The following is a 72,089-nucleotide window of genomic DNA, read 5'->3' on the forward strand; positions in this document are numbered from 1 at the left end:
GATCAAACCAAAGATTCAATGTAATGTCACACAATTAGGTGTACCTATGTAATGTCACGCTTTGTAGCCTAAAAGGTTTGGTAGACTAACATTAACACACATATGAAGGTATTAATTATACTCGATAACTAGGAGGGGTAGACTAGTTATAACTACATTCTACTATGGCAAAAATTTTACAGAGATTTCAGATGACTGCTTAAGCTCGATGTATTTTTCCACTCATTACAAAAATCTATATTCATCGCGCACCAAAGAAATTCCACTATTCTCCAACACATTTGCATTCACTGTTAAAGTTTCCCCAACTTTCCCCTTTCACCAGTTTACTTTGCAAAATACACTTACTAACTCAAGCAAACACAACAAGGCCCTAACATAATCCTGGCTACAGGCTAATTTGAATAATAGCTTATAAATAAGTATCGAATTGTGTGTTTGTGTGCATCGAATATATTTTTCTTACCGTGAACTTGTTACCTTTATATCACGTAAACAAATTGCGCAACACTTATGTAATCAATTCAACTACTAAGGTACCTACTTATACTACAGCCTATACTCGTAGTGCATGTGCCTATACTAGCGCCTACTCCTATGTATAGGAAATGTAGACTGCACAGTAACAGTAATAGTGATTATTTTATGGGCAGAAAAATATTGGTAGAAGGAACATAGATTGTCATCTACATACCTGAAGATCTCGAACAGAAGCTATCCTACGTACAATTAAAATTAATACCAAGAGGGTTGATAATATCGGCTAACTTAATACTTAAATTCAGTAAAGTACGATATCAAATGAAGGCAAAGTTTGCCTCTGATGACCCCAGGGCTTAGTCTCCGATTTTCCCTGAATATTAAATATCGTTCCAGAGATCGTCCAACTTCAGTAGGTATTGGAAGCTGTGGAAGGATTATACTCTACTCATTTCAAGCAGATTATTTAACTCCATCCATAAACAGCTCGAAATTAATAACACTGAAAATCTATCGAATTTCCATCTTAAGCTTGAATGGTTTCATTTGTTCTGTTTAGTCCAGGGGTATTAGCTTACTTTTTGGACTTTTAAATACTGAAGTTTCTATTTGAATTTTAATTTGAAACAAAACTATGTAGTTCGCTATCTACATTTTATAAAGTAGGTACTTACCATTTATATTGAAGATTCTTTAAAATGGAATTGTTTTAGAAGACATTCTCCAAAAAATGTATTACTGAAATCACTAACTATTGAAGGGCCTAGGCCATCTGCTAACCTACATTAACACCTTTGCTGCGGCAGTAACTTTCTAATACTTTCCATTCCTTCGGTACAAGGTCTGTAAACCTGGTATTAAAACTTACATTGTGGCGGCACAAGGCTTAAAGACCTTGTAATATTTAAAATATATTAATTTTATTTTTGGCTTCATGTTAATAGATATTGTGTTTTTTTTCTTTGAATATTAATAATAATGCATTTATTGACATACACCTGAAGGCGTTCGTGAATAACTTGTTTAGTATAAAAATTATAGCTATATTCAAAATACAAGGCTTATGCACCCTGTGCCGCACTGAAGTAGGGAAGTCTGGTGGGTATTCTAGGGATGTGAAATACAAATATCGATAGTTTAAATTAAATTTTAATAAAAATTTAAAAAAGTAACAAACAAAGATGTTTTAATAATTTAGTCTAAATATTTTACAAATAAGACATACGTGCATAAATACTTAAATAAGCTATATTTAAAGAAAACATATTATTTAATAACATTTAGTTACAACTTCAAATGTTTGTCACGAAAAACTTTATTTAAATTAGCAATCGTGTAGCAAATTAAATTATAATCAATTTGCAGTTTTGATTTTGTTTGTTTCTCTTGACGCCATGTCGACATGTGCGTTTCTTACGAATGCGAGGCAACACTGGCTGCACGAAGCTAGCGTGGGGTGCGGTACCAGGTGCGCAGGGTACAAGGTGCTTCGACCTGGTTTCGCATTGTGAAGACATTTTATTACTTCCGTGCGGTACCAGGTCTAAAAACCTGGTATTAAGGTAGGTACATCATTGCATTCTATTTTAAGAATACATCATAGATATATATTCATCACTTTCCTACACCGGACCCAATTGAAGTTATGCCTTTCGCACGATAAGGAAGACTATACTTTTCTTAGCCGCACGGTAAGCGAGACGTACACAGGGTCTATAGACCTGGTTTCGCACTCAACGTGTTAAATGTATCCGGACTGCAACTCTTTCGTTGGGTTTATCGTCCATCACAGATGTACGGTGGCCTAAGCACATGTCCTATTGTTTAACGACGCATTCAAATTCGTAGTAAGAGAAAAAACCTTGCCGCCCTGCGTGCGCCCATATGGCTTACAATAACAAATTCTTAACCAAAAGTAAACCGATGAATCCTCGCGTTCCGCATTTAGTGAGCTGCCTGCGCGCAGGCCAAAATGGCATAAAGCTGTTGAGTGCTTTTGTTTCCTCCAGCTCCGGAGTGCTTGGACGATGCTGAACAAACAAATAAATTAGGGGTGTGTGCGTTTACGTTGCGGCAATAGATGCAGTCATCGGTATTGAGCTTCAAACTGTCCTACTAAAATTTAAAGTCAGACGCCATACCTACTTATATTTTTTTCTGAAATAATTTGATAATGGCCAAGTTATGTTTTTTTTATATTTATCACCAAATCAACTTATCTGTTAAAATCAGAATCGAAACCGTTCATGTATTTATTAGTTTCGTCCTCCTTTTTGTCACCATTCCGAATTGAATTTTTGAATATATTGGTGTCCTGCTGTAGCTGCCATCTAACATTTTTGTTTTGTTCCTGTTGCTGCTTTATCCTCTCCTTTGCAGCTTTAATTGCATCTTCCCTTTTAAATTTCTCCTCAGCCTCCATCTCTACCATTTCTACCAGGTGATCAATAGCCCATCGTAAGTCTTGCACTTCTAGCATATGGACGATGTGCTAGAATAAATGAGATTGGTACTCGACTAGCAACACTTATCGCTAAATAAAACCTTGGCTTAACAAAACTTTACTTCGCTTTCATAAAGTCACAAAAATTATGCACATAAAGGTGAGCACCCATTTCAATTCTTCTTAAAGATTTTGTTGTTATTATGTTATAGGTAGTACTTACATTTCCTTCGGTAAATTCGTCGAACATGTTTAACGATCTCATGTATAAAAAGATCATCCTTGCATATTTCTTGCGTATTGTGCACGTTAGCTTGCCCACGTGGAACTCTGGAGAGCTGCAATGTAGAGACAGTTTGGTAGCAATAACCCCCTTAATAATAAAAGCTACACCCTAGTTGAATTCTGTCTTAAATTGTCATTTAGTATGGAAATGTTATTTTAATCCAAATTTGATCCTAGGTGTAACTTTTTATTAATAAGAGGGTAAAAGTTTAACGAATATCAACTTCAATCGATTTACAATGACGCGACTTGTTGGTTCAGTTCAGAAGATCATGTATAACTCTACATTAATACAAAAGGAGTCGCTTTAGCCAGATAGATCACTCCTCCCACAGTAGGTACATATCACCAACAAAAGAATTAGTCATTGATGCCTCCAACTGTATTTGTAAACACTAAGTTGCCTTGTTTTTATTTATCTTTTTATTTCATTTTTACGCAGTGGGGCTTTTTGTTTTTTTTTTTTCAATAATATTTTTTAGATAAATAGATAAATTTTAATTTGCAAAACACATTGACACACAATAAGCAAAAAGTAAGAGTAACAAGCACATGAGTAGCAGAAAAAAAGTTGCTGTACTTGAAAAGCAATAAAAAAGAAAATCCTGACTCAGTGTAGACACTGCTCTAGAAAGGAGCAGAACACTGATATTCAGCTCTTGCTTGGAAAAAGAAAGAAAGAAGACGCACGAGAAATTATTAGGTAAGTACTTACGTTGTATGCTTATAACTTATATCCATTGATGCTCCTACTTTGGCTCGAGCATCGTCCGCTAGTTCGCAATTCATCTGGGTGATTTTGTATCTCATCCTAGTAGAGGTTTTATTGGTATAATAACCAACAGTATTGTTCAAACCGTCTGAAAAAAATATTTACTTATCTCTGAAAACTACATATTACCTATATCTGAAACTGAAAACTTATAAATAAAGTGGGTTAATGAGATCATCGATTACGTTTGGCGCTATACTGGCTATACATACATCAAAATGTACTTACAAATACTTAAACTGACAAGAAGTTAGTAAACCTACTTTTTCTTTTGTTAATTTCTCAATTACTTATTATGCTCTCTTTCGGAACAAAAATCTCAAAGTTAAAAATCTGAATAATATCATAATGTGCAGATAATAATATTATCTACTGAGGCCATGGTTTCTGCCCACCAGGAAAAATTGATAGAGCCAGGAAAACATTTACAGTAAAAACCGACTCCAAAAAAACCTACACTAAAACGAAGAAAAATAATTACTAATTACCTACTTATTTATTAGTACGTAATATTAATATTTATGTAGGTATACCATGATTGATACATCTGGAGACGGTGCCAAGATTAAGAAACATGTAAAGTTTGCCTGCACCGACTCCAAAAGTATCAATCATGGTATACCTACATAAATATTAATAATTCGTCCTAATAAATAAGTAGGTAATTAGTAATTATTTTTCTACGTTTTAGTGTAGGTTTTTTTGGAGTCGGTTTTATTTTTTTTTATAAAATTTTACTTATTTCTTGCTTTTTAGTTAACTAATTATTACCTTGATGTTACCACTGAAGGTAGGCAGTACACTGAGACCAAAAAAAAATTGGTATCATACATAATCGGCGGAGATATTGCGTATAAAAAAGTTCATCCCCGATTTTCCACCCTTGGGGGTGAAATATTTTCTTCAAATTCGCATGAAACCACCCTTTTGATAATGCCTATTCAACAAAAAAATAATCGTTCAAATTGGTTTATAATTGGTGGAGATATTGCGTATAAAAAAGTTCATCCCCAATTTTCCACCCTTGGGGGTTGTTTTTTTTATTATTAAATTTAAATGGGACCACCCTTGAGGTATTACCTATACGCCGAAAAAAGATTTGTTCAAATCGGTTCATAATTGGCGGAGTTATCGCGTAACAAACATAGAAAAAAAAAAAAAACATACGGGTCGAATTGAGAACCTCCTCCTTTTTTGAAGTCGGTTGAAAACAGTGTGATTATCAGGAATACTACTAATATTACTACCCTCTAATGACTAATGGAATGGGACTGAATAATTAAAATCTGTCGCTTCGTCATAATGGAATTTGTACAACGTAACTGATTATAGCAGATAAAGAAAAACTGGTTTGATTTTCGGGAAACATTTCAATATTTCTGTATTTAAATCTTCTATCCATCGAATGACGGAATTATCCGATTTTTAAATCGTAAAAATAGTTATGTCTTGTGACAGAATTCGTTAATATGCGAGATGATATTCGAGATTTTTCAAATAAACAACAATCAGCACTCACATAAAGAAACTACGATAAATATTACAGCTCGTAACATCTGGATTGCTTTCTAATAATGTTGTGATTGGTTATCAAGGTGTGAAATTAAAAAATACCACATTATCACTTTGTCCAACATTAAATGTATAAGTATAACCTACAAATACCCAAACTATAAGTAATATACTCGTAGTAAAGAGGCGTTTATCACCCTATAAATTATCATCGCATGGATTCAAATAGCAAAGATTATTCACCTTCGTGTCATTAGATACTTGAGTGAGAGCAAGTCAGGTAGCTTTTTTTTTAAATATTAGCGCTTGTTTTACCTTTATTCACGTGCTTATATAAATTTCCCAGAATCAAATCTAACTTCAGCCAAGTACAATTCTGCGAATTTCCAAATTAGGTATAGCTGGTATAGCTACCTACCTTACTCCTAATTGAAAATCATCTAGGGACATGCTAACCGAACGTTAAATCCTTTATTAACAAAGCATAATATTATAGGTGTGGTATGGGTAAGAAAACCTTGTCCCCTAAATTGAATTGTGAGACCAATTATGGTTAGTAGCTAGGGGTTGATTCGCTTCAAGGTAAATTGGAGGGGACGCAGTAGGGCGGAGCCTCCGCCCCTCTTAAAACCTCTCCTGTCTCTCTCTGGCACCAAGATTATTGATTCGGGACTTCCGGCATGCCTTTCAATTTGCTGACAAAAGATACATGTCAATTGTGCATGAAATTGTATTTGAAAAGCATTTTTATTTTAGCTAATATCGCATGGGTATAGTGCTTTTGTGGACATGTAATTTTTTTAGAATAGAAAAACTATTGAAAATAAATTATTAGGAATTTACACAGAAACATGATTTATGAAAAAAATATAAGTAACTATACAATTCGAAGAGGTATCTACCGGAACCACCGGAACTTAGAGTTCACTCTTGAATCTGAAAAAAGTAAAGCTAAGAGGTTCAGAAATCGTTGAAGTCTTAAAAAGCGTTGAAAGTTGGTAGTCTAGAGCAGAAGTTAGCTAAAATTGAAATTATAGGGACAAGTAGATATTCAGTGGCCATATGAGTAATTTTCCCATGGCTCTATGGATCCCTGAACTCATAGTTGAACAGTGCATTAGAGCTACGAGTACAGGTAGCTTGGCTCTCCATACTGAAATTCTAGGATGTACAGTGTCGCTAGTTAACCATTACTTACCCTTATGAAAATAGCTGCTGTTGGTACAACAATACCTTCATAGTTTGAGAAACATGCAAAATAACACTTCGTTATCTACCTATACGTACCTACCTACTTGCAGTAACTTTTTTAACTGTAATGTAACGTGTAAGAAAAAATCAAATCAAATTAAAATATAATATCATAAAACAAAAGAAAATTATTCAATTAATGAACCCAAATCAAAGGTTGCCTATTCAAAACTTTGCAATAATAAATCCTTTGGCCGAAATAGTTAATTGACAAATTTAAATTTATGAATTCGGCAACGCGCATGCAAGTGTTGGGAGCGTGATAGCGAGCCCTATCTCGCTTTAGCCAGGGCCGCCACAATTTACATTTTAATTGAGCCCTCGGGGCCTGCACGGACGATTTCCAAATGTAATAATTGTGTTCGCCGGTGACGTGACGGGCATGCCATCGCCGCCATTGTAATGCCGCTAAAACCGTTTGAAGAAGAAAATTGAAAGTCCAACCGGAAAATTAAACAGGGGAAAATTTAGATAAAAGGCCCTTTATCACCGCGTGAATTTCCCATTTAGAGTTTTAATGAGTTTGGTATTGGAAATCTTGTTTGATCGTGTTGGTTTGTATTTCTAGTAAACGTGTGGTTGATTCAGTATAAGAATACTCGTAGATAATGTTATACTGCTTTTTATATTTTTTATTCTCAACGAATAAGTTAGAGCAGGATTTTTATGGTCTTCCTCCATTTCCTGGGTCATACTTAGCTCTATTAGAAAAAGCGGAACCCCACGAACTTTGAACGGATCATCACCAAAGAAAATGGCTGCCACGACAAAGTTTAGAGGACGACCAAGTCGATCTGTTAAGATCTAAAAACAGGACCTTATTGCACAGAGATTAAGATTTTGGATCGTGGAAACATTTTTGATCGTGGAATCCGGTGACGATATTACCTTTGTCAATGGGTCAGAAAAAATGTTGCTGAAGAGACTAATTAATGATGTGTGACATCCAAAGCGCTACTAGCCGCTCCTCACCCGTCGTTACAATAAATTATGTTCTTGCGTCGATAATTTGTCCTTTTTTTGTCACCTATCACTTAGAAAATAAGGTTCAAAGTCAAAATAGCATAAGAGTCAAGATTTTTATTGCTCTACGTGTCATTTTCCTGTTTTTATGGTTTTTCAGGAGTTCCTGTTTTAATTTTATCGTAACATTGACGCAGACTGCTTGTCGCCAACAAGCCAATGTAGGTATGAAAAACTTGTTGAGTAGCTCTGCTTTAAATTATTATTTTCCAGGGTTCGAAAATATCCGATATTTATTATAAATATCAAAATATCGGATATTTATGATATATCAACCGATATATATCAACTTTGATATACATATATCAAATTTGTATGAAAGCTATACTATTATTTTATTGTATTATTTATGAATACCATTGCATATGTGTTACATAAACATGTTTTTAATGTTTTTAAAACTTATAATCAGACAAATAAAGCAAAAACATAAAATCTTCTTGTAAACACGGCAAAATCAACTAAAAACAAAAATCTTATGTCAAAAAGTACAAATACAGTTACAAATTTTAAAAATTGATATATATCATCAAAACCGGCTGGATATATATCGGATATATATCCGATATATATCAAGATATAAATCCCTTGATATATATCCTCGAACCCTGTTATTTTCAGACTTTAAATGAAATGTAAAAAAAATAGTCGTCGCGATTATTAATTAATTATGTACTTACTTATTAAACAGTTCATAAGTGGGCCTTTTCTTAGCGAAATATGTGATCTTGTCATTTTATCAGGCGACGATGGTCTTGGTGTCGCACTCAAAAGGCTCAACTCATCTTCTTTACATTTATCTTCGATCACACACACAATGACACACCTTGAGATAATGGCGCGAAGCCTTCTAAGTAGGTATGTTTTGTAAAGATGTGGTCTATTCATTAATTTAGTCAATTTTCCAGTAAGTGAGAGGAACGAGACCCTCGAAGATTGTCAAATTAATAGGTTGTCACTGTATGATCTTAATATTAATAAATTTTATATCAATTAAGATCAAGAGAAAAACCAAATCATTACGAAGCTTCCGCCTACCTACTCTTTTAGTGCTTGGCCACATACGAGTACCTACATAGGTAGGTAGATACTAAAACTTAAGAAATCCTATTCGAGTCTCAAATAAGTAGTGGCGCCCGCCGCGTGTGTTTCTCAGGTTTTTCAGCCTCACGTCCGCGTGTGCAGCCTGGCCAAGCACTTAGTTTTATTTTGCATAGTTTGGACTGGCCAGTAAATTTTTTCAAATATTTTCTTTAAAAAAATACTGGCTGTAGATATGTCTGGCTGCCTTTGCCTTAATTAAAAAAATATTTATTGCGTCGAGGTATTTTGGACGAAAAGAATCCTAACTTATAAATGCGAAAGTTTGGATGTCTGGATGTCTGGATGGATGTTTCTTACTCTTTCATACAAAAACTACTGAACGGATTTTGATGAAACTTTACAGTATTATTGTTTATAGTCTAGAATAACATATATTATAGGTTAAAATTTATGACGTAATGAATGTGACAAACTAAATTTCACGCGGGTTAAGCCGCGGGCAAAAGCTAGTGTTGTGTAAAATGTAGTTTCCCGAAATCCCGAATACTGCCTAGCCGAGTTCGATTCGATGATTTAGGTACCTCTTTCTCGAAATTGGACCTACCTATCTAGCTGAATCGAAATACATGTTATGTATGTCTCCTACCTTGGACAAACGACAATCTCGAGAATCGAGCCACATACTTACTCTCTCATCTGTGAATCGAGCTCCCAACCGAAACTGGGTAGGGCGCAACATGGTTAAGACTCGATTATGCCATGACATGACCACAATAATGTCGGCAAACCGAAGGTGAGTGATATACTCGCCGTTGATGTTTAAGCCGAATCCTTATGCCTAAAGACGAAAGTCTTCAATCAGTAACGTGTGTCTTACTTACTTACCAGTTACGGCTAGAAAACGTGGCCTCTCACTATAGGCCTTTTAAATAGGCTCAAAGTTGCACAGCGTGCTATCGACAGGAGAGGAGGTCGAACCAGAAATGAGGAGATACGAACTAAAGTCGCTGATATAGCCTGACGGCAGTGGCGTAGCTTGAGGGGGGCAGGGGGGGCCATGGCCCCGGGCGGCTTACGAAAGGGGGCGGCGGATAAGAAAAAAAACATTGCATGAACAAGAAAAAAAAATCGACTATGTCTACGTTGAGACTAACAAATCTAGCTATACCTACTGGCAATTGAAAATGAGATACAATTTGATATCGACGATTGTGTAAAATATTTTGCATTGAAAAAAGCACGAAGAGTACATTTTTAATCTATTTTTTTAAGTAATAGTAACAAAAATATTTAAGGAGCTTTTATCCCTCTAAAACTTGCGCCACAGATAATCTTTCGTGATTTCTCTTGTTACAAACCGAAATAAAAAAGTGGTTTGTAAAATAAATAGTTAAAGCCATATCTAAGCTACTTTTAAAACCGTGTATTTATTATATTCTGCAAGTTCGAAATTCAAAATTAGCTAAAATGGTAACTTTTAGCAGTAATTAAATCTGTAACTTGCTGCAAATATCTAATGAATTCAAACAAATTATTTTAAAAAATAGCTTCGATACATATTATACATTTTTCAAACCACTTTTTTAATTAAGGTCTATAACAAAAGTAATCAAGAAAAAATATGGTGGCGCTGGTTAGCTAGGGTACAACCCTTAATAATATTAAGCACATACAGTGTGAGTCACGTTAAAGTGTACATATGATAATAGATGAAACTAGACCTATTTTTATCGACAAAAAAGAGGTCAAAAAATTTTTGAGATTTTTTTTAATTTTTTATAGATTTTTTTTTCTTCCTATTACTTATTGTAAAGAAAACGTAATAACTTTTAAACTAAGCGGTATATCCTGATAAAATAAAAACAGTAATAATGCTAAGTAACAGGCAATACTAAAAAAATACATTGTATAAAATACATTATTGTCGATAAAAATAGGTCTAGTTTCATCTTTTTTCATATGTACACTTTAACGTGACTCACACTGTATGTTATTCCTTCTAAGTTCAATGAGCACTATATGTATACCTACTATAATTTAAGATAATAATATTTACTCTCAATTGACAAATAAATACTTTAATACTTGTTATTATTGTTTATTGTTATACACCTAGTGTTACATAATAAAGCTGAGCTATTTAAGAAAATCAATCTTCCTGTGGGTTTCAAGCAATTGCTTCTCTTTAATGTAGTTTCCTTCTGAAGCAGTGCGTGGTAGTTTATTTTGAATTTCAAGAAATAAGGTGAATAGTGTACCTGAAGTCCATTCAATATAATATTTAAACTTTAAAATATTTATAATTAAAATAAAGGGCGGCGGATTTCCGGACGGCCCCGGGCGGCGAAAAGCCACGCTACGCCACTGCCTGACGGATTAGCAAACTAAAGTGGAAAATGCACAGTACGTAGAACTGACGGCCGATGGGGCAACAAGGTTCTGGAGTGGAGCGTACCGGAAACCGTAGGTAGTTAGGATGTCCACCCACAATGTGAACTAACGACCTCATAAAGGTAGCAGGAAGGCGCTGGATGCAGGCCGCTTTCAAACGGTCATTAGGGAAATTATTGAGGGAGGCCTATGTTCAGCTGTGGACGTCCTATGGCTGAAATGATGATGATGGTGACTGCGAATGGTGAATGCGTTTTGATGAGACCACAAATAAAATATATTGAACTTCAAATTATCGAATACTCTAGCCTACCCACCTTGCACCTTGTAGGTCTGCAAGCAAGACAGAAAGCACTAATTGTCGTTAGTGCAGACTATGGTGCTATGGTCTATGGTGCAGACAGCTTTTACAAATACAAACTTTGCTTGTGTTGATGGTCTTAACTTTATTCGCGCAACTTTTAATTAAATTTAGTATCATTTTAAATCAAAAACTGAAAACTTGGCTGTATAGTCAAGTGGCTTTGCCATTTCCTGTCCATCCAAAAAAAATGACAAGCAGTTTGACATTGACAGTGAATGTCATCATCAAATGTCATGTTGAGCTTTTAATTTTCGCTTTTTCGGGAAGTTCAAATGTGCATTTTTAATTAAAAAAATAATAATCAAATTGAAAATAAAAGGAACAAAAGATCAAAACCCTTTAAAATGATGAGATATAATATATTTGTCAACCATGTAAAATGAATTGTGCATTCAACCAGTTACAACCATTAAAAGTTGCTTTGTTTACATGTTTGGAAGCCCGTTAGCAACCGAGTTTATCACTGAGATGGTAGTGCTTTTCGGTGAATATGCCATGAGAAGTATTTGTTTTAGCCCTATCTTTTTGTCTGCCACATAGTTTGTGTCTGATTTGGTAAAGAAGTGCCTATTCTAAAACAACAAAATGAGGACAGTTCCTAAGTGGGTGAATAAAATCCATGAAGCTGATAAGGTTGAGTTTTCCAGGTAAAGTTTATAATTAATGCATGAGAATGAAATATAACAGTCTCTATTATTTATCTTATGAATTGATTCTATTTTTCAGTGTGCATACAATATGCTTTAGCCCAGATGGGACCCAATTAGTTGTTGGCGCGGGTGAGAAGGTGATGGTGTACGATCCTCGAGATGGTTCCTTGGTTCAGCTACTTCAGGCTCACAAGGGCCCAGTACATGCCGTTGCATACTGTAGCGATGGGAAAAAGTTTGCTAGCGGGAGTGCGGACAAGAATGTTATAATCTGGACCTCTAAAATGGAAGGAGTATTGAAATACTCGTAAGTGCAATTTATTAAATTATGTGGTTTAAAAGACGTTGATGTCCGTTATACATTTTGTCAAATTTACTAGAATTGGCATTATATTATGCTTTTTATGTTCTGAATGCCTCTGCGAAAGTTCAAATTTTTTTAATAAAATATGTTTCTTTAACATATTCAGTGCAGTGTTTTCTAGGTTTTCTTGAATAATTAAGTTTGCTGAGTGATTATTCATTGTAATGTTCTTTCCCGTAACACAGCCATGGCGATGCCATCCAATGTCTAACTTACAATCCTGTAACGATGCACTTGGCGTCATGTGCTATCTCTGATTTCGCCTTTTGGTCTGCGGATGTCAAAGCTGTGCAGAAGTTCAGGCTCTCTGGCCGCATAACTTCTTGTTCGTGGTCACCCAATGGACAACACTTGGCCATAGGATTGGCTTCAGGAGCTGTATCAATAAGAGATAAGGTAAATAAAGAAATAAATAAATAACTTTGAATAGAAATAAATAGGTACTTAAATGAGAAAATAAATTGTGAATGAAATCGCTGTAGATATAAATCTAAAATTATTATTATTGCATCATGTCATCAGTATCATGATTTACATGATTGTATGCTCAGATACCAGACCACAATATGAAAGTCTGTCTCACCACATACTAGATGTTAAGAGTATTTTACTGGATCAATTTAACCCACCAACTTCTTTTAAATGGAAGATGTAAATTTTTAAAACTTAAACATTTATTAGTTTACTTAAATTCACAGTACTTCATAAGATTTTTACTTTAATTCTTGAATTCTATTCAGGTTGGTGATGAAATCCAAAGAATATTACGAGAATCTGCTGTATGGGCAGTTGCCTTTACAAAATCTATGCTAATGATTGCAGACTGGAGTGATGTGATATCTTTTTATGATATGCAGGGTCAAGTGGTTTACAAAGAAAGAAACATAGGTAAGCTTTTTTACTAAGAAAATATTGACCTCTATAAATGAAACCTGTTTCAAATAGTTATATTTTCTTTATCTTAGGACACAGTATTATGCTATCATATTATAATAACTGTGTAAAAAGACATACACACCTTAATTGTGTGCGAGGCTTTTAAGTTCCAATCAATTGCTACTTCTCATTTATATGGGAAACTAACGGCCGCCCGCTACTTCGTACGCGTGGATCCGTTCTTAGTGAGTACCTACGTTCTAAAAGGAACCCCCATATGAAATTTGAGACTCCTAGCACTTGTAGTTTCTGAGATTTTGTGATGAGTGAGTTAGTCAATCAGTGACCTTTCGCTTTTATAGATATAGATCTCCAACAGAGGGGACAAACTATGTATATTTCAAGAGCTTGATACAAAATTATGGTTTCTTTATAATACGGAGTTACTCTTTGTAGAGGTTAATTAATGTGTGGTACATTTCAAGTTCAACTACTCTCGAGCAATGTTATAAAGTTAGTAAGGCTGTCTGGACGAGTGGCGCTTCTTGATCGAATCGAAAATTGAATCCGTTCACGAAGCGAATTCGTTCAAAAACATCAATTATTAAAATTACTGACTGTTAAAATCATCATTACGTCTCACACATTTCAGGTATTGCTGCTCTCTCAATGACACCGCTAGGATCTCTGGTGTTAGTAGGCGGTGTGGGAGGCTGGGCTGTGTTGACGTCAGAAGGCGTTTCAATCATCACCACTCAGCAGGAGTGGGTGTGGGCGGTGGCGCCTTCGCCCTCGTTGAATACTATGGTGAGGATATTCAAAGGATTAGTGAGATATTTTGTGACAGAGTTTGTTAGTAAGTGCTTTGTTTTTAAAAATACCTAAGGCCCCGTTTCCGCTAAGGTGAAGCAGAACGGGATTAGCAAGCTGAAGTGGCAGTGGGCAGGGCACATAGTACGCAGAACTGACGGCCGATGGGGCAGCAAGGTTCTGGAATGGAGGCCGCGTACCGGAAAACGCAGCGTGAGATGTCCACCCACAAGGTGGACCGACGACCTGATAAAAGTAGCAGGAAGGCGCTGGATGCAGGCCGCTACCAACCGTGCGATGTGGAAGTCATTGGGAGAGGCCTATGTTCAGCAGTGGACGTACGTGGCTGAAGATGATAATGAAGCAGAACGAGGCGGAGCGGAGAAGTATTTTGAATGACCAATCAGATTCTCCTCTTCGCTCCGCGTCGAACCGCCGCCGCTGTAAAATTCTACAGAAGACGGCCGACACTTCTTCGCTCTGCTCTGTTCCGTTCCGCTTTGGTGGAAACCAGATCTAAGATAGACATTACAAATCTCATGACGTCACTCGACACGTTGGAACAACATGCAGTCTCAGACATTTCCAAAGTTTCAACGCTTATATCTTTTTAGTTACCAATGCAGTATACATCGGCCGTTTTGCTCCTTTATTCAAAAAATAAATTGTATGCTATCCTCATTGATATTAAGTATAAATAATTTTCAGGCAGTGGCATGTCAAGACGGAACCCTGTGGTGCTACCAAGTGGTTTTCAGTACGGTGCACGGCTTGTACCGGGAGCGGTACGCGTACCGGGAGAACATGACTGACGTCATCATACAGCACCTCACTACAGGCAGCAAGGTCCGAATTAAGTGCCATGACAGAGTACAGAAGATCGCTATTTACAAACATCGGTTGGCGGTAAGCATTTATTTAACACTAGCATTTGTCTGCAGCTTCACCCGCGTGAAATTTAGTTTGTCACAGATCGTCATAAATTACAGCTTATATGTTAATCTGGGTTATAAACAATAATATTGTAAAGTTTCGTCAAAATCCGTTCAGTAGTTTTTGCGTGAAACAATAACAAACATCCAGACATCCAAACTTTCGCATTTATAATGTTAGTAGGATAGAAAGTATCATTAGTAGGAAGACAGATCATTTCCAGTAGACGTGCGTGAATAGGGTTCCCTACGTTTTATCGAAAGTCGTTTCATCGAAGGTCGTTTCATCGAAGCCGTTTCATCGATTGGTCATAATCTCGAACGTACGAAATATCGAATCCCTTATCATCGAATGGTCACATTATCGAATGGTCGAATCATCGAATATCTTAGCGTCGATAGGTTGTATATTAAAGAGTTAACTACTTACTAGAAAAAAGTTAGTAACTCGCTGAACACTTGTTTAAAGTGACGTTTAATATGGAAATGTCACTTTAAACTACTGTGTATACTACGACTTTTAACTAGGTAGTGTGTAACTTTTTAATAGTAAGGGAGTTAATCATGACGTCGATATAAAAAAATGTGTTTATAAAGTGAAAATAACTATTGAATAACACAATAGCGTTCGGCCACCAGACCTGGCTGTATACAGGGTGGAATTTTAAAATGCCACCTGGAGGGAAAGTACTCTTAATACTGTAGACAGAAATTTTTACTGAAAGAAAACATTCCTTTATTTTTGAAAAGAAAGGGAACTGCATTCAAAGATTTTCGAAAAATTTTCGAAAATTCAATACCATATCATACAATTTTCTGTAACTTATTACAATAATTTAAGATTTCATGGTTTTCCTTTCATTTGATATATCAAGTATGTTAGAGAGATTTCATCCTTATACTTAACCCTAACGATCGATGTAATAAAAATACAGGGTGTAATTTTTAACAGATTTTAGTTGGTTCGATTCCCGGGTGTGGCAAGCAAATTTTTGGAAATCTTTGAATGCAGTTCTATTTGTTTTAAAAAATAAAGGAATGTTTTCTTTGAGATTTTTTTTCTATCTACAATATTAAGAGTACTTTCCCTCTAGGTGGCATTACAAAATTCCACCCTGTATATGCACTCACGCCTTTGCCTTAGTACAAGCTAAATTAAAAAAAACATCCATACGGCGAAATCCAACTTTGACGTTCTAAATTTAAATCACTTTACCGCCCTTTTACTATTTTGGTGGTTTGAAAACGCATTTTCTTGATACTTAACTTAATACTTAACCGCATGTCATTAAACTTGATAGTTGGATATTTTAAGTTACGAAAAAAAAGCTGGGTTTAAACTAACTTAGGCTGAGTTGCACCACCTAACTTTGACCGTATCTATGACGATAACCGGTGTTTTATGTATAGAGTTTGACAGATTTTTGGCGTTTGTCACAGTTAAAGTAAGATGGTGCAAGTCAGCCTAACGTCACCTTCCATGTTGCCATACTCAATACTCAATCGTTTATTGCATAACCACATTAGCATTCACATTAGGTCTTACAATTTAGGCAGTTATACAATGTGGACTTGCAACTTTAGGAAGGAGACAGAACGACGACCATATCTGATACTTATTAAACAACCTTTCGACACTAAGACATTCGATGATTCGACCATTCGATAATGTGACCATTCGATGATAAGGGATTCGATATTTCGTACGTTCGAGATTATGACCAATCGATGAAACGGCTTCGATGAAACGACCTTCGATGAAACGACTTTCGATAAAACGTAGGGAACCCCTTTGCAAGGCGTCGCTGTGCAGGTAAGATGTAGGACTAAAGCCCGGTCTGTGAGCACGTAGAATTTTGTCCAATGACCCCAAGCTATCGCTCGCGCGTAATTATATTGCTTGCACACTCACTGCGGGCGTAATTATATTGCTGTCGCGACTGTGCGACGGGCGCCCGCAGTGAGTGTGCGAGCGCGATAGCAACATAATTACGCGCGAGCGATAAGGATGGGTAGCTTGGAGTCATTAGACAAATTCTACGTGCTCACAGACCAGACTATAGCTTAGGAGACCGCTAATGCCTTGGAGGCTATGCGAGCCTGGTACTTGAGACTAACGCCCGTTTTCACAAACATTAATATGAGGTCTCACAGTGCGCGTAGACGCACAGGGTGACACACGAACCAAGCACAGAGCTCTATTCAACGCTGTGCGTTCGATTTGCTGCTTCACTTAGGCAAGCATCGTTTGTGAATACGGGCGTAAGAAATGTGGAGCTGAATCGTTTGAACGGGACATTTAGCTCAAGATACTTCAGGAGAAACGCTACTGCCTTGGATGCTATGTAAGCCTGGTACTTCAGTCATCATAGGCTTTAACTCTAGGGCGAGCGTCTTCAAATGGACCGTAGTCCGACCTTAGTATAGGAGCGAGGTGCTACCGCTTTAGCAGTTATGCGAGCCTGGTACTTCAGTCAGGTGCTATCAACGGTTAATGGCTGAGATGGATTCCCTTCGTGACTATGCAACTCTGGTAACCCTACGCTACTCGCTTCGACGAAGTACCGAAGTTAGCCTAGTAGTGTAATCAGACACTTCATGTTCAAACTTATGAACGCTTCAAGCCCTTCAAAACAGTCGGATTTCGGGCGAGACGAGGTGAAGCGAAGTGAACTGCGTGTCTCCAATTTCTACTTAGTCGAAGTAGATTTTTAAAACTTCGGCCAACTTATAATAAAATAATTAAAAAGTTCGGGAGTAATGAAGCAGAGGTTTAATGCTCCTAACTGTCGTAGTTTCATGTCTATCTGTCTCTGTCGCACACACTAGTATTTCGCTTTGCGTGAAAGAGATGGAAACAATCGAAACTGCGAATAATCTACACTGCTAATCCTAGTACGTAATAAACAATGTGTTCTCCACAGGCGGTGGTGACCGAATTCCTGATCTGCTACGCCGAAGACTTGTTCGCTCAGGACCAAGGAGCGGACTCCAGTGACTCCGGGCCTAGCTCTATTGAAGTGGTAATGTATACCTTGTTACCTTTGTAATAAGTGCTTTATTGCTTCGACCGAAAGACGACTATCATCATTTATGCTCCAAGATTAAAGAAGATACTACACATGGTTCTCCAAACTACGGCCTGCGGGCCATATCCGGCCCGCCACTTTCATCAATCTGGCCTGCGACAATTTAGACTAAGCCTATGTTTGCATACGTGGACAGAAAAATTAAAATTGTTATGACCCTTGCGACATACCGAAAAAAACATTATAACCCCAAGGCTTCAAAGTTTGGAGACCCCTGGAATACAGTGACGGACGCTCTGGCTAAATGGAAGTATACCTTTCTCCCTTTGTAATAAGTGTTTCTTTTCTTCAAACTAAAGAACCATCCTGAAGATCGCTTCGGATTTCAGTGATTCCGGGTCTGTCTGTATAGAATTTGTTTGTAATAAATGTTATATTATCCGTGTAAGATGTAGTGTAGGCACGCATTCCACTAGATAGACTGACGACCTAATGAAGGTTTTGGAAATTTGCCTTTGGCCTTTGTATGTTATGATGTGTAGGGTTCGTTTCAGCCAAATGACGTCCACTGCTGGACAAAGGCCTCCTCCAAGGTTTTCCACAATGCACGGTCCTGCGCTGCCCGCATCCAGGCTCTTCCCGCGACCTTCACCAGATCGTCGGTCCACCTAGTAGGAGGCCTGCCCCCGCTACGTCTTCCAGCCCGTGGTATACAGTAGTTAAATAAAATACTGAATTTCTAAACTGAGTTCGTTTTATTCTTGCAAGATGTCCAAACAAAATGGCCGAGCCTTTGGGCGGTTTTTCCAAAGACAAAACATTCATAGACCTTAGATTCTTAAAGCCTTAAAGCCAAACAAACAGAAACCCAAATATAATACAACACTTTGTAATACCACAGAATAATAATAAGTACTAGGTACAGAAGTTTTACTTCGCGAAGGTATTTAAAAAAATGTATGCTCAATGTCATTAACAACATGGTGTAATTTAGCCTGTCTCAAGAGTCAAGCACCATTTTGTTGACAAACGTCAATGATCGGCACTGCGCCGAAGCTATAGGGCTGACTTCGGTAAAATTATGTGACGTGAGGTGCCAAACTGCGGAAAATGGCGGAGGAAATACATGATTTAGCATGAATTATCATGAATAATATTAACTACTTATTTACCTCTGTGTCTTGAGGCAACTTAAAAAAGTACATTCTGTGTTTTTATTATTATTTAGGCAGTTAAATACTGCACAGTACTTAGAACACAATTTTCTTTATTTTCTTCCATCATACACAAGAATACGCGTGCGTGAGTCAATGTTCGCTCGTATGTGAGGCCTTGTCGAATAGTATCCTGTAGGTGGGCCATCGTGCGTGTTTTGTTTTCGATGTAAACTCGCGGAGATGAACAGGCCTGCTAATACGACTACGACCAGTAACATGAATATTGTAAAACAGCTGTTGAGTTTCTGAATAAATAAATAAATGCACGTCTTTTGAGGAAGACATCATCAGTTCATTTAGTCTCCATTGCAAGAGCACGACCCTCTCTAACTTACCAGAGGCAAGAGAATTTGTCCTACACTCCCCACTTTTTGTTACTCTGTTTTTCCGACTAATTTCCAAAACAGCTGGACCAATTTTGGCCTAAAACATATTTGAACTCTATGCCGACGAAGTAAGGTTCATAATAAACAAAAATGTCTCCTTATTTTAGGACAAGAACGAAACTATCGAAGCGCAAGTGGAGTTACGCGGCCTCGAATCCGGGAGGCGGCCCAAGAGTCTACCTCTCAACCCGCCCACTAAGCTACTGAGGTGAGTGCCGAGTGATATACGAGACCGGCTTAACTGAGTCATTGCCAGTTACGGGAGCGGCACGGGACGTCTCGTTTTTGTATAGTGATGTACAGTCGCGGAATGAAAAGGTTCGTCACCTTAGTGTCGGTTTTTGCTTGCACTAGGTACTGTCAGAGTCAAACCTGCCAACATAAGAGTGCAAGAAACAGTGCTGCTAACATTTAAATAAATATGACGTTTGCTAATGAATAAGGTTTTGCTTGTTTATTTTTCTATCCCATCAGTGCAATGCAATGATGACATTGACCAATTGACAATAGTTTTTTTTATTTAATAGAAATAATAATGGCAAGTTGAACCAACAAGAAGGTTTTAGTTTATAAATCTAATCTTCTTGACAAGATAAATCGTCAAACAACTCTGATCTGAATAATTTTGAACTTTACTGACGAACAGTTAAAGATTACTTTCTCTAACTCGAGATTATTCTGTAACATAGTTTCAAAAGGTAATATGTGCTCGCGATTCGTTGAAGGAATCAATTTGAAAACTGACGAACCTTTTCATTCCGTGACTGTACAAGGCTCGAGGCTTCCGAGTCCTTTTGCCGAGAGCTCAGAGTCGTTTTACAGGGCTCGCCTCGTTTGTATGAAGCTCGACGACTCGGAAGTCCTTTTTAGAGTTCGAGCCTTTTTCGGGGCTCGCCTCGTTTATGAAGCTTGAAGTCTTTCGCATAGCTCGAGCCTTTTTGAGAGCTCGAGCCTTTTTGAAAGCCCAGTTAACTTTTCTATTAAGATCGTCCTATTAAATAAAACTGCAGAAATTCTGATACTACAATAAAATACATATTTGAAAAACGTTTTTCACAAAATGACACAAATCAAATAATGACTACAAACAATTTTATTAGAATTATAACTTTTCCTAACAAAATAAAATATAGGTCAATTTTAAAAATCTCATAATTAAAATCAACATAGGTGATGTTTTTTTATTTGTTTGAGCTCTTTTGAAGGCTCGAGCTCTTTTAATGCCTCGAGGCATGGCTCAGAGAGCTCGCAGCTCGGCTAAGCTCGGGGCACCGAGCCTACTGAGCTCACTGAGTCTTGGCATTCCGCCTCGAGGCTTCAAAAATAGGACTCGACGCCTCGAGTCTTGTACATCACTATTTTTGTACCGTCAAACGTCAGCGAGACTTCAGACCTGTTATGTGTCACCCCTCCCGTGCCGCTCTTATGTCTCAGGCACTGATATATACAGGGTGGAATTTTGTAATGCCACCTGGAGGGAAAGTACTCTTAATATTGTAGATAGAAAAAAATTCTCAAAGAAAACATTCCTTTATTTTTGAAAAGAAATAGATCTGCATTGAAATTTTTCCAAAAATTTGCTTGGCACACCCGGGAATCAAACCAACTAAAATCTGTTAAAATTACACCCTGTATTTTTATTACATCGATCGTTAGGGTTAAGTATAAGGATGAAATCTCTCTAACAAACTTGATAAATCAAATGAAAGGAAAGCCATGAAATCTTAAGTTATTTTAATTATGTACAGAAAATTGTATGGTAATAGTGAATTTTATAAAAAAAACGAAAATCTTTGAATGCAGTTTTCTTTCTTTTCAAAAATAAAGGAATGTTTTCTTTCAGTAAAATTTTCTATCTACAGTATTAAGAGTACTTTCCCTCCAGGTGGCATTACAAAATTCCACCCTGTATATGCGCTAGACCTATAGTCGCCAATGTATTTTGAACCTTACATGTAAGGTTTTTGAGAGACAAATGTAAATAAAACACATGCGTTCGGTGACAAAAAAATCGGACATAATTAATGTTAAACATAAAATGACAAGTATAAAGTTCGGGACTATTCCCACCTCTCGTTCCCACCACTGCAACTCCTGTGTAGCCAGGATCTACAGCTTGACTATCAATAAAAACCCAACCACCAGTGAAGGTCAAGTTTGTCTCGAGGAAAAGTTAACATTGAACCCGCAACGAAATTAATCAGTAAAGTATAAAGTTGTTGCAAAATTGTTCTCATTTCAAAAAGATGCTTTAGAAAGAAAGAAAGAAAGAAAGATACATTTATTACAATGGACATCACACAAATACAGGCAATTACATAGACATGACAGTGGCACATAATAATGGAAGAAGAAAAAATAAAAACAAGAGTAAACTGAGCAGTGCCACCCATTCACCAACAAGATGCCCACTGCAACGGGACCCCACTCAGCATATGCCGTGGCCCACGGTGAAGAAGGACACGGCGCTGGTTTTCAGTGTGCCCCATGCCCAGTGAGGGTCACGGACCATTGGTAAAATAAATAAAATCGTAAGCTGCATAATATTTTCTAAACATACATAAATAGTAATATTAGTGCACAGATAAATACATAACTTTTAAAAAAAATAAAACCGACTTCAAATGCGTGAACACAAAAAAACTAAAAATTAAAAATATTGCGTATAAAAAAGTTCAACCCCAATTTTCCACACTTGGGGGTGAAATATTTTCTTCAAATTCGCATGAAACCACCCTTTTGATAATACCTATTCAACAAAAAAATAATCGTTCAAATTGATTTATAATCGGTGGAGATATTGCGTATAAAAAAGTTCATCCCCAATTTTCCACCCTTGGGGGTTGTTTTTTCTATTATTAAATTTAAATGGGACCACCCTTGAGGTATTACCTATACGCTGAAAAAAGATTTGTTCAAATCGGTTCATAATTGGCGGAGTTATCGCGTAACAAACATAGAAAAAAAAAAAAAACATACGGGTCGAATTGATAACCTCCTCCTTTTTTGAAGTCGGTTGAAAAGGCGGGAAATCGCTAAGGATGAGGATGATGTAACTTTAATGTAATTGCTTGCAGTCTTGAAGAGGCGCGCCGGCGTGGCAACCCGGCGGCGTCTCTCCAGTCGCCGCAGCTGCCGCCGGCTTCCGGCGCCATCGCAGCCGCGGCGCACACTCAGTTACGGCCTTCGTCGCATTTACGCCCCAAATACATAGAAGTAAGTGTATAGTCCGGTCGCCGAGCACGTAGAATTTCGTCCAATGACCCCAAGCTACCCATCCTTATCGCTCGCGCGTAGTTACTGTCGCGCTCGTACACTCACTGCGGGCGCCCGTCGCACAGTCGCGACAGCAATATAATTACGCGCGAGCGACAAGGATGGGTAGCTTGGGGTCATTGAACGAAATTCTATATGCTCGGTGACCGGACTTTAGTAACGGCACTATTCCTACTTTTCGTTCCCACCGCTGCAACTCCTGTGTAGCCAGGATCTACAGCTTGACCGCCAATAACCCAACCAATGAAGGCCAAGTTTGTAAGTCTAGTGTAGTAGTGTTCAGAGGGCTTAGTGTGAGTTTACATCAAATATCGTCACTAGCGAGCGCGTCAAAAAAATCTATCAAGATTTTAGTTCTTGAAAGTATCCGCTAGATTCGCTGTACAATCCGTCATACATTTAATGTTATTTTTTTACGCAGTCACTAGTAAAGACGTTGGATGTAAACTCACACTAAGCCCAGTGTCTAACATTGCAGTCTCACTTACTTGTAGCCTATAAGAGGCGAAGTGGCGTGGTATTCCGGCGGTGTGAATTTTGGCAGCGTAGTATTACGGCGACTTGGAATTCCGGCGGTATTCTGGCGGTTTGAATTCCGGCGGCGTGGTATTTTAATAGCCTGCTATTCCGGCGGCGTCGCTGAACTCAATTACGGCCCTCGTCGCATCTACGCCCTAAATACATCGAGGTTGGTTATCATTGTCATCATCATCAGGTCATTTAGTCTCCACTGCAGGAGCACGACCCTCTCTAATTGACCAGAGGCAAGAGGATTTGTCCTACACTCCCCACGCTGGCCAGACGGGTTGGGGAGGCCTGATGTTCGCGTGTTTGTCCCTTAGTCGTCTCTTACGACATCCACGGGAAGAGTGGGTGTGGTCTTATTATACTCTGCCAGAACCACGCGGCAAGCTTTGCCATTGCAACTTAAGAATGATATTTTCCCTTAGAAAAAGGATCCACCTCTCGTTCCCACCGCTGCAACTCCTGTGTAGCCAGGATCTACAGCTTGACCGCCAGTAACACAACTAGTGAAGGTCAAGTTTGTCCCGGGGGAAAGTTCTGTAATTGGACCCGCAACGAAATTAATCAGAAGAACATAGGAGGAGTTTGAAGTAAAGGTTCGACTTAGAAAAAGGATACTTGACACCAAATTATAATTAGTTATTTTGTTCCCAGGTCGGGTCAGGCCCCAACAATCTACCTCAATACCACACGGTGCTTGACCTACCTATACCGGGTGAGTTTTACTTTCATCAAATCAAATCATTTTATTTGAATATTTTTCGTTATCTACACATTGTTTTTAAAAATAACACGTATTATAATTACATTAGAGACTATCACTTCCACTTCAAATACTATTAACGACTTCCATTTCAGAGACTACCACTTCTACTTCAAAGACTAAACATTTGTATAATACTCTCGTCGAAACAAATTGTCTGCAATACACATACAACCCTAATGCCAGACAGAGTATTAGAAGTACACTAAACCACAAAGAAACGGGGTTGGATAGAAATTCTTTAATATCTTCAAAAGCACCTGATCTAGCTTTATGAAATGAAGACAAAATTAATTCAAGCTTCTGATTCTTTGCGGTCCTGTGTAGAAGTTGAAGTGGTAGTTGTGCCATGTTGGGGGACCGTATGAATGATACAACAGTTGTAGTTAGTCTCTGATATTAATCTGTTTATTAACGCGAACTGCGTAACTATTTATACGATATAGATTAAAGGTAAATGACGTCACAGCATCAGCACTATACGTGATAAATGTGCTGACACTGTGAACGTGATCAAGATAAGATATGAAGAGATTAAGTATTGTGCATACCGGCACAGTAGTCATTGACTAGAAGGGAAAGTTGTAGTCATTGAAGTAGAAGTGGAAGTAGTAGAATCAGAATGCAAATATTTCTCCATCCTTCAGGCAAACGCGGCGTCAAAAGGTCTCCTTCGGGCTGGCGGGGACTGTTCTCTCGCAGCAAACAGCGGCCCACCGTGCACGCACCGCTTCCACCGGTCACACCACCCGCTACCACACAGGTAAAGACGTCATAAAATATATAAGAATTCTTTTTTTTTCATAAAAAATAATTCTAACCATTTACAGGCTTAAAACTCATAAAACTCATTTGCATGCCGTGGAAACACGTTATAGGTTAACTATCTTGCTTAACACTATTGTAAAGGACAATGACCAAAAGTGGTCCAAATGTCCACCACTAATGAGACCTATATTGGCTTATAGTCCATTAAATTAAATAGAGATTAACTTTCAGTATGGGACGAAAAAAAAATAAGCTGTCAGTAAAAAGTTATGACTGTCTGAAAAATTGTAGTAGTTTACGCGCTAATCTCAGGAACTACTGGTCCGATTTGAAAAATTCTTTTTGTTATGGATAGCCCATTTATCAAGGATGGTTTTAGGTTATATAACATCACCCTACAACCAATAGGGGCGGAGCAGCGACCTCCCGACCATAATGCCAATATTGTTGTCTTTCTTCTGAGTTTATTTTTTTTTCTTTTAGCGAGAATCTAACACGGCACACTAAGCGACATGACATAACATGCATAGATTAATCCAAAATGTGCGATGGATAGAATGATATCAAGAACATTTTTCAGATGAAAAGGTAAAAAACATGACTTTTCATTCAGTCATAACTTTTTACTGACAGCATATTTTTGATTGCGGTTTGGTTATAATGAATCAGTATTTAGTTGACTATTTTACTACATAGGTCTCGTTAGTGGTGGACATTTGGACCACACTCCATACATTTTTGGTCATTGTCCTTTAATATTAATCTAACCGAATGATGTAATCTGTTGTGTTTTCCAATAAAATAAAATAAAATTTATCTCCGTCACTATTTACTTAATACTGTTAAGTTAGATTTTTAGTTGCTTGAGAATCAATACAGAATTCATTGAGTTATTTATTAAGTGACGTGTTAGATAATACTGTAGTAAGACCGACCGAAGGCCGACCCTCTGTAATTCACCAGAGGCTAATAGAGGATTTGGCCTTCACGCGATCAGAAGGGTCGACTTATAGTAATGCCTGTGTTTCAATACATGTTTTAATATTGTAATACTTGTTCCAGGAGCCCACAGCGCTAGCAGTGAACGGTCTACGTCCAGTAAAGTCGTGCGAATCGCTGACATCTGACACCGACACCTTAGCACCGCTTGCTGTGCGTCCGCCTGCGCCGCTCAAGCAACATACAAGGTAACATCATCATCATCACCGCAGACTGGTGATGAACGGTCTACGTCCAGTGAAGTCGTGCGAGTCGCTCACATCTGACACCGACACCTTAGCGCCGCTGTGCGTCCGCCTGCGCCACTCAAGCAACATACAAGGTAACATCATCATCATCACCGCAGACTGGTGATGAACGGTCTACGTCCAGTGAAGTCGTGCGAGTCGCTCACATCTGACACCGACACCTTAGCGCCGCTGTGCGTCCGCCCGCGCCGCTCAAACAACATACAAGGTAATATGCTCATTGCTCGTCATCACCTCTAATACTCAAGTACTCATACAGCCAGCGTCAATTAGTTCGTAACAGCCATGGCCCGGTTTCCACCAAGGCGGAGCGGAGCGGAGACGAGAAGAGACGTGCGGTGAAACTGGCAGACTAGTTCCACCAAATCGAAAAAGCGGACTCGAGAGATGTGTGAGCTGTGCATGGCTAACAGCTGTCAGTATATTTTTTTAAAGTAAAGTAATAAAGTCTTTATTGTGTATGAACAAAGGTTACAAGGGTTCTTATAAATAGGTTACAGGCATCTCTTAGTTCTACCTTTTCAGGCGTATACACTATACATTATTATAACATTACAATTTATTTATATTGCAAACTAGCTGACCCGGCGAACTTTGTTCCGCCTTAATGGCAATAAATAAGCAGACTTTTTTTTAATTTCGAACGGGATAAAAAGTATCCTATGTCCTTCTCCTGGCTCTAAACTACCTCCCTGACAATTTTCAGCTAAATCGGTTCAGCCGTTCTTAAGTTATAAGCGAAGTAACTAACACGACTTTCTTTTATATATATAGATATTCTTGTACACTATATAAACTATAGAAATAGATATTGCTGTCTATGAAAGGAAAACACAGGTGGAAATAATAAAATCTGATTGGTTATTCAAAACATTTATCGGTTCCGCGCCGTGGATATCACCACTATCTATAGTCGTTTTGAAATTGCAATTTTTATTTATTTATTTACAACGACAACAACACTACACAGTCATCACAGGACATCCCACTGCGACAGCGAAGACAACACATCAACATACACAACTAGAAACCACCTACATACATTATACGAATGCTTGTCGAACTGGGACGGGGTTTCTTGCGCTAATGATGTGTGCGGCCTAATGTCGCTCTACACAGTGCCACACTTAAGTATCCAATTAACAAAATCAAAAACATTTTATTCAACTTTGACCAGTATTTTGGCACTTATGAACGTCAAAGATAACAATAAGCCGTTAAGAAACACTTTACATGTGCCCTACCAGCGCTTCGAGACAAACATAATATGATACGTAAGTGTTGAGAAGAAACGCCGGAAAAAACTAAATCGTCTCTTATCCACAGGTCATCATCGTGCGACTCGTACTTCGAGCCGTGGCAAGCGGAGCTGGCCGGCATGAGGCTCCGCCTGTCGCCTCAAGAGCGGGACCTGCACATGTTCAGCGAGGAAGACGACCCTCAGCAGCGAGCTCAGGTAAAGGAAGAAATAGAAATAGAAAAACTTTATTTGACACGAAAATACAAATGAACAAAGAAAAAAACTATACAAAGAAGTTTATTTTGGTGCTAAAAAGGCGCCCACTCAGCATTTATCAAGACACGATACATGGAAGACTTCTACTTCAGAAATGTCCAATTCCACTTTTACTTTAAAGACTTTCATCCAACTACTTCAAAACCTATCAATTCCACTTCAAAAACTAATAACTGGAGGACTTCTTTTAAGAAATTTCTAATTCTACTTTAGAGCCACTTTTAGAACAAATTCAGAGAGTATATTACTTCTATAAGAGAGAATACTATTTTCACTTCTACTTCAAAAACTACCACTTCTATGTCAGAACCTATCACTTTTACTTCCACTTTAGAGACCACCACTTCTACTTCAGATACTACCATTTCTACTGCAGAGACTACCACTTTCATTTTTACTTCATAGATTATCACTTCGACTACTATTTCAGAGACTATTACTTCTACTTCAAAGACTTCCACTCCAAATACTACCACTTTTGCGTCAAAGACTAACAAGTGGAAGACTTTTCTCCAGAAATTTTCACTTCTACTATTTTAGAAACTTCCACATTTTTTATGCATAACAAGGCAGGTATTTGACCGCAATCGCACTTGGTGTTAAGTGAGATGTAGTCTAGGATGGTACTATTACAGAGACTATACCAGTTTTACTTCAGACATTGCCACTTCCACTTCTACTTCAATGATTGGACCATTTTAGAAGCAAGCAAAGATCACACACAAATGTTTGGTTTTACTTATTTATTAATTTGTCACAGGACGGCGATTCCGCGGCGTCCACACCGCCGTCTTCGCTCGTGTGTAGCGCGTCGCCCAGCCCGCAGCGACTCCACAACACTGACTCCAGGTCAGTACTATCATCAGGTCATTTAGTCTCCACTGAGGCGTGGCTCTCTGATTAGATAGAATGAGGGTTTTCGCGAATGAAAAATCCGCCAGATGGCAATACGTAGACGCGACGCGTGGGGTAGTGGCGTGTGAGGCGGGTCGTTACATTCCCTACAATATGGTCGAGTGAAGCGATGGCTGGTTCACACGTCATGTCTGTGAACAGGCGCTGCCTTCGGGGACTGGTCAAGGAAAGATATACCTGACATAAAATATATGTATCAAAACGCAACAATTAACCTAGAAATTAGCACGGCACTAAAGAAATATATTCAAAACTGCCACGAGGTCTCGTGCTAGATGGGCGTCTTAAAGGCCACCTTCTATCAACGGGAGCGCGTGGTAAGTAACTTGCTTCTGAATGTATGTAACTTCCTACTTTTTTATATTTTTTATATTTTTAAACCGGCAGACAGTGGTGACTGAGTTTGTTGCGGCGCTTCTTCTCAGCACTTGCCAAATGTTTGTCTCGAAGCGCTGGTAGGGCAAAAAAAGAATGAGACATGTATAGGCTCCTTAAGAGCATTTGACGATTTGCAAGAACTAATTTAATTAGTCTAAACAAATAAAGATAATTTTGATTTTGATTTTGATTTTGCGAGGTCCAAATGCTGCATGATTGGTTATTTTTGACATGACATTGACAGAAATGTCAAAATCCACCAATCACGCAGCAGTCAGACCCCACATCCACGTCCCGCCATCTAGCGGATGTTTCATACGCGAAAACCGTCATTGGAATCGGATTTAATTCCAACAAAAGGTAATTATTACAAGATTCTGTAAGACGGGCACATAAGAAATAAATAACATTTTTGTGTAGTCACATAAAAAATAAATTTAAAAAACTAAGCCCTCCCCCATTCCTAGAGGAGGGGGTAGGCCCACATAATAATATGGGGGCATTTTTGTCGATAAAATTGACATAATAACATCGCCTTAAGTTATCGCTAGCCCTATCCCAAACACACTATAAGTTTCACACATGACAGAGTTGTATGTGGTAACTAGTCAGTCGGGCTTAGAACAAAATCAATGCATCTACACTGGTCATCAAAAAAATCGACCCACCCGCGACAAGCACTTTCAAACGTATGCATCCCCACTTCTCACCAATATTACTATACTATATTAATATTTAAAAGCCTAGTTCTAAACTTCATTTCATTAAAGGAAAGGTTTTTACCCAAAAATGTGTCTGTAGAAGAATTCAGAGTCACTTCTTCAAAAAATAGGTAGTTACGCTTGAGCCAACTTTTATGGCTATAAAACTGTTAAGTTGGGATTAATCGCTATCCATCTGTTAAAGAGGACACGTGAAATCATTATTTGGTTTTATAACCATAAAAATTGGTCTAATTGATCCCAGAGGTGAGCCCAAAGTGAGGTGTTTTTTCAAGTTTTTCAAGTCACATTTATTGTATATGTTAATCGTTTATTAGGAAATTAAATGTGTTTTTCTTTAAGGATATTTATTGGGCTTTCAAATAACACCAATATTGTTGGGGCACCATGATTTTGTCAGTAGAAACGAGTTTTCCCGTAAAACATAGGTGGGCCGATTTTTGTGATGACCAGTGTATTTTATGCACAATTCATTAATATGATTATTTGAATAGTTTATGTACTTGTTGTTCCAGAAAGCGCAGCCTCCTCGAGGAGCAGTTATCCGAAATAGGCTATATCGACCTGGAGTCTCCACGAGCGCGCGCTCCCGCCGCGGAGAAACGAGCTCCCCGCCCCCCTTCGCCGCCTTCCCCGCCGCCCCCGCGGGCCGAGAGGAAACGGTAAGGATACAGATGCTAGATGCGCCCCACAGATGCTCTTGGGTGTCCCACAAATGCCACTGGGCGCCCCTGGTGCTCCTCAGATACTACTGAACGCCCCTCAGATAATAGTGAACGTCTCCCAGATACTAGCCAACCCCACAGATACTAATGAGCGAGCAAGGATTAGTGAGCGCCCCACAAGTGCCACTGGGCGCCCCTGGTGCTCCTCAGATATTACTGAACGCCCCTCAGATAATAGTGAACGTCTCCCAGATACTAGCCAACCCCACAGATACTAGCGAGCGGCCTCTGGTGTTCCTCAGATGCTAGCGAGCGCCTCCTGGTGCTCCTCAGATGCAAGCGAACGGCCTCTGCTACTCCCCAGACACTAGTGAGAGCTCTGGCGCCCTATAGATACTAGTGAACGCGCCCTGTCGTCCCCTAGATACTACTCAGCGGGCCTCTAGCGCCCTACAGATGTTAGTGGGCGCACCCAGGTACTAGTGAGTGAACAAGGATTAGTGAGCGCCCCCTGTCGTCCCATAGACACCAGCGGCCATGTAACCCCTCTTGGTTACGGCTCCTTAGACACTAGGGCTCTATATCTCTCCTCACAGCCATCTCATAGATACTAGGGTCAGTTAGAAATCGGCTACATCGACCTGGAGTCGCCGCGAGCGTGCGCCCCCGCCGCCCCCGCGGGCAGAACGAAAACGGTGAGAATACACTTCTACCCCCTTACTAATAAAACTTACACGCTCGTTGAACAGTGTTTTAAAGTGACGTTTGGTATGGAAATGTCACTTTAAAACATGTTCAACAATTGTGTAACTTTTTATTAGTAAGGGGGCTAGTATCTGTGGTCTGTGCGCCCCCAAATATCTGTGAGTGCCCCTGGCACCCCCCAAATACCAGTGAGCGCCCCCCAGTAACTAGTATTCGCCCTTGGCGTCCCCCTATATTAGTGGGGCCCCCTAGCGCCCACACTATCAATTGCCCCATAGATACTAAAACTTTTTTGTAACACTCGGTTATCAAGATACCCCACACCCATCAGTTATCAATATACCCCATTATCCCTCATTCATCATTACCTTACTCCTACCGTACTTACTGTACCACTTCACCTTAGTTACCAAGATATCCCACTACCCTTCGGATAAATGATTTGATTTGATTTATCGAGATACTTATTACCCCTTATTTATAGAGATATCCCAATACCCCTCAGTTAACAAAATACCGTACTCCTCAGATACTGTGGTCAAATATCTGCCTAGTTATGCATAAAAAAAAAGATATCAAGACACATCGCCACTTCACAATTATCAAAATATCCTACAACCCCTCAGTTATTCCATACCCCCTCAATTATCAAAATACCCCACTCCCAGTATTATTTTTATGGGAGTTTCGTTCAAAAATATTTTTAGAAACAATGCTAAGACCATATTTTACTTTTATTTTAGCTAATTCATTTATTTATTCACCCCAGGATATGCAAAGACCGCGACAACGCGACTCCACCGCTCGCCGACACGCAAACATCACTGGGAAACGTGAAAATGAGGTGAATATTAACATTGTTTATTTGTCACTCGTTTAATATTGAATGGGAGTGTTTTAAGACTTAGTAAAGTCGTATTGTATACTAGCTGTGCCCGCGACTTCGTACGCGTGAAAATAGCTTGAATAATATTTCCCGTTTTTACCCGACTGCGCCAGAAGGAAGGTTATAGGCTAGTTGCCTAAAAAAATTTTTTTAGTCCGTAATGTTTAATATCAAAAAATATTGGACACATATATTTTTATTTGTCAATCTAACAAATAATTACATAGTAATGATGCGTTGAAGTTGCGCACGACGTCACAACGTGCGGCATTTTTAAGCAAGCGTTGACGTCACGGGCCTCTTCTTATGAACTTTGGGGCGCTTTATCTCTTTAAATTTTCATTAGTTTGAAAAAGTGAAAAATACGTGTAGAGTATTTTTTGATTAGTTAACTGACGGACTAATTAAAACTCTTGCTTTTTGACCCAGGCAACATCCCCATTGCATCATTTTTAACCGACTTAAAAGAAAAGGAGGTTCTCAATTCGAGTGTATGTTTTTTTTCTTTACTGCTCCGCCCTTATTGGCTATATGACTATCTAACATAAAAAGTTTTTTTCAAATCGGACCAGTAGTTCCTGAGATTAGAGAGTTCAAGCAAACAAACTCTTCAGCTTTATAATATTAGTAAAGACTAGCTTTCCACCCGCGGCTTGTCCCCGTGGAATTTTTCAGTTTTTTATATAACATATGACACTCAGCAATAATGTGGCTTTCTATTGGTGAAATAATTTTTAAAATCGCTTCAGTAGATCCCGAGATTACCCCTTACAATTTAACAAATATACACACACAAACTTTACCTCTTTATAATATTAGTATAGATTACATTTTTGACCCAGATTTGGTACTTGTGGTCGTCAAAAAATACATTTGCAAAAAAAGGCAGGCCATAAAGGACATTTCTTCTCGTATCATGGAAAAATTTAAGAAGAGACTCAAAACTTGACTTCGTCTCAACACACTCCCATTCAGCTTGAAATAATATTGTATAGTGAGTTATCATTCGATGTTTGTAACAAGAGTTTTTCTCCAATAACCACTTCATAAATGTTTCTGTTAAAAAATCGATGTCGTTTTCTAACGTTCTGTGTCGCTACATGTACTAATTACTAAATTTTCTAGACCATGGTTTTGCCTGCGTAGATATTTCTGTCCCATCATATTGTATTATGACAGAAAATGTTGAAAATCTAAGTGAAAAATATATGAAAAATTAATATTTTTTGTTGTGGAACTCATGAAATATTTGTGAGGTGGTTACTTAAACCCTTTTAAATTTTTAAAATGTAATGCTATAGTATGTTTCTGACAGGATTGTAGATATTTGTATTGTTTTTACTCTTGAATAGATCGCATTGAAAATTAGGTTGTCGATCGATTAAAAGTAACAATTAAATAGATTTATCATAAAGTTTGCTAGATAATAATACAATTTAGTTTCATTATTATAGACTAGAATTTTAATATTTTAGAAGCAAGTATAATTTTGAAATTAACAAGTAAAATCATATTCATAAGCAAGTCGAATCGTGATAAAATTAAAATTTGTAATTTATGCCTTTGTAGTAGGTTAAAAATCAATTCAAAACAATAATAGGCTTATGTTTATCAATGCATATTGTCAAAATTAATTCAAAACTTTAAATAATGGAGAAAGTCTCTCTTTAAACAATAATAATAATGGAGTCTATAGAACTGAGTTAAGTAGTAATAGTGACTAAGTTTCTTGCGCTGCTTCTTCTCAGCACTGGCCCATGTATTCTCCCGAAGCAGTGGTAGGGTTAATACTGGGACGTGTAAAAGTGCTTTTTAAAAGCCTATTTGCAAAAATAAATAAGTTTCATGAGTTTTTGAATTAAAAAGGTCTAAATAAAAAAACAATACACTTTTTTTTAACTGTGTATAACGTTCAATAATGAAACCTATTACCATAAAAATTGGAACAAAAAGGTCTAAATAAAAAAGAACAATACACTTTTTCTTCTATTCAATAATAGATTCTCATCTAAAACTGTGTTACATTCAATAATGAAACCTATAACCATATCAATAACGTCCAAATTCAAAAAGCAATACAACCGTCTAAATCCCTCCCCTCTCCCCACAGAGAGCGGGCCTCCCCCCGAAAGGCCCCGCCCTCGGCCCGCTACAGCGGCCTCCACCAACCTTTAGCGTTACCGCCGCGTCTGAGCTGGCCCGGCAAAGACCATTCCACCCTCATCAAGGTGGACTGGCCTCCAGACTCCTCGTCTACCAACCTCACTGCTAGCACTTTGAATTCTAGTCCTGCTACGCCCTTAACACCTTTATACGACCCGTTGGAAAGCGACTCTGAAGTCAGCGAAACGAATAAACATACAATCAAAATAGAGAGCAAAGAATGCGACAATTGTGATCGAGAGAAATGCCTCAAATGCGAGCTCAAAGCCACAGATTATAGCTCCGAACACAGTCCACTACATTCCACCGATATCAGCTACCAGAACTTAAATCGTCTGTCCGCTGTGTCGACGTCGTCCAACTCTGAACCGTCTAAAAAAGACGCGAGCTACGAAAACTGTGACGTCATGAAGGTGATGACGTCATCGCATGAGAGCTCGTCCAGTTATTCCAATGCGAGCTTGAAACAGGAGGACTATGAAACCTTCAATTTCACGCGACCAAATTATATAAATTTGCAGTCGTCTAGCACGTCTAAAAGCTCACCTGGTTCGCCGTTAAAAAGTCCGTTAAAATCTACAATAAGCATAACCTTCCGATCGCCGACGAAATCCAAAACGCCGGATTACGAACCCATAGACAATATAGATACCCCAACAAACGATAGGGACTCTGTGTACGAAGACATAGATTTGGAAAAGAATCTGTCTATAGTCGAAGAGGCGACAGTTCCAGAAACGGACGCAAGTCTTCCCACACAACAAGCGTGTCAGCCTGACTTCAAAGATCTGATTATCCTTGAAACACCTACTGACCAAAACGATGTCTACAGCCAAGTTAAGTTCTTCAAAAAGAGCATAGAAGAAGTAAACGCTCTGATCTTTGAGTCCCCTGAGAAGGAGGCCGAAGAAAACGCTATTATGTTCGAATTCCCGGAAGAGAAACGACATTATGAGAATGTATCTTTCAGTGGCAGTGTTGAAAAGGAATACGAGAACATTAATGTTGATACTTTAAAAATCTGTGATAAGGGTCTCGTGGAAATCGACAATGGTATCAAAGAGGAAGAAAAAGACAATGGCAATATAATCAAAGTTTCCAATTTAAACGTTAGAGAGTTGGCTAACAGATTCGAAAGCCCGACTGAACAGAAAGGGCCCTTCACTTTCGAGAAGTTCAAAGCAGAAATCAAGTATCCAAGCTTAGAAAGGAAGGAGGAAGATAAGAAAATTAACGTGGAAGTTAGAAAAAAAGATTTAACAGTCAAATTGCCGCCTCCAGTGTCGCCGAAAACTTATAAATTGAACAAAAACTCTTGCAACGCACGGTCGTTGGACGAAAACGCGTTCGTAAAAGAATTCGGCAACGAAAAGTCTTATGTCGACAGAAGAAAAAGTCTCGAAGTCAGAGACGCGAAGAAATCGCCGAAGTTCTTACCCGATCTTAATCTAAATATGGAGGAGAACACCAAAATCGAACCGGTCACTCCTACCACCGAGAACAAAATATCTTTAGTCCAACGGTTCAACGAGAAACGGCCTACGGAACTGAAAAACTTAATAAACTTCGATTCGGACAAGAAATTGAGCAGAGAACGTATAGAAAAGTATAAAGAAGAGAGGAGAAACTTTTTAAGAGAGAAATACAGCTCGCAGTCTTTTAGAAGCAGCCCAGAGCAACTAACTAGGATAAAAATAAAGAAGGATATGGACAAAATTGAGTCTTGTGAACGATTAAAAGAAGAATTGCCTAAATTTGAGAGGAGAAATACAGTAGATCTAGGTCAGAGGATGAGGTTCTCTTTGGCTAGAAGTACTAATAATCTAGACACAATCAATTCGCCCACTAGTCCCGATAGCATAGAGAGGCGAGAGGGAGAAAGCAGTAAAAGAGAGAGAGAGAGCGCAGCGCGCAGGGAGTTTGACAGGTGAGATGTTTTTTTATTACATTTTTGTTTTTGTCTGCATGGTTTGAAATTAACCTCTTATTTGGCTACGTCTCTAATGTTTAAATGTTTTATATTTTTCATATATTCCACTGATTCAAAGAATTTGAAAATCTTAACTTTGATAGCAAAATTGAAATTATTTTCGTTTCATTTGCATTCCGTATTTTGTCATTATCTTATTTACGCATGCGCCTAGTGTATTATAATTTGTATTTTATAGTATTGTACATAATTATGTTGTAAACTGACAATTTTAACTCAATTTAGGTTCAATTCTTTTCAAATTTTAGTCACGCTTTGTCAAAAATCTGACAGCACAGAACATTGAAGTAATGTCGATGACAGACATGTGTCAGGATGTGTACAAATGTTTTGGAAAGTTATAATCTTAAAGTTTATTTATTTATTTATAGAAACCAACAGCGATACATTGAAAATGTTAGTTAAGAAAAGTTATAAAACTAGTTCACCAAATCTTTGTAAAAAAAATCGGGAGTCTTCTAAATATCGTTTGTGTCCATTAAAATATACGCCAAACGACATACGAATGACAAACTCCAATTTGTACAAAGTTAAATATTTGCAAATGACCTCACAAAGTTTTGTCACAAAAATGCATAAACATTATATGTAGCTTTTTTTGCAAATATCTTGGCACATTGTGACAAACATAATTCATTCTGTCGATGGTATTGTTAGCTATAGCACAGAATAATAAATAAGTACTACGTACAGAAGTTTTACTTCGCGAAGGTATTTAAAAAAAAATATGCTCAATGTCATTAACAATATGGTGTAATTTAGCTTGTCTCAAGAGTCAAGCACCATTTTGTTAACAAACGTCAGTGATCGGCACTGCGCCGAAGCTATATGGCTGACTGCGGTAAAATAATGTGACGTGAGGTGCCAAACAGCGGAAAATGGCGGAGGAAATACATGATTTAGCATGAATTATCATGAATAATATTAACTACTTATTTACCTCTCAGTGTCTTGAAGCAACTTAAAAAAGTACATTCTGTGTTTTTATTATTATTTAGGCAGTTAAATACTGCACAGTATTTAGTACACCATTTTCTTTATTTTCTTCCATCATACACAAGAATACGCGTGCGTGAGTCAATGTTCGCTCGTATCTGAGGCCTTATTGAATAGTATCCTGTAGGTGGGCCATCGTGCGTGTTTTGTTTTCGATGTAAACTCGCGGAGATGAACAGGCCTGGCTATAGTCACATAAATGCATACATTTTTGTGCATCTTTGCCAACATCTTGACACATATCTGTGACAAACATGCACTCTATTGGTGGTATTGGATTGACCATTACCCGACTGCACCAGGAGGGTTATGTTTTTAACTTTGTAGTTGTTTTAAATACGCAAATATTCTTCACAGGAAAGAAAAGGTGTCCCCATCCTACCACATCCGTGATATGGCGGCTCTCTTCGAGCAGAAGACCGGCGGCTGACGCGATGGACAGACGGTGCGGTATCGTTACACTTAGATATGTTTCTAACCCTTGGCTTAAGGTCCGAAAATGAACGCTAAGGACTTGCTGTCTTGAGTAAGGGTTTAAGTATAGTTAAAATGGTCGAATTTGTCAACTAAATGTGATTTTCTTTAAATCAAATTCAAATCATTTGCATTACATATGGTTAAATAATTACTTAGTGGTTTGACGTAGTCATCAGGTCACTTTATCTCCACTGCACGACCTTCTAATTTACCAGAGGCAAGAGGATTTGTCCTACGCTCCCCAGTCTGATTAATTTCGTTGCGAGTCCAATGACAGTTTAACTTTCCCCCGGGACAAACTTGGTCTCCACTGGTTGGGTTATTGGCGCTCAAGCTGTAGATCCTGGCTACACAGGAGTTGCAGCGGTGGGAACGAGAGGTAGAAATAGTCCCCTTTTGCAAATAAGATTTTATTGACATCATAGCGTGGGCAATATTATTGCAATGTCGATTTGTGATACTGACACGTTCGGCCATTTTAATATACGATGCAAATCAAAATGGCTACTTAGAAATAGTTGTATGACAAAGTATGGATCATAAAAGTGCTTTTAAAAGAAAATTGACCGTATTTAGCTTACAAATATATTATACGCCCAATTTTTGGGCATTCCAAGGTTCTAATGTAACATCGTACCGCATCAAAATGTGTTCAGCAATAATCCTTTCAATGTATCGTGGAATTTTTTGTGCTTTATGGTGCATCTCAAAATCAAAATTTATACGTATTAAATATTCATACCAAAAAATGCCTCTGCGCCATCCCACAATATTGTTATGTATAAATAATATAATTATTAATAATTATTATTAATGACATGTACAGTCAGCAAAGATGAGCATCTCATAAAAATAATCTCAGTTTTTCTTTTCAAAAAGTTTTGCTGGTGTACATGCTATGTTAAGTTGTTACGTTGTCTTATTTATTATTATTTTTTACTCTCTATTATTAATAATTACGTTTAATAACCATCACACAAATGTTTAGTATTATTTTTTATATTGTCACTTAATACTCCCATAATATTAGGGTTGAATGGTTAATGTACCGATAGCACATTAAGTTAAAATTTTGACAACACAACCTTATTCCAATTGTAACAAAGACGTGTTGCGAACTTTTTGGCTACTTTGTGTGTCACGAACTATTTGACGCGGGCTGTAGCATATTAACTATAGTCTGGTCTTCGAGCACGTAGAATTTTGTCCAATGACCCCAAGCTACCCATCCTTATCGCTGGCGCGTAATTATGTTACTATCGCGCTCGCACACTCACTGCGGGCGCCCGTCGCACAGTCGCGACAGCAATATAATTACGCGCGAGCGATAAGGATGGGTAGCTTGGGGTCATTGGACAAAATTCTACGTGCTCACAGACCAGACTTTAGTTGATGTACGCTTGATGTGCTGTCGAATGTACAGTCGCGTTCACAAGTGTATAACATTGACGTCTTTTTAATCAGAATCAATTTTTTGACGAAGTTTCGCGAATAAATCGACTAGATATCGGGGGTTTGATAATAAAGCTATTATGAAGTTATAAAATCAAAAATATTTTTAGTATGTAGGCGCTTCAAGTTATAAGTGCTCTTGCCTTTTGCAGATTTATTCTGTACTGTTAATTGTGAAAAACGTTAAAATAACGGTATCGTTATAGCCAATGAGCTGTTGTCAAAGTGACATTGACGTAATGTCAATGTCACAATAGAAACGTCAGATTAAGGGGACGCGCGTTGACGACTCCCCGCGCTTTTGTGCTAAGTGATGAATTGTATTTAAAAATTAAGCCAATATAATGTGAAAGTTAAGTATCCAGTGTTTTATTTATGAGAATACGTCTACCGACCGTTAACAGTATTTTTTTCCACCCATAGCAGTTTGATTTACCCATTCTGGAACACCCTCTATTCGCTTAGTTTGTCAAATACCCGATATCAAGTATTATTTGGAAACAAAATGCTCACAGCAATTGCGTATGTATTACATAGTGAATTTTGATATACCCTGAGTGTTCATATGCCAGATGTTACTATACAAAACAATAATAAGATTTATTTGTATTTCTGTCTGTTATAGCATCTTACTATCGACTGGATGGACTGATTTTGATTTACACTTATTCACAAATATTACTATGAGGTCCCAAAGTGCGCGTGGACGCACAGAGTGACACACGAACCTATCACAGAGTTCTATTCAACGCTGTGCGTTCGACTTCTCATAGCGTTGCTGCTTCACTTAAGCAAGCTTGTGTGAATACGGGTGTTAGTTTCATTTCATAATAAGTATGCCTTTCAAAAAATAATTCATTCAATTTTGAACTATAATAACAACTGTATGGAACTTAAAATGGCTGAAAACACTCAGGGTTCATAAAATATTACGTTATGGAGATTATAAACCAAGTCTGGAAGCAATACTAGTATGTTTAGTTGCCATAACTATGAAATATGACGAAATGCATTTATTAATATATTTTTGTAAGCAGTATTCCGATAGCTATATAGACTTAGAACGTTTTGTCATGTCTTTGGTCACATTGGTGTTATTATGAGGCGAAAATCTATAGTTAATCTTCCTTGATCATCATCATCAGCTCATCTTTCCTCCGGGACAAACTTGACCTTCACTGGTTGGGTTATTGGCGGTCAAGCTGTAGATCCTGGCTACACAGGAGTTGCAGCGGTGGGAACGAAAAGTGGGAATAGTCCCGTTTCATCAGGTCATTTAGTCTCCACTGCAGGAGCACGCCTCTCTAATTGACCAGAGGCAAGAGGATTTGTCCTACACTCCCCACGCTGGCCAGACGGGTTGGGGAGGCCTGATGTTCGCATATTTGTCCCTTAGTCGCCTCTTACGACATCCACGGGAAGAGTGGGAATGGTTCTATAATGATTTATAAAAGAAACGACCACAAAATTGGTTTTGACCTTGACAATTTAGGGTTCAAAATCGTTTGAACTCTGTCCCATATGTTGCCACTGTAATTTGAACTTTATTCCTATGCCATAAGGTCAAAAACCAGTGACAATTTTCAACATGCTATGCCCTAAAGAGCAAGGAAAATTGACCTTTATGGTAAATAACGTAAACCCTCATAATAACACCCAGTCAAAGACAAAAGCACCACGTATATAAAAAACGTATTAAAAAATTAGCACCTTTTGTAAAAAAACCTTCTTACGTGAATACGCTAATAAATAATGAAATATGTATATGCGGACAATAATATTCAGATAGACATCTCTCTTGGTATTAGATTTAAAATTAAACGCGCGGTGGGAAATGTATGAAATTACTAATTAATTTATTATAAAAAGTTCTCGCGTTAAAACTGAAATTTTCATACAAAAATGTCGTTTTGATGATCAAGTATAACAGGTACTTGTATTTACACAACCATAAATATACAGTGGGAAAATATTTCCCACCTTATTGTCACAACGTTCAAAACACTTTTTAGAAATATGTAATGACACAAATTCATGAAAACCCCATATTTAAGGGTTAAAATGTAAGATTTAACGTGTTTAATAAGAAATATTGATTCTTCATTGTCAACAAAAGAATTTTATACATTTCTTACCGTGCGTTAAAAAAGAAATACAAGTTCTTAATGAAATTTCTCGCTTCTCTTTTAAATTAAAAGCTAAATTGTAATTCAGATACATTTTTAGGTCATCTAGCCAATGTGAACTTCCATTTTTCATACAACCATTGATGTGTGTGTGAACCAAATATTTGCATTTATAAAATAAAAGTTATATGAAAGACCATCCTAGACTGCATCTCACTTAACATCAGGTGCGATTGCGGTCAAATACATGTCTTGTTCTCCATAAACAATAAACAAAAAACGAATTTGTTGCGAACTTTTGGCTACTTTGGGTGTCACGAACTGTTTGATTCTCTGTACTGTATATAACTAATGTGAAGACAAACAAAAATTGTCACAATAAAGGAAAATACTTCAAAACTGTGTAATATTGTCATAAAAATAAATATTTGGTTTACACATTCGAAATACTACAGACTGTCTCTGCCAAAACTATGAAAAAGCTGATTTTTTCATGCAACTTTTGTAATTAAAATAGTGATAATAAAAACCCGACTAACATTTTTGTCTCAATTTATAACTATGTGGATAAATGAATTTTCTTATAATAAATATTAAAAAGGATCACTGTCTATTTGCCACAGTCGATTTTGGAGTATTTACTTCTATACTTCGTAGTGTTTAAGTCGATTCGTCATGAAAAAAGAATGAGTAAATTCGTCACAATTTTATTTTGGAGTTATTATACTTCATCGTGTTTGTGACGAATTTACTTTCAATGTATGGAACTTAAACTGTGACGAATTTACCTTGCGGCAAATCGACAGTTATCCATAAAAGATATAAATTTACACTCATTAATACTAGCGTAATTTTTCTTCTATTTATTTTAGATAGAGATTATATCTACGTAGTTATAATTTGGACAATTTTAAAATGAATTTGAAACTAATGAATTGTACGTAAATATAAGTGAAAAATATGAATTATGAATTTTTCTTGACCCGACTTGGGCCGGACTGGGTACACAATTTAATGGCAGCTAGCATTTTTAACCGATTTCAAAAAGGAGGTTTTCAATTCGACTGTATTTTTCTTTTTCATTTTGATAACGTGACGAGTTGTGATATTGGTTTAGTTGCTTGAGTTAAAGTTTTAGTTACGATTTTTTATAAGTTAGAATGCAGATTCGTACTAAGTTGTTATCAATATGATGATTATGTTTATTCGATGTTTAAAAATATAAAAGGCAATATTTATATGCCAGATATTACGTAAGCTGAAACAAGTCTCTCTAACATTTAGAAGCTCGAAAAGGCTTTAAGTATAAATTATTTACTAATTATGATAAAGCTTAATGGCCGTTGCAGGCCAAGATCTAAGCTAGTTCAGCTTAGTTCGCATAGCTAACGCAGTTTTCTATAGTATTTGCATAGTTTAGATAAAACTATGGAAAATTGCATCAGCTATGCAAGCTAAACTAACTTAGTTTGGCTCTTGGTCTCTAATATTAAAATGGCTTTATAGTGTATTGGTTATTTTATAAATTTCTCAGGTATTTGGAAGTTTTTAATATTTTTTGTGAGCACTCAGTCCGGCCCTGAGCGGCCCCACCCGAGCTTTAAGCTGCGCTATTGTATGTATGTAACATAACGGCTTGTTCGTAGTGTAGACGATCGAATATTATACACAATAAAAGTATTACGGAATATTATATCTGCGTTTTATTTATCAACAAGGTTTTTTTTTTTTTCAATTAACGCAATGTCACATATAGTTCCAAAATACTGAACTTTCCTATCCATGACATTGACAGTGGGGCGCCACCGTCAATACCAGATCACTGGTTCTGATTTTTGCCATGTTGGAAACCATATAGTTGAACGATGGTAGCGCCCCCCTGTCATTGAGTTTGGTGGGACAGTTCAGCGTGGGTCATCTAAACATTATTCTTTCAAATATGTCCCATTGTTTGTAATCTAGCTGTAAATGAATGATGCATCTGATGTTGAGCCAGCCATTCTTCTATTTGATTATGTACTCTCAGAATATTATATTTATTAAATAAATTCTGTAAAGTGGGGTAGTACGAGTAAGTATGGTTTATTTAAGAAAATTTTGGTGAGGGTAGTTAGTTTAGTCTTCAAATGCCCTTCTGACCCACCGCACTACCAAACCACACTACCAGTAGTGTCGTGGGGAATATTTTTTCCCTTCTACACTACCAAGCCAGTAGTGTCGTGGGTAATTTTTGTTGCAAAACAATCCAAAATTTTACAAATTTTACATTTAGTTATGGTAGTAGTGTCGATGGGAATGAAGATGTATGTTACCCACGACACTACTGGCTTGGTAGTGCAGAAGGGAAAAAATATTCCCCACGACACTACTGGTAGTGTGGTTTGGTAGTGCGGTGGGTCAGAAGGGTTCAAATGGCTTTGGTCCATTCGCGAGACGCCTCTCGTGTAATAGAGATGAATTGTGTGATTTTTGTGTTCTATTGTGATCATTGTGGATCGGTTTAGGGAACTTATAATAAATTATTTGGTGTAAAATTGGTGAAAAAGTGAAAGGTATGTCCCGGATCAGTACACTGCCCACTCATGAGGTAAGTTCTAACTTTTATTCTTCTTAACATAATTCCTTTTAATTTGCGTTCTTGTTTCTTCTCGTTCTGCATATAGTGTTCATTACACTAGATCCAAAAAGAGAGCCACGATAGCCGAACGGTGAAGGGGTCGGACTAGCCGACTCGTGATCCGGGGAACGCGAGTTCGGTCCCCGCCGCCGCTCGACTATTGTGGTGAGCTCACTCGTGACACAAGCATATTTAGCTTAGTACGAGGGGCTAACGGGAATATTAGTAATTTGTGTAATAACAAATTACTAATAATCTTTATAAAAAACAAAAAAAAATAAAAAAAAAACTATGCTTAGATGTTTTTTTTTCAACAGAATATAAAATGTTGGGGAGTAGATGACAAATAAAACAGCACCATTTATAAAAGCAAATTTTATATTTATTTACAAAGACTAGCGATCTTAACTTTACATTCTCACAACAGAACACTTCGAGACATCCAAACAACAATATAAAGTAGTCAAGGGCCTCTCTATAAAACTTTCATGACAGGTTTAATGTCGCGGTCGCGTCGTCTCTGACGTAGCGATGACGAAGTTCAATCTGTCATGAATGTCACTTTGTCTACAGAGCCTAAAGCCCAGAACACAGTCAAACTAGTCGCGTCATGTGTGGTCTGTCAACAGAATCTATGGCAGAAACTTAGATGCAACTCAAAAGTAACTAGAAGTTGCAGTTTCGTTGCAGTTGCGTTTCACCGTGTCTTCTGGGCCTTAGGCCAAATTGTCTAACTACATCTATCACGAACGCTTTCAAAAAACAATCTGTGCACACCATAACTGGGGCCCTAGAAAAGTAACTTTTTGATCTCCATAACTCCATAGAAAAACGCCAAAGATAAGGCAACTGTCACGCTTTGCCACTAGTCTGGGCGGGCTGATAGATGCTAACTGTAAGTTACTACTTAATACGAAGCTGATTTTAATTCAAATCAGTAAAAATTACATTTAAACTCACTTATATCATTGCTAAGGTTACACATGTGTCAAGAGGTTTGTCAACATGTCTTCACAACATTCTTTGGAAAGGTATTCTTACTGATTTCAATGAAATCATACAGGTATAATAAAATTCATAATGAAACATATAACAAATCTAACAGTAAATAAAAGAGTATAGTTATTAGTGCGTAAAACAATGTTTAAAAAAGCTAGCATGTGGACTGCAGAAGTGACACGAAAATAAAAATAGATTTGCCCCTTTTCATCTAAGTGTAGTCAATACTTGACAGAAAGGGACAAAACATTCATGAGCTTAAGCGGTATTATAATAGTTTTTTTTTACAAGGAAGAGGGTTGTCATATTTTAGCAAATTAGCTTCGAGAAGATCGCATATTTATAAAATTAGTAGAAAAGCGATTACGAAAACGAATGGATAGCGAACGTCTCATAGTCTACCGCATCCAATCCACACATGCTAGCTTTTCGTTAAAACCTAGGTATAATAAAGTGTGCAAGATATTTAAAATAAATTCGTACAAGACAGTGTTAAATACATTAGTCATCAACAAATTTATTCGAATTTGTTCACAAATAACTTTTGCTATATTTAAAAACTAACATTTTAATCAATTTTAAAGGCCACTGATTTATATTTTATCAACCGTTTCTTTGGAACAATATCGTGCTATTTTAATATAATTAAATTCACTCAACTTTTTGGCAATAACATAAAGTGAAAGAGTTTTCTTAATTGCGCTCTAGTTGGCGCAAACAGCTTAATTTTGAAGGCTTCTTAAGATTTACTGACGTTTTTATCTATAGATTGTTTCATCCACGAAGACGCGCCCCACCATTCTTCCGCTAATGTTTGAGTGTTATCGGTACACGCTAAATTATCCATGAGTACACACGGACACTACAATAATGCCGCTCGGATTGCTCGGATCAAACTGCCCGCACCCCACACTTCGCTCGACCAAAAATTGGTGGCACGCGTCTTCGTGAATGAAACGATCTATCTACTAAAATTATCAAGTGTCAGATGACATGAAATCAGTCAAACTTAAATAGGTAAATACTTTCTTGGAATATTTGCAAAAAGTACATCTATTCAATAGTGGTGTATGTATTTGGGTTTATGGTCGCTTTACAAAAAAAAAAAAGATTCGTCACAGAAATTATGAGTCAATTGGTCACATTTTATTTTAGTAGCTCTTAAGGAATATAGTAGATTTGTTACAATTATGAGTGACGTATGATTTACTTAAGTAATACTTTAAAGTGTGACGAATTTACTTTTAATCTTAATTCATAAGTGTGACGATTTATTTTGGTAATTCGGCAACAAACCCTGGTTATAATTTTTGACAATTCTCAAATGCCACAGTTTAATGTGTAAATTTAAACTAAACATTCGCCAATCTTATAATAGCAGCTTAATTGTTCATAATAGCACCTTTTGTCTTGATAAATACCGTTAAGCTCCCTATAACTAATTTTTAAAGGTAAATTCTATGTGTTAAATACATTTCTGGGTGGCGATCCGCGAGTCATGGTTATCATATGTAGTGAGAAAATGATCAGATTCTACTTTTTTTTTACTATACAAAACAAAGGAGCTCTTAGCCTGCATCTCACCTGATGGTAATGATGATCAGGCCGAAGGTGGAAGCGAGCTTCACCCGGAATCCTCAACCACAGAGGAACTGGCTCTCTTACCTCTAACTGCCGGAACACAACAATGCTGTTAACATTGTTGTTATGGCGACAGACTTAGGTAAGATGGTGGTAGCTAGCCAGGCGGCCTTAGAACACTAACCAATTTTCAATTTTCTTGATTCATTATCATCACAGGGATTCGGAATCCCTATGAAAAATTGCCATTTTCTCGTTAGAATTATCTCCGTGTTAGTAATTATTAAATTAGTTACTATTCTATCGGGAAAGTGAAGGATATAATTTAATTTATCAATGACATACTCAAGTTGATTGTGTATTTACATTTTTAAACTAATGTGGAATTTTGTAATAGTGAGCTATGTAATGTCATGTCAAACAGCCATCCTGACATCACCAATGTAACTGTCAAATCGCGATTGTAGTCACTTTTTTGTAACTCATTTTTGCATTGATTTTCTCATTTTGACAGCTCATTAAAAGTATAGTTCCAAAATATACTGAACTGTCCTATCCATGACTTTGACAGTGGGGCGCCAACCGTCAATACCGCATCGCTGTATATATACGTAATATACGTATAGATGACCCACGCTGAACTGTCCCACCAAACTCAATGACAGGGGGGCGCTACCATCGTTCAACTATATGGTTTCCAACATGGCAAAAATCGGAACCAGCGATCCGGTATTGACGGTGGCGCCCTACTGTCAATGTCATGCATAGGACAGTTCAGTATTTTGGAACTATAAATAAACTGGTGCTGTCAAACTTTTACAGGTAGTTACAAACCATACCCTGTTTGAAAGAATTAGAATTTACGATTTTAGGCTTAGAATACTTAAATAAAGATGTGAATGAGATCTTTAGATGAGGGAAAAAGATAAAAGATGAAAATACAAAATGGGACAAGTTAGTGCTAGGTGAATTACGTACGTATTTATTGAAATAAGGAAACTAGCTCATAAGTTTTGAACTTTTTGATAAAGTATAAAAATAGGATAGAAAAGAACGTTCGTTCCCGTTGAGTCACACCATTTTGTGTAACACTGTTACCGATTGGTAAAAAAATTACCGATTAGTAATACTGTTACTCAATGCCACATTTTTTCCCTTTGAGTGACAGTGTTTGTTTCATGAAATGCCGAAGGCAAATTGGCTAGTCGTTTACCATACCATTTATATTATCATGGGCTAGTGTCGGTTTATAAACCCATTTACCGAACACCGTGTATAAACAAAGGGAACGGGAACACAGTGTTTTGTTGAGTAACACCGTCACTCAAAGGGGAAAAAAATGCGGCATTGAGTAACAGTGTTACTAGTCGGTTTTATTTTTACCAATGGGTAACAGTGTTACACAAAATGGTGTGACTCAACGGGAACAAATGGAAAAGAATAGAGCAAGCCTAGGCGTCAGACCACCAACTTTTAGTTTAATTGGCCGATAGTTGGGCCCGATTCTAATTTGTATGAAGAATCGGCCGATACCAAATCGGTGTAATGTGCGCACTTTCATACACATCCATACTGATTAACAGCCCGACTAACTATCAGCCAACTAAATGTCAGCGGTCTGCGCCTAGGCTAAATGTGGTTCACAAACTTGTCCCTTACAAAAATGATTTTTAGGAACATAACCAATTATTTTTTTACTAATATTTCATAATCTCTCATTTGCGGAGTATTTTTAGGTTTGAATTTCTAATCTGTTGTTATTTAGATAAAGATTGTATTAATTACATAAGGTTTTGCTTCATCACACATTTGTATACAGGGTGTTAGGTAAATGGGTATATGAGCCGACACTAGCCCATGTTAACATGGTCATATAAATGGTATGGTGAAGTCAGAAAATTGATATCTTCATTTTAATTATTTTAATTTTCATACAAATCAGATTTTATAAAATTTATTTTGTATGAAAATAAAAAAAAATAAAATGATGTTATCAAATTTCTAACTTCACCATACCATTTATATGACCATGTTAACATGGGCTAGTGTCGGCTCATATACCCATTTACCTAACACCCTGTAGAGGCAATATTTCTGCAAAAATATTTACTAAACTTGTTTTAAAGACGCTCTTAAATGTCTGTAAAGTCCGGCCGCCGAGCAGATAGAATATCGTCCAATGACCCGAAGGTACCCATCCTTATCACTCGCACATAATTATATTGCTGTCGCGACTGTGCGACGGGCGCCCGCAGTGAGTGTGCGAGCGCGACAGCAATATAATTACACGCGAGCGATAAGGATAGGTAGCTTGAGGTCATTGGACGAAATTCTAACTGCTCGGCGACCGCACTTTATACTTTCAAGTTTCAAGGTCAGTGCTTTGAGCTTCGTTCGGAAAGGGTTTGCTCCCAAGACATCCCTTTTTGCAGGATTCCGTTTAGTATACGTGTTTTAATATTACCGTTTGCAGTGTCCCGCAAAAAACCATGTGTGTTCACACGACAGTCATCCAATAAATCCAATAATGCATTATCCGTAAAACTGTATTGCCGTGGGAACGAACCCTAACACGGAACTCACGCAAGTATTCACAAACATTACTATGAGGTCTCACAGTGCGCGTGGACGCACAGGGTGACACGAACCAATCACACAGCTCTATTCAACGTCGTGCGTTCGATTTGCTGTTTCACTTGAGCAAGCATCGTTTGTGAATATGGGCGTCAGATTCGTATAACGAAACGTTATTCGTTTCGTAGATTTTCTCATGTGAATTTATACAGTTGTTGTAAAATTAAAACACCATAATATTACTCCTAGGCACTCTAGCCAAATTATCGTCTATGGTCAGATACATGTTGAACGAGAAAAACATGGCCGCCGACGATAGGAAATGCCACGCGTCGTGCGAATCGTACAGTTGTAGCAGCGAACAAACTCTGTTGCTTTGACGCGATTGTGCTGGTGTTAGCTAAAGGAAAAAACATAAAAATATTACATAATTATCATTTAAGGACGTAGCACATTTATCAACCCGGAAAGGGATCGTAACCGTATCAACTCGAGGCGGTCAGCATTCTTTGTATGAAACTACATAAAGCAACTTATCCGCAATTCCGCATCGTAACGTAAACGCGTCGCCTATACGTAGGCGATACGGTGTTGANGTTTATTTTTATTTCAGTAACTCAAAACTACTAAATTGTATACATAATTAGTAAATAATAAATAAATAAATATCCATGGACATTTTACACTACGCTTCTAGTCCCAAACTGAGCAAAGCTTGTACTTTGGGTACTAGACAACGGACATACTTGAATACTTTTTTTTAATTACACGTAGAGGCGTCATTATACTATTACTAGCTGACCCGGCGAACTTTGTTCCGCCTTAATGGCAATAAATAAACAGACTTTTTTTTAAATTTCGAACGGGATAAAAAGTATCCTATGTCCTTCTCCTGGCTCTAAACTACCTCCCTGACAATTTTCAGCTAAATCGGTTCAGCCGTTCTTGAGTTATAAGTGGAGTAACTAACACGACTTTCTTTTATATATATAGATTTATCTGATAAACAACTGAAGTCAGACTTCGTCGTTAATTATAAAAATTTAACACAATGACTATTAGTATTATTGTGTCATTTCCAAAGTTCTCATAACTTTATTTGCATATTTATTTAAAGTACCTATTTAAACAAAAATCTTTTACCCACCTACATTTTAACTATGTGAATCTCATATTTTACTCTGGTTTTCAGTAGAGTTAGCTGTTTGCTGTATATTAATATACTTTTAACTATCATGTGGTTCAAATTGTAGCTTCTACTAAGTGGACGGTTCAGTTGATTTAAGCCCAAAATCCTATGACTTTATCGAATCTTATCTATCGATATTTTAGCAGCACTACAAAACTAAGTGAACCACGGTACAGCAAGTAACTTCTGTAATTACATTAACTCTGTACTCTCTGGCTGTGTGTTAGTCACACTTAAGTGTAATTTTGAAAAATTATTCAGGTTCTCGCTTGAAATCTAGATTTTAGACAAATTAATCTGCGATGAGTACGGTCAGGTTATAGGGCAAACTTTAAAGGTCAAGGGCTCTACGTGCTTAATTAGAATTAATATTTAATGAAATTCCAGACCTTAGGCCTTTTGCATTTTAGATTGTATAGATAGTTACTATACAATGTGACTTTTCCTTCCGAAATCATCTTATGAATGTGTTTCTATATTTAATATTCTTTATTTATAAAGACACTAGGTGAAATCATGAGCATTAGGCATTGTCCAGCGCTGTACATTTTAACCAATGACGATAGATGGCGCTTTTTAGACACGTCTTATTTATTTATTGAAATTTATTTGTCACGTTTATCGTCATAAATTATAGCCTATATGTTAATCTGGGCTATAAACAATAATGCTGTAACGTTTCAACAAAATCCGTTTAGTAGTTTTTGCGTGAAAGAGTAACAAACATCCAGACATCATGATATCCAGACATCCAAACTTTCGCCTTTATACGAGTAATATTAAGTAGTAGGACAATGTATGTATGTAGCACGTAAAAACGCGTAACGATCGTGCAAAACTATGATCAATAATTGTATCGTTTTGTACTCGCAGCATCGTGTAGCATCGAGTCGCGCCATGTATAGACACTCCTACGATCATACATTTATAGCTCGACTTGTTTGCCTTGATGCTTTAACTATTCATCTATTGAATATTGTAGACCACGTTTGTATACTCGAGCCACGTGCCTTTGACGACACATGCGTCCTCATTTAAGCTAGTCTCGTGTACTGACGATGGTGAAACCAAAAACTGCGGCATTTATGCAATAGAAATAGATGCTATTTTGTAACTAAATGAGTGTGGAGTAGGTACCTACCTACTATTTATGTTACAATGAAAAACTAAACATGGTGATTGACACCAAAATCATTTATAAAAGACTAGCGACCCGCACCAGCTTTGCATGTTTCTCTACTTCTTCTTCTTCTTGTCGTGTCGACAACAAACCTACACAGTGTCAGCACAAAACTCCGCAACAAGAGTGGCGTTGTCAGCAGGCTTCATTAAATCTTCCTGCGTGCAGTTGTTTGGACACGCAGGGCACGACATCATGTGCTTCGTCGACTGAGGGACAAAACCACACATTCTCTACTATATTATGCATGTATCTATCTATATAAATAAAAATGAATTGCTGTTCGTTAGTCTGATTAAAACTCGAGAACTGCTGGGCCGATTGAGCTGATTTTGGTTTTAAAACGTTTTTTGTAGTCCAGGGTAGGTCTAAACGGTCAAAATTTGCTTATTTATTGCCTTTTTATATTCGCCGGGTTAGCTAGTTATACATATAAACCTTTCTCTTAAATTACTCTATCTGTTAAAAAAACTGCATCATAATCCATTGCGTAGTCTTAAACATTTAAGCATACATAGGGACAGACAGCGGAAAACGACTTCGTTACATACTATGTAGTGATGTGTTAGTCTAGGCGCAGACCACCGACTTAGATGGCCTATAGTTAAGTAGGGCTGTTGATTAGTATGGAGATGTATAAACGTGCGCACATTACACCGGTTTGGTATCGAACGATGCTTCATACTTAGAATCGTTGCCAACTATCGGCAACTAAAAGTCGGTGGTCTGCGCCTAGGTTTAACTGACACACTATCTACTCGTATTAGATCCTTTATTGGAAAACCAATTTGATAGAGTATGTCGCCAATTCATTACTTGGAGCGAGGTTGCCTTGATGCAGAAGAGCATACAGCTTGTATGTCCCCATTGTCTTAGCTCCCTCTAATTTCATAGTAAAACTTACTGGCGCCTCCAGTTACATCCTTTGATGGTGAGACGTGCGGAAATCTAATATACTCCAGCCATTTTCTATTTAAGTGCCACCTAAGAGACGTTTAACTTGAGTACTTCTGGCAATTTGGCTAATTGTCTTAATAAAGACGTTCAACGCTTTTATCAAAATGTGAAATATAGGCAGCGTTAATTATAATTATGAGCAGAAGGAGGGAAGACGGGGGATTTATTTTGGTCATTAATTTTTGGGGTGTATTGATAAGGGAGAGTTTGTTGGACTAATTCTTAAGACTGCCTCTGGTATAGGATTGGAGATAAGAAAAATGGTCTGGTATTATATAGCTAAAAGATAAATTACTTACGTGTCATAGCTAAGTATGAATAAATTGCAGACCTTACATAGTTTAAGACAAAGTCGCTCCCGATGTCTGTGCGCTTAGATCTTTTAAACTATACGTAACGGATTTTAATGCAGTTTTCAGCAATTAATAGTATATTCAAGAAGAAGTTTTACATGTTTAATAGTACCCGTGTGAAGCCGGAGCGGGTTGCTAGTAGGTAAGTTTAAGGTAAAAATGATAACTAACTAATACATGGATTAGGAAAACTTTCTTGAAAAATACAGAGCTAATAAAACCAAATATGGAAAAAACGTACCTACCTACCATTCGTAGGTTCACAACTTTAGAGCAAACTATCAGATGACATACAAAATACAATACAAAAAGAAAATATAAAAAAATGTAGTTCTTTCTTCTCAATAAGGGAGCTGTAGGTACGAAGATTAATATTTTGTAAATGGATAAGTATTTGTATTTATTTTCTTCGGCATATTTTTCTTGTGTTTATTAATAATAATTACCTGTTTCTCAGAAAGGAAACATCTTTTATATTTCCATGACAATAATCTCTGAATTTCCTTAACAATTCTTTTCCGAAGATTATCGGAAATAAAAACAGCTTTTGCCAATTAAATTGATAAGCCTTCTTAAGCAGCCTTTTTATGTTAAGTGGCTTTCAAAAGAAAATATATTTTCACCTAATTAATGTGCTTATGTAAGAATTTCTTGCATGCGTTAGGTACATTGGATTTTTAAGAAAATATTGCTACATGGATTAGTAAATACTGTCCAATGCAAATATTACTATACTTTTATTCATAAAGGATTTGATTTTTAGAAGAATATTGGTAACTAGCGGTTGCCCGCGCCTTCGTACGCGTGGGCCTCGTTTCACCTTAGGGGTAGAATTTTGCAAAATTCCATCTTAGTGAGCACCTACGTTCTAAAAGGAACCCCCATGCAAAATTAGAGACTCCTAACAATTATAGTTTCTGAGATTTCGTGATGAGTGAGTCAGTCTGACCTTTCGCTTTTATATTTAAAGAAGAAGAGCTTTATTTAATAAAATTTATATTGCACTTACCTAGAACCTACTACTATTCCCGTTTACTCTTCGTGGTAAGCTTGTGTTACGATTTAAGTTTGGAATTGGCAGTCCTCCAATCTCTAACCTTTTAAGTTACGTAGAGTAGGTACAACTTACACACGTATAAATTATGGATAAATAAGATAATTTATAAAATACCAAATGCCTCTTCCCAACCAAAAATAACCCCACTAGCATTTACATCCCCATTCTAATTCCACACGTCTAACCCTTTTTTCAACCCCCATCAAATAAAAAACTGGCACATTCCCACTTTCCACCCCCGGGGCATCACATCTCACACGTTCCAATGGACCAATTAAATACGCTATTCAACAGAAGGTTAATTAAGAAGAAAATTATCTTCTCAAACACAGGCGGCTGGCGGGTTGAGGGGCGCGGTGTGTGGGATAAGATCACAGCGTTTTTAGAAGCGGAGCGGGCAGCGTGGATTTAAAAAACTGATAGCAGAATTGTTAAGGTTACTTAAAAAAAAGTTGACCAATGGAAAAAATACTTTTACAGAAAAAGGATTTGTAGCAAGCTGAATGCTCCTAACTTACTAATAATAATTACTTCTTATTTTAACGGACTTCGAAAAGCAGAAGGTTCTGAATTCATTTGTAAGTTTTTTTATATCTTCTGATTTATTGCGTTGTGACTCCGTAACATTCCTCTGGAAAACTTGCTAATCTTGGTTACATAGAACTAGCTGTGGACAAGACCGTCTTGTGAACCAGAAGTGGATTGTCTCGTAAATGCACAATTATTCTAACGATTTTCTATTTCAAGTCAGTGATGAAATAGATGCTTGTGGTATTGAAAATGGCGTAGAAAAAATATTTGAACCACCCAAAATTTGTGACTATTTGTACCTATACATTTTTCAATTTATAATTCTTTTTCCATGCTTTGCTTTGATCGCTATCGCCTATCCCTTATATCTAATCGTAAACTGAACGACCGCTTGCTCGCTGAAATATGGTAGAAATTCCAACAGCGAAATGCCTACTCGTACTGAATTATACCTAATGAGACGAATATTCAACGAATGGATGGCTGTTCTTTGTTACTTTCGCTTTAATTTTATTTTTTCCCGTCAATAATTCTTAGGAGCGGCCCTTTTCAACATTTTCATTAGCGCTAATCTTAAATCGATACGCAATGAAAACATTACATGATTCGAAGAACAGTGTGCTTACCATGAGTTTACGTTAGGTGTGCTCGCTAGCGACTGCGTAAAAAAATGACATTTAAATGTATGACATTGTGCAGCGTCTCTGGCGGCTACTTTCAATAAATAGAATCTTCATAGATTTTTTTGACGTACTCGCTAGCGAACACACCTAACGTAAACTCATGGTAAGCACACTGTTCATACCTTATTGTCATTGTAAGAAGTCTTTCTTTCCCAGTATCTACCACATGAGTAGGAATAGCTATTAACAATTCAGGTTGGCGAAAAGTACGATCCCAGAAGCTAAGGCCCGTATTCACAAACATTACTATGAGGTCTCACAGTGCGCGTGGACGCACAGGGTGACACACGAACCAATCACAGAGGTCTATTCAACGCTGTGCGTTAGATTTGCTGCTTCACTTAAGCATAACCATAATAGACATAGTTATTCTGGCCTAGATTTTATCATCTAGGATTTCTGGAAGAGATGGCTTCATAACGATAAACCGCCTAACTTGTGCTTTCTCTTTAATTTGTGTAGGTATTTCTTTATTTTCTATTTTGTGTAGTAGTTATACAAAAAAGTGTTTAACTATCCTACATTTATCTATGTACCACTAGTACAGTCACAGTTATACAACACGTTACATTTCATTGTTATGTAACAGTGTAAATACTGCATAGTAAATAGGTCTCATAATGTACAATGGATATTGCCGATACTGCAACATCAGTCGTTTAGGGCTGATGACTTTACAAAGGGGCCACTAAACCAGCGATATTTGGCCAAACTAGAGAGTAGCTTATAATAGTACAGGGTGGCCCAGAAGAAAGTTCACTTTTGAAAATTCAAGGAAACGAAAACTGTACATTTTTGTAGAACTTCGACTATAGCAATTTAAAGGAAATTTTATGCAATTTTTTTTTAAATTTACTTTCTTTTATAAATTTGATCATACATGTGATTCTCTTGACGTTTACTACATTCGGTCAACATGCATAAAAATTTTGAAAAACTTTCGTTAGAGTTACCTCAAAATGGATTCAGGATGGATGAATGCTGCAGAGTTTTTGGATTATTAGAGTATACTCTACTCATAAGGTAACCCCACAAAAAGAAGTCTGCTGGAATGAGATTAGCGCTTCTTAGAGGCAGTGAGATTTCACCCCTGCTTAATTGGTTTGTTGCATTGAAAGGATGATTAATTTTTGAGAGCGCTATACTGGTAGACTGAAAAGCTTTTTGATTTCAAAGGTGCAAGATTCGCAAGGCTATGACAGGAGCACTTGGTTTTTATCAATATAGGGCTACGTGTCACACTTCAAATGAGAGCATTTAAATGGTAAGAGACATGTTCCGACAAAAAAATCATTTCAGGCAGGGGTGACATCTCCTGGCCACCAGGAAGCCCTGATCTCACTCCAGAAAATTCTTTTTTGTGGTGTTACCTTAAGAATAGAGTATACTTTTATAATCCAACAACCATGCAGCAATTGAAGCTGAACATTCGGCAAAAAATTGAAAATAGGTTTCGAGGATATTCTGACGAACGCATTTCAAGATTTTGATGTAAGTTGATCGAATGTTGTAAGCGTCAAGGAAATCTCCTGGGCGATGTAATTTAATAAAGGTAAATTTAACAATAAATTGCATTAAATTTCCTTTAAATTGCAATAGTTAAAGTTCTACAAAAATGTACAGTTTTAATTTCCTTTAATTTTCAAAAGTGAACTTTCTTCTGGGCCACCCTGTATAAAGACGTCTACAAAATAAGGTCGTTATTAGTTTAGATTTCCACGCGGTCTAGCCCGCAACAATTTCGATCTGTCACGAAAATCTAAAGGCTCAGTTGCACCACCTAACTTTGACCGTAACTATAACAATAACCGGTGTTTTTTGTATGAAGTTTGACAGACTTTTGACGTTTGTTAAAGTAAAATGGCGCAACCAAGGCTAAATCTATTACGCGCGAGTTGCTTCTGCCAAAATTAGGATAAAAAATACTTATGTTTTCTTTGGATCTGAAACAATCTCCTTACCAAATGTTATCGACAGCTTCAAAAGTCAATATTCAAATATAAACTTATATTTTTTGACAATGTTATAATAAATACGGTGCACCTTATCTTACTAGCACTGCTAGTTCTTTATTCAGACTTCTGACAGGTTTCATGTAGTTATAAGCTTTTCAACTTTTTGATTCCCAGTACATCTTCACACCAGTTTTGCGTACATATTTTATTCAGGGCGAGAGTGCCCGTGTGGCGCGTAGGCGTAATTATCATGGCGAAACAAAGGACTGCGTTAACTTAACCTTTGCTGATGAACGTTCATCTTTCAGCTGCCTTAAAATACCATGTCAAATTACGTAGAATAATTTTGAAGCCTAAACTTTCAGTTATAAACGTCAGACATACTTCGACAGCTCTATGTAAATGTTAAAATCATCCCCACTCTGAAAATATCAGACTAATCAGATTTTTGTATTTATTTGTATAATTTTATTTACGTCAGTACAAAAAACTATAAAATAAAATACAAGACATTTTGTAGTCTTAATATCTTAATCTGTAGGCCTAAGATGCGCGCCGTGATAACTTTTAACGACGCCAAAATGTATGGGCAAAATCGATAAAATGGCGTGATAACCGCTTATTGCGGCGCGCATCTTAGGCCTACTGGATGTTTGTTCAACAAGATAAAGTTCATACATAAATTACCATTTATTTAAAATCAAAATGAAAGTAAAGTTTAGCCAAAAAAAATGTATGCCTGTAATTTTCAATAGCTGGTTATCAATTACAAAGTTTACTGCACTTCTTTTCTTTAACTACTCACTATAAGATTCGGTTCATAAATATGAGTTTACATCAAAAGTCCTCACTAGTGAGTGCGTTAAAAAAATATATAAACATTTTAGTTCTTGTAAGTTTCCGCTAGGGGCGCTGTACAATCGGTCGTACATTTTAATGTCATTTTTAGGCGCTCTCTAGTGACGACGATTGACGTAAACTCACACTAAGCTCTCGGGCGTATGTCATGGTCTAAAAATTATTACACAAAATCAATCGCTGATTTCGTGGCTACAAAGCCCGCCCATGAGAGGTTACCATGGTCAGCGTTTCCGAAGATGTCTCGATTAATGAGCTCTTCAATATACCGTAAGAGGACTATCCAGCAGATTAATATCCCAGGAGTGGGAGAACACAGACATCTTGTTTGGTGAGCTAAAGTGATAGGTAAATTAGCACGAACTCAATTTGGTAAGGTTACGGTAATAGAGGAATAATGGTTACAGATTTAGGTACAGGATGAATATTTTTATGCGAAAAATTAAGTAGGTACCTACGAGTACCTAAGAAAATTTTGATGTAACAAAATGCAGTACTTAGGGTTTCTGTTAAGGATAAACAAGAATGTTGGCATTAGAAGACAGGCAAAGAGAAATAAACAAAATTAACATTTTTACTTATGTTCATGATCTTTGGTGGTAGTAAGTACTTTGACTTGTCTCAAGCATTGGTAGGTTCCAAAGGGACAAATATTAGCCATGTTGTACCTAGCTAAACAATTCATCCTTTAGTATTATGTATAAAGCTTGTTATCTAATGTTTCTCAACTTATATTTTTTTTTCTAGATCAACCGCAACAAATAGCTCAGACAGACACTAATAATTACCAAAGCCAAAAGGTCTCCATTCTTTCTATCCGTGTGTGTCCCCGCACGCTAAGCGTCGAAGGCGAAAATTTCCGATAAAATTACCATAATGATGCCCAACGAGTGCTACGGGAGCGGGAATAATCTCCCAGAGTGTGCTCTAATACTTACTAAACAGGTCCTAAGTTCGAATCCCAGGTGGACAGACGAGTCAAAACGTAAGAGCCACGTTATTACGAAAAAATACTGCTTTTAGGGTTCCTTACATAAAGGGGAAAAGCGGGACAATATTACTAAGGCTAAGATGCACTACCTGACTTTAACGGCAACTGTAACGATAACCGGTGTTTTTGTACGGAGTTTGACAGATTTTTGACGTTTGTTAATGTTAAAGTAAGATGGTGCAACCCTGCCTAAGACTCCACTGTTTGTCTGTCTATTACCAAGCTGTACATAATGAACCGTGATAGCTAGATAGTTGACATTTTCACAGATGATAACCAAAACAGAGTGAAGTAAATATTTTAGGTGGGACTCCCATTCAACAAACGTGTGACTCGCACTTGACCAGTTTTTGAGAAAAAAAATACGATTTTAACAGTAAGTAGGTACATACTTTTATAATGAAAAAGGCTTTAATAATTCAGTACATTGTAATGTACTTTAATATTCAAATTAGGTAGATGAAAAGGCTGGTTCCTAGATAAGAAAAGGTTCTTACAATAGTGGAGAAAATGGGGGTTAAGAAATTATATTTCAATACCTTAACTTTGTAGCCTAAAATTTATTATACAGTAAAGAAGAATATTGTGACTTATTGTGCTGAAAGTTATAATTTCGATAAAATTTAAATAAAAGTTGGTGTACTGTTGATTAGTTTCATGAAATAAGCATAAAACTTTGGCATTTTAGTTAATTTTCTATATAACAGTAACTTTTAGTTAACTATATTTTGATAATTGTACCTTGGATACATAAAATCAAGTGAAAACAGATAGAAGATGTTGATTACTGAACTGTCTTATTCATTTCATCTTGCAGTCTCTTAATTACAATATCACCAAAAATTTTTGAGTCTGTTTAGATTATGTAGCTTAAATAATTTCTTCCTTTTCTTTGTCGTCGATAAGCTAAAACACCAATTTACTTACACCGCGTGACAACTTAAGAAGCAGTACCTACCCACAAAGCATAAGCAAACATCTAAGGCCTGTTGCAAACAAGGAAGCCAAAGAAGTGGGCAAATAAATCAACCACCTTAAAAGCTGATTGCCACAGAATAGTGGAGTCACAGGGCTCGCACTCGGCTGCGCCGTATCTCAAGCGAGCAGGCACCATTATCTCGCGAGGGGCAGGCCTAATTCATGAGATAAAGCAGTGTTGGTTTATTATAGGTCGCTCGACAAAAATTGAGGCGAACTAATGAGTAATATTTAGATACAAAACACAAACAACAAATTATACATTCAAGTTCAATGGGGATGTTGCCTGGGTCAAAAAGCAAGAGTTTTAATTAGTCCGTCAGTTAACTTATCAAAAAATACTTTACACGTATTTTTCACTTTTTCAAACTAATGAAAATTTAAAGAGATAAAGCGCCCCAAAGTTCATAAGAAGAGGCCCGTGACGTCAACGCTTGCTTAAAAATGCCGCACGTTGTGACGTCGTGCGCAACTTCAACGCACCATAACTATGTAATTATTTGTTAGATTGACAAATAAAATTATACGTGTCCAATATTNGAGTAAAACCTGTTAATAGCTCAGCCACAGGACAATTCCAACAGCTAAGCTTACTCGACACTATACCGAAGATTAGCCGGACATCAGCCCTTACGTGATTAGGGTGGCTCTCAAACAGCTAAAGAACAACAAGGCACCGGGTGATGACGGAATAACCTCAGAGCTTCTGAACGCGGCAGGTGATAAGCCGATACTGAAAGTCCTTCATAGACTGTAACTCCGTCTTACTCCAGGGAATAATGCCAGAGGCACGGAACAAATGCTTGGTGGTGTTTTTCTTTAAGAAAGGGGTAAAAGCCTTATTAAGGAATTACAGACCCATCTGGGTTCTGACTCTGAGTCATGTCTACAAGCTGTTTTTGAGAGCCATCACGAATAGTCTCGCGCGTAGGTTCGATGACTTATAGTCTCTCGAGAAAGCCAGTTATCGAAACGTTTACACTACCATATACCGCATCTATACGCTACGGCAGGTTATACAGAAGACCGAAGAGTCTAACTTGCCCATATGCTTGGCGTTCTTAGACTATGTGAAGGTCTTTGAGCCTGGCTGAATACGAGGGCGATTCCTCTGCGATTTCTCTGCAGCGAGCTGTGAGGCAGGGAGATGTAATAATACGTCGAATTCAACTCGGCTGGGCAGCGTTCGGGAAACTACACAACAGCTTTTCGACCAAAACACTTCAGTGCCTAAAGTCGAAAGTCTATAATCAGTGTGTGTTACCAGTAGTGATGACACACGGTTCGGAAACGTGGCCTCTTACTATAAGGCCTTATAATAAGCACAAAGTTGCACACCATGGTATGGAGAGTGCTATGCTCGGTGTTTCTTTTCGAGATCGAACCAGAAATGAGGAGATTCTTAAACGAACTAAAGTTCCTGACATATAGCGATCGGATTACCAAGCTAAAGTGGCAATGGGCAGGGCACATAGTACGTAGAACAGACGGCCGATGGGGCAAGGTTCTAAAGTGGAGGCCACATACGTGTACGTGTTTGTCGGGAGGCGCTTTCTTTTTTTAACCAACTCCGGAACTAGAACCGGAATTCTGGAGTTGAGTGCCCAATATCGGAAATCAGTTCCGGAGTTGAAAACTATCCGATATTGCAAGCCCTAGTGTTGATCCCTTTCAGAGTTGATAAGATAAGGCCAGACGGGTTGGGGAGGCCTGATGTTTTCTTAATAAATTACAGCAACATCTTTCAAGAGATTATTGTCGAATTGCCATAATGATGACTCGTCACACTTTTGTGAGGGTAATTGAAAGTAAATTCGTCACAAGTGTGTAAAAGATCGCTTCAATTTGTGACGAGAAATGTAAAAAGTGTGACGAATTTACTCATGCTTTTTTTCCTGTGACAAGTTAACTTTGTGACAAATCGAGCTAAGCTTTATCTCGTGAATAAATCCATTTTCATCTTAACTGACAGTTAAATATTTGCAACAATATTTCTGTTAGATGTTTAAGGGTAGGTATACCCAGCATTGATGAAACAAACGCTGGCCGTAACAGTGTACTAAACTTGAAAATTTCGACGGGTTCATCCAGTGTCTAAGTAGCTCAGTTGGAAGAGCAGTCGCCCGGCAAGCGGAAGGTCGTGGGTTCAATTCCCGCCTTAAGCAGTTCGATTTTTTTAAGTTATTTATAATTTTCAACTTAATGTAATTTTATAAACCCTGGTCTTAGCAATATAAGTAAAGATATCTAAAGAGAGATTAAAGTGACTTACCGCCCAGTTTGTGCTCTGGTCCAAATAAAAGTAACTCGATCCGAACCACACCGAGTAAGTGAGCGCTATGTACACCCAGCTGAAAACATAATATTAAGTAGGTATTTAGAAACACTATAAAAGTAAATTAAATCAAATATGTAACGGTTAAATTATGTAATAAATAAATAAAGCACGTTTATCTGTTTGTTATAGGTACTGATCATGTCGCGACAAGGAAAAGGTTTTTCAAGCTTTGAAACGATTTTGTGAAAAAAACATTGTCAAGTAGCTCAATGCTTACTTTCCGTGATGTATATCTTTTTTTAAAGATTACTTAAACCTTTGTCACCTGTCGTCCGTTTAGCGCTGAAGGAAGTCGAACCTTAACTTCGAACTCCTATGTTCATCTAAATAATTTTGTTGCGGGTCCAATGACAGTTTAACTTTCCCCCGGGACAAACTTGACCTTCACTGGTTGGGTTGAGCGGTCAAGCTGTAGATCCTGGCTACACAGGAGTTGCAGCGGTGGGAACGAGAAGTGGGAATAGTCCCATAGTAGGACTTGTCAAAATTTACATCCTTTATTTGGCCGTGTGGTGACGGCAGAGTAGAATATATTTGTCACCAACCCCTACTCTTCCCGCGGGTGTCGTAAGAGGCGACTTAGGGACTACACATCAAACAGAGAACGGGCAGCAGCGCTCTCTGACAAACATCAATCTTTTAAACTGAGATCTCCAACCCGCCTGCCAAGCGTGGGGATTATGGCAAAACCCTCCACTATAGTGGAGGAGGCTCATAGTCCAGCAGTGGACTGTAAAGGGCTGTTGATGATGATGATGATTTGGGACAAGGTATAGTCCCATATTTCCTATTGGTTGAAAAGTTAGTGTGAAACATAGTGAGTGCTACTGACCTGTACCACCGTATAGTCTCTCGATGCAGCAGCTTCATGACGATGTAGAAGAGCGTGTAGAGGAACAGGTTGCTCATCAACACCAGGAGGAGGTGAGAGGCGAAGTCGCGGCTGTGTTGCGACACACTGAAAAAATTGGGACTTTGAAGAAGGGTGGCTTAACTGGTTGATTTTAATCTATATCTATAAAAGCGAAAGGTCACTCATTGACTTAGGCCCAGAACAGACGGTGAAACGAAACTGCAACTGCTAGTTACTTTTGAGTCGCATCTAAGTTTCTGCCATAGCGTCCGTTGAGAGACCACACATGACGCGACCAGTTTGAAACTTTCAGTTTCATTCATCAGAATCATCACAAAGTTGCAGTTTCGTTGCAGTTGCGTTTCACCGTCTGTTCTGGGCCTTACTCATCACGAAATCTCAGAAACTAAAGTCTAAAATTTTGCATGGGGGTTTCTTTTAGAACGTAGGTGCTCACTAGGACGGAATTTTGCAAAATTCAACCCCTAAGGGGGTAAAAAGGGATCCACGCGTACGAAGTCGCGGGTGGCCGCTAGTACGCAATATTAGTGTTTTATACTAAGCGCCTTATTCACGATCTCCAAGTTAAGTTCTAAGTGGTTCCTTCCTGTGGGCTTAGTGCAAGTTTACACCAAACGTCACTTTTAAATGCGATAGTGACGACTTTTGATGTAAACTCACACTAAGCTCTCTAATTAACACTATTTGGTAAAAAGTATTTTAACGTCAAAGTCTTGTCAGTGTTATGCCTTAGTTAGCTAAATATAGTAAATTTATTTTTACAAGTGCGAGTCGAACTCGCCCCCCGAGGGTTCCGTACAAAATAGGTAGGTTCTTTTTTCATTTTTCGTCATAAATCGATAACAAAACAACCAACAGTCTGGTGACAGACAGATAGCGAAGTTTTATGCTGGATTGCACCATCCTACTTTAACTTTTAACAAAAGTTTGTTAAATTCCATACAAAAAACATCGGTTAGCGTTATAGTTACGGTAAAAGCTAGCTGGTGCAACACGGCCTTGGCCCCGTTTTCACCCTTTAGGAACGAAACCTTTCAAATGTAAGTAAATGACCATAGGGATATAGAGAGATGCCAACTAATGCGCTGAGTTCGAAACTCAGGGTTGCATTAGAAATTCACACACACAAAGTAATCAAAATATTGCTCATTATCCACTGCGGTATCAGTACTCAACGTTCGAATAATCTCAAGTACTACGCAAGCAATGTAAACTGTTTACATTATAACGTCGCTGCTGTCATCATTGCATTCACGAGCAATGTGTTCCGTTTTTGGGCATATTGCTGCGACACCGGCCACGCCCCCTTGTCACATCTCCCTTTAGTTTCTGTGATCTGTGTTTTTTATTTTAATTTTATTGTTAGGAAAACAAACAGCATTCTACAACACACAGAGTTACCAAATTAAAGTTAATGACTCTATCTCCTAAAATATGACTATGTAAGGCCCAGTTTTTTGATTCATAGTTAAAATAACTAATTGTTAAATTTTGCTACTAATGGTTTAATGTTAACAAAATGTAAACTAATGGTTAAAAAATGTACTAAAAGTCATGCTAACCATTGTTCGAAAAACATTTTTTTCTGATATTTAACCACTTGTCATTTGACATCTGTCAAATATGACCATTGGTTATTTTAACTACGAATCAAAAAACCGGGCCTAAGTGATACTTACCCGTAAGCAGCGATGGCCCAATTGCTCAAGTTAGCTATCACCAGCAGCACGCATCGCCCGCAATGTGTGGGCGTTATGGCGGCGAGCGGACGCGTGATAAGTTCTCTCGCCGCGCGACATACTACGCCGCCGTCTGAGGGACAATCATCATCATCATCATCACCACCAACGGTTTCATCATCATCATCATCAGACCATTTAGTACCTACTGCAGGACCAGAATTAGAACTCAGGAGCACGACCCTCTCAAAACACCACACGTCATTATCATAATAACCATAGTCAGCATCATAATCACAGTCATCATTGTACAGACAATAAATAATTACTTCATGACAATCATCATTACCCAATCACCACCCTGTCATCATCATCATTATTATCATCATCAGGTCATTTAGTCTTAAAAATGGAGAATAGGGATGTTTCCTGGCTCAAAAAGCAAGAGTTTTAATTAGTCCGTCAGTTAACTTATCAAAAAATACCCTGTACGTATTTTTCACTTTTTCAAACTAATGAAAATTTAAAGAGATAAAGCGCGCCAAAGTTCATAAGAAGAGGCCCGTGACTATTTGACTTACGCTCCCCTCCCCTTTCGACTTTGATCTCCATTTCATCATCAACACAGTCATCACCATTGTAATTTAATATCATCACCATTGTCTGTCATTCATCATCAGCTCATTTAGTCTTTCTAGCTTAGCCTCTTTAGCTACTAGTCTAGCAGAAGCACTCCTTTATCTATCATCATCATCAGCTATCACCAGCAGCCCGCAGCGCCCGCAATGTGTGGGCGTTATGGCTGCGAGCGGACGCGTGATAAGTTCTCTCGCCGCACGACATACCACGCCGCCGTCTGAGGGACAATCATCATCATCATCATCACTACTACCCATTCATCATCATCATTAGGTTCGTTAGTAGGTCATTTAGTCTCCACTACAGGAGAACGACCCTCCCAAAATATCACGCGTCAATATCATCATCAATAGGTCATTCTCATCATCATAATCATTTATCATCGCTATCATCATCATCAACCATTGTCATTCATCATTACTAGTGTCATACATCATCCCCACTGTCAATCATCATCATCACCACTGTCATTCATCATCATCATTATTGTCATTCTCATTACTCATCATCACGTTATCATTCATCATCATCACAGTCATTCACATCGTCACTAACGTAACGGCGTCTCCATCAAGAAAATCATCACCATCATCATCATATTTAGACTACTTCAGAAGCAAGTATCTCATAACATCACACTCATCATCAGCTATCACCAGCAATACACATCTTCCGCAGTGTGTGGGCGTTATGGCGGCGAGCGGACGCGTGATAAGTTCTCTCGCCGCGCGACACACCACGCCGCCGTCTGAAGACATTAGTGTCATCATTTATTTATTTTATTTAAAACTTATATGCACAGAACGGTGTACATAAGGCGGACTTAATGCCTTTCGGCATTTTCTGCCAGTCAACCTTAGGGCCAAACTGAGAATAAAGTAGGCGGTAGAGAATTAATACGAATTTAGAAAAAAAATAATAATTACATAAATAACATATGAATACATACATACATACATAGACATATACATATACACCGTGTTACTTTGCATTCTTGCCATATTCACAGAGATAAAAGTAGGGAACAATACCTATTATTTAAGATAAACAAGAGACACCCATAAAGAAAGTACAGGGCTTAGGACCGTCAAAAATACGTAATAATTATTAAGGTTTTAATTAATTTTAACATTGTACCCTATTTTTACAAATTAATAAATTAAGTATGAAATGAAATCACCTTATTCACAATTAATTATTTATTTATAAGTTCCTACTTACAAAGTTTACGTACTGCAAAGCAAGTGTTCAAAGTGTCCTCCGTTCTGATGAAGGCACAGTCTAGCACGGCGAAGCGTAGGTATTCCGCTTTAGTTTTCGCAACACATAAACGTTTTGTCTCACAGTTTCACTAAAACAATCCTTTCATGTAACGCGTTTACACTGTTTATCTCTTCTGCGCATACCAGTCGTTTCAAGTCACGCCAAAAATCCATTGGTGTCAGGTCCGAGGATCGTGGTGGTCAAGCTACTGGACCACTCGTCCAATCCACTGTTCACCAAACGTATTATTCGCGCACTTGACGTCCTTATTGTGGGGGAGCACCATCCTGCTGCTAGTAGAGCATTTGGTGTAACGCTAAGGGTACGTCATCAACCATTTCGTCTAAGACGTCTTGCAGACACTCCAGGCACCATTTTGATTAAATTATTCGTTGTTTGAATACACTTCACACATTTTTGTATAATTTATAACGTGATTTGTGATTGATGGATTTCTCAGTTTTTTACAAGTGTCAAAAAGACATTTTAAAGACAATAGATTGCAAAAGATATTTAAAAATACAATAAAAAGTAAAAAAGTCTTCATCGCCATCGCCAACAAGTGATGTGCATGCGTTACGATAATTAGTGATGTGTTTAACAGATTGTCGATAAAATAAAATACTCAAGATTAAAAAAAAAATTTTCGGGCATTATTTTTTAACGGATTTGTGATCAGTATCAGTAATATAGTCACCTCTGTAAATATGGCAAGAATGCAAAGTAACACCCTGTATAATAATAGGATGGATGACAAAGGGAGAAAAAAAAGAGAGAAGGAAAAAAAAGGGGAAAAAAAGGAGGTTGAACAGAAATCATGAAGATGAAACACTATCGAGAAAATGTTTGCGCACATGAAATGAATGACATCATCATCATCATCACTACCATCAGGTGATCAGGTCATTTAGTGCCTATTGCAGGATCACGACCAACCACGAGTATGTCACGCGTCATCCTATAGTCACCATTGTCATTCATCATCATCACCAGTACCGTCATTGTCTTTGTCATCATCACCAGTATCATCATTCATCATCATCACCAGTATCATCATTATCTTTATCATCATCATTGTCATTCATCATCATCGTCGCCAGTCATTCGTCACGATCATCACTACCATCAAGTGATCAGGTCATTTAATGCCTATTGCAGGATCACGACCCTCTTGAAGTCATCACCAAAGTCATCATCAGAGACAATCATCATCATTAATAAGGTGATCAGAGCATTTAGTGCCCACTGAAGGAGCATGACCAACCACGAAAACGTCACGCGTCATCCTATAGTCACCATTGTCATTCATCACCATCATCATTCATCATCATCACCAGTACCATCATTATCTTTATCATAATCATTGTCATTCATCTTCACCGCTGTCAATCATCATCGGCGCCACTGTCATTCGTCACCATCATCATCACTACCATCAAGAGATCAGGTCATTTGGTCTAGTACCTATTGCAGGATCACGACCCTCTAAGTCATCATCACCATAGTCATCATTGTTATTCATCACCATCACCATAATTATCTTTATCATCATCATTGTCATTCATCATCACCACTGTCAATCATCATCATCACCACTGTCATTCGTCACCATCCTCATCACTATTGTCATTAATCATCATCGTTGTTTCATGAATACTGCAGGAACAAAGCTCTCTCTAACTAAACAGCACGCATCATCATCAGCATTGTCATTCATCATCACCACTGTCACTATCATGACCATTGCTATTATTCATCATCGCCACCATCACCATTGTCATTCATCATCACTGTAGTCATTCACCACCGCCATTGTCATTCATCATCACAGTGGTCATATTTGTCATCATCATCATGACCATCGCAATCGTCATAAATATCATCACTAACGGCCTGACTAACCTCTTATTTAGTTAATTATGATGATGATAGTATATTTCTTGCAACTCACGAAGGCTCATTCGCTTTCCTTGTGTGTATTATAGTTCCAAAATACTGAACTGTCCTATCGATGACATTGACAGCGGGGCGCCACCGTCAATACCGAATCGCTGGTTCCGATTTTTGCCATGTTGGAAACCATAAAGTTGAACGATGGTAGCGCCCCCCTGTCATTGAGTTTGGCGGGACAGTTCAGCGTGGGTCATCTATACGTGTACATGCACATAACGATAGTGTAATGTCTGTCAAAACTTATGAAACACAAACAGTAGCGAGCCACCACACATGTAGCTCACTCGCCTTCGTGAATTGCAACAACTATATTACATTTTTCCATACTTACCCAAGCGGAATCTTCCCAAATAGTATATCTGGAAGGTCATGACGAGGCACGTGACGAGGTGCAGCGCCGTGAACGCGATCCAGAAGTAGAAGTTAGCGTTTAACACGCCCACCAGACCTGCAGAAATACAATTTAGTAGATTTTTAGAGCGCTTTCACATTATGGCGTTAGAAGCGCGACAGCAGCGCGGCTGTAGCGTTTTAATAATGTGAAGGCATGTATCCGCTGTCACATAGTATGAAATTCTCGACAGCGCGACTGTCGCGCGTTTGTCGCGCTACTAAATCGCCTAAATGCGTAAGCGCTCTTAGGAGCGGAAAACTAATTACACATTTTAGGTTATACTAGCTTTCCGCCCGCGTGGAATTTTGTGTCACAGAAAAACTTTATCGCGCGCGTCCCTGTTTCAAAAACCGGAATAAAAACTATCCTATGTTCTTTCCCGGGACTCAAACTATCTCTATGCCAAATTTAATTAAAATCGGTTGAGTGGTTTAGGCGTGAAAGAGAGACATACAGACAGACAGAGTTACTTTCGCATTTATAATATTAGTATAGAAGTATAGATTCGTCGTTCTATAAGTCGAGTCTAGTGTAGACCACTTATTCCCATTCAGTCACACTGTAACACTGTGACTCGTTGGGGACTTTATCACTGATTAGTGTGACTCGTTGGGAACAAGCGCTTATAACGATCAAAAGGCATATTTCACTGTCTAGCGTAGACGTACGAGCGCTAGTGGTCAAGATATTTGAATTTTCAATCCAACTTTTTTAAAGGTTGGGGTGTTTAGTTACCCCACCACCAATATGTTTAAGGTACCATTTGTTGTAATACGGTTATTGTACTATTTGAGGTCCCAGCTCTGTTATAGATTTTTTGTTTCTAACATAGCTCAATCACTTTACAGAAAATCGTAATTTTGAAAACAGATACACCGTATTTTTTGTCAATCTTACTTGCGTGCATATTAACATAAAAAGAAAAATAAAACTTTAATTATTATTGTGCCCCTGGGAATTGAACCCACCATTTCTAAAGAGTCCATATTTCATCAAGACCGCACATGTTTTGGGGTACAATCGTACCCCAGGGCACTTTTTAAGAATAATCCAGTTGATCCCCGTGGATCTAAATATGACATTATTAGATCTTTATTTGCTATATTTAGTACCACCTAGCATTGGGGTGTAAATGTACCCCAAGTGGCTACTCACCCACGAATATAATAAGCGCTAACACTCCGAAAGTAGCGTGTGCCCGCGCGTTGATATCAGGATGCCGCGACTGGTATATCTTCACCATGCATAGCACTGACGTCACGTACATGAATGACGTGTCTGTGAGAAGAAGTAATTGCAATAAGTTTTGTAATTAAGCTTTTTAAAGCATATGAGGCGAAGTTTCAAGGAAGGGCCGGTTCCCACAGATCATTTGCAACATTTTTGTACATAGACACTCATATGCAAAAATTAACCACTATTGAAAAAAATAAGACCTTTTAGACCTTTAATATGAGACAGCAAAGAAAAAGAATCAGTATGATGTAAGTTTTTTCCTTGTTCCTTTAGTTTTGAAGAAGAATGGAGAATGGAGATGAAGAACCTAGAATTTTCAAAAAAACACTATTTTTTTTAAATTATGGTTCACTTTTGCACATGAGTGTCCATATACCATAACAGACGGTGAAACGCAACTGCAATGAAACTGCAACTTTCTGATGATTCTGATGAATGAAACTGAAATTGAAAGTTTCAAACTGGTCGCGTCATGTGTGGTCTCTCAACGGACGCTATGGCAGAAACTTAGATGCAACTCAAAAGTAACTAGCAGTTGCAGTTTCGTTGCAGTTGCGTTTCACCGTCTGTTCTGGGCCTAAGTGTGCGTTGCAGTATGGAGTTTCATACTGTTAATTGTGAAAAATATAAAACGTTAAAATAGCGGTATCGTTATTTCAAACTAAAATTACTAAAACAGCAAATTTTCGTGAAGCGTTTGACTTGCGTTTGAGATAAAGTAGCTAGCCAATGAGATGCTGTCATAGTGACATTGACAATACGTCAATGTCACACGAGAATCAAACGTCAGAATAGAGGGACGCGCGGAGACGACTCAGCGCGCTTTTGTGCTAAGTGATGAATTGTAATTAAAATAAGGCAATATAATGTGAAAGATGAGTATCCAGTGTTTTATTTATGAGAATAGATCGACCGGCCTCTAATAATACAAAGAATAATCCCTTTCCGGGTTGATAAGTGTCTTACGTCCTTAAGTGACTTAAGGTTCGGTCAATCCAACGCGATCACACGCGATCAGCCGGCGTGCAGCGATGGCGATCAATGCATTTAAGTCTGGTCGCCATCGCTGCAAGCCGGCTGATCGCGTGTGATCGCGTTGGTTTGGCTGAACCTGTACTAGTGATTATGATAATGACGTGGTAATGAAAACTCACCGAATTGAAAGTTCATGCTGTTAGGACACACGTGGTAGGCGGCTGATAGTAGTCCCTCGCTGACTAGCGCTACGCCCATCGCGTACAGAAGACCGAAGTGCTGCGGTATACCCAGCTCTTTCTGGAAGGGAATAAGGTTTGAACCGTTTTAAAAATAGGTAAAGTAATATAGATATAGTCTGGTCTGCGAGCACGTAGAATTTTGTCCAATGACCCTAAACTACCGCAACTGTGCGACGGGCGCCCGCAGTGAGTGTGAGAGCGCGACAGCAACATAATTACGCGAGAGCGATAAGGATGGGTAGCTTGGGGTCATTGGACAAAATTCTACGTGCTCACAGACCGGGCTTTAGAAAGTTCCACGCGGGCGGAAAGCCCGCGGCTTCGCCCGCGTGGGTTTTTGTCTGTCACAGAAAAACTTTATCGCGAGCGTCCCTGTTTCAAAAACCGGGATTAAAACTATGTCCTTTCCCGGGACTCAAACTATCTCTATGCCAAATTTAATCAAAATCGGTTCAGTGGTTTTGGCGTGAAAGCAAGACAGACAGACAGAGTTACTTTCGCCTTTATATTAGTATAGATTCTATTAACTCCTCCAACTTATAGCTCTTTCCCACGGCAAAACGACTGTTGTTATAAACTCTACGAGTGTGTTTT

The 72,089-nt window shown here is 37.9% G+C and overlaps 2 protein-coding genes across 4 annotated transcripts in view; one reads left to right on the forward strand and one right to left on the reverse strand.

The window, feature by feature from the left end:
* The first annotated feature begins 11,799 nt into the window (after nt 1-11,799).
* Nucleotides 11,800-38,115, forward strand: LOC114363243 (GTPase-activating protein CdGAPr-like). Its single transcript, XM_028318918.1, has 19 exons — nt 11,800-12,212; nt 12,292-12,522; nt 12,765-12,975; nt 13,320-13,467; nt 14,108-14,262; nt 14,974-15,171; nt 16,981-17,010; nt 18,122-18,220; nt 19,937-20,037; nt 22,907-23,045; nt 24,285-24,345; nt 25,041-25,156; nt 26,224-26,348; nt 27,735-27,864; nt 28,685-28,773; nt 30,455-30,601; nt 32,079-32,153; nt 34,306-36,285; nt 37,702-38,115. The coding sequence occupies exons 1-19, from the start codon at nt 12,151-12,153 to the stop codon at nt 37,772-37,774; spliced, it is 4,170 nt and encodes a 1,389-aa protein (XP_028174719.1). The 5' UTR covers nt 11,800-12,150; the 3' UTR covers nt 37,775-38,115.
* Nucleotides 38,116-48,869: 10,754 nt separating this feature from the next.
* The window catches only part of LOC114363244 (SID1 transmembrane family member 1-like), a 42,116-nt gene continuing 18,896 nt past the window's right edge, over nt 48,870-72,089 (reverse strand). The window contains exons 14-21 of one of the 3 annotated variants that reach the window (XM_028318920.1): nt 71,433-71,553; nt 70,198-70,320; nt 68,980-69,096; nt 66,089-66,180; nt 64,794-64,834; nt 63,073-63,198; nt 62,175-62,253; nt 48,870-49,570 (exon numbers count right to left, since the gene is read on the reverse strand). In XM_028318920.1, coding sequence (XP_028174721.1) covers nt 49,394-49,570; nt 62,175-62,253; nt 63,073-63,198; nt 64,794-64,834; nt 66,089-66,180; nt 68,980-69,096; nt 70,198-70,320; nt 71,433-71,553 — 876 coding nt within the window. In that variant the 3' untranslated portion in view covers nt 48,870-49,393. Of the gene's footprint in view, nt 49,571-62,174; nt 62,254-63,072; nt 63,199-64,793; nt 64,927-65,512; nt 65,650-66,088; nt 66,181-68,979; nt 69,097-70,197; nt 70,321-71,432; nt 71,554-72,089 lie in introns of those variants that run through there. The other 2 variants (XM_028318919.1, XM_028318921.1) reach the window with 2 other exon arrangements.

Source organism: Ostrinia furnacalis, unplaced genomic scaffold (genome assembly GCF_004193835.3).
Source record: "Ostrinia furnacalis isolate ACB-3 unplaced genomic scaffold, ASM419383v2 OfSCF7033, whole genome shotgun sequence".
NCBI lineage: Eukaryota > Metazoa > Arthropoda > Insecta > Lepidoptera > Crambidae > Ostrinia > Ostrinia furnacalis.

Coding starts and splice junctions, on each gene's coding strand:
- LOC114363243 (XM_028318918.1), top strand. CDS start 12,151: ATGAGGACAGTTCCTAAGTGGGTGAATAAAATCCATGAAGCTGATAAG. Junction 14,263..14,973: donor CGCCCTCGTTGAATACTATG/GTGAGGATATTC, acceptor AATAATTTTCAG/GCAGTGGCATGTCAAGACGG. Junction 15,172..16,980: donor TTTACAAACATCGGTTGGCG/GTAAGCATTTAT, acceptor GATAAAACGTAG/GGAACCCCTTTGCAAGGCGT.